At 39.1% G+C, this 72089-nt stretch overlaps 2 protein-coding genes and 1 pseudogene across 2 annotated transcripts; 1 reads left to right on the top strand and 2 right to left on the bottom strand.

The window, feature by feature from the left end:
* Positions 1-36698: 36698 nt before the first annotated feature.
* On the bottom strand, positions 36699-45129 carry LOC133782893 (protein TOPLESS-RELATED PROTEIN 2-like; annotated as a pseudogene).
* A 4778-nt stretch (positions 45130-49907) lies between these two features.
* LOC133785808 (uncharacterized) lies at positions 49908-50425 on the top strand. The gene is made up of 2 exons (XM_062225023.1): positions 49908-50145; positions 50289-50425. Exons 1-2 carry the CDS (start codon positions 49908-49910, stop codon positions 50423-50425), a joined length of 375 nt encoding a protein of 124 aa, XP_062081007.1.
* A 2409-nt stretch (positions 50426-52834) lies between these two features.
* LOC133782892 (class V chitinase-like) lies at positions 52835-54409 on the bottom strand. The gene is made up of 2 exons (XM_062222340.1): positions 53272-54409; positions 52835-53063 (listed from the first exon to the last, which is right to left on the bottom strand). The coding sequence occupies exons 1-2, from the start codon at positions 54359-54361 to the stop codon at positions 53014-53016; spliced, it is 1140 nt and encodes a 379-aa protein (XP_062078324.1). The 5' UTR covers positions 54362-54409; the 3' UTR covers positions 52835-53013.
* Positions 54410-72089: the final 17680 nt, after the last annotated feature.

Below are 72089 nucleotides of genomic sequence, written 5' to 3'. Positions count from 1 at the left end.
TGAATATTGGCAAGGAGAAGAATTAGATGTTCCCTCTAGTTGGCAACATTGCCTTACTGGTTAGAAAACACATTATGAAAATTTAGAGAAGCATCAAAATATGAGCAATGCAGAAGAAAGAGCACATAGTCCAACCATGGAAAACAGAAATCAGAAGTACTTGGCAAAAAATGCCTGAATGGCCAAGTAAAGTCATATCTCAACCTTTTTCTAGAGATTTTCTAGTCATAAGCTATCTCCTTTAACATCTATTTTGATGCTTCTCTGAATTGTCAACATTTGCATCCTCTACACTAAATCTGAGTTTGAAACCCATGATATCAGAATTTTTTTGAACCCAAAGTCTACACAATATCAGCTAAATAATGTAATTGAGATTACTAATTGCTACAAATATTCTTTTAAAACTAGTAAATATCCTTACGATGCAACGAGAACACAGAAATGTAAAAGCAGAATATATATAAACATACGAGATCGAGAACAGAAACTTACACACGGTGGCTTGCGGATACAGAGAGATTGATGACCGAAGGAGTGGTTGCAAGAACGATCTCACGGAGTTGAACAAGCCAATGTTATTTTGTTTTCTCAGTCTGGAAAACATGCAAGGACAAGACAATGTTTGGGTTCTGGTTTTTCTTTTTTCTCTCTGAAAGTTTGAAAATGAAAGTGAAGGAGAGGAGACGAGGCTATATGTAACGCCCTGGATAGCCAAGACCATTACACTATGTGTTTACAAATGTGTGAGACTTGCTGATAAAGGCATTTAGTTGGAAACGTGTTATAATAACTAAAGTTGTACTAGGGTTAAAAGATTTCGCTCTCAAAAGTTTCATTTCTTATAATCAAATTTTTTTATAGGGGATCCCATAAGTAGTAAAGTTAAAAGACAGTTTACAAAATTCCGAACAAAAGTACAGCTACTAGCCACTCTAAGGGAAAAATAGACATTTGGGTTCTCCCCGTCCTGTATCACTCCTCGGCCGTGGTGGCCGATCACCTGACTATGTACATTCAGCCCCAAAGCTCTCCAACTAAGTACTGGTCCACTTTGCTCTTGCCTTTACCTGCACCACGTAGCACCCGTGAGACAAGGCCCAGCAAGAAAACACAATAACAGAGCATAATCATCAAATAAGCAACCAGATAACTCATACAATATACTCATATACTCAACATTCCAGATATTCACATTAATCAAGTATTCAACATACTAAGCACATCATTTCATATCAATAATCAAATCACATATGATAACCAGGGTTAGCGCCCCTTAGGCTGCACCCTCTATTTATCCCACTGACTCCGGCCCGCTTAAACCGAGCGCAATGAATATTAAGTTGTCCTCAACTACCAGTGGCCGAGCCGCGCCCTGTGCACAAATATTGATTAAAGCACTCTTAGGCCGTTATAACATGTCCCATGGAATAATACCATCTATGACATTATCCAGATATAGGGAGCACTTAGTCCCAACACAATCACATAACCGGGTGCAGTTTTCTTACATTCATATTCCAATAGCTTTGTTCAGTTCAATCCTCAAGCACAATCCAGTCCGAGCCCTAGCGCACACCTAGTCACGTACATAAATTAATATCAACACCAAACTTAAACTCCAAAACCTAGCCTCGGGACCAATCCCGAGCCCTCAGGAAGCCCTAATTCCTTCGAACGGGGTGGTGGAATCAAACCCCGAACCCCCAGGCAAAAGCCCTAAGAAACAACCCAAAAACCCTCTTCTGGATACAGGGTAGCGCTACAGCGCCACAAAGTGGGCGCTGTAGCGCTACAAGCAGAACTAAAACCGCTAAGAAACCTAAGCCTAGCGCTGTAGAGCCCAAAGGCTAGCGCTACAGCACTAGTCACAGACCAGCAACACTCTGTTTTTTCCTTCTTTGATTTTCTCGAACCAAAACCCCTTGGAACCCTTCCAAACCTCATCTATAGTTCAAAGCAAGCCTACCAATCACTACATCTCACGCCAAATGGCCCAACAACCCAAAACTTAGCCACATGCACCTTTAAACAAGGAAAACAAGATTTGACTCCAAGACTCAAGAACTCAACCAGAATACTAGAACAGCCCAGAAATTCAAGTGTTCAAGCTCAGAATTTCTTACCTTAAATAGGGAATTCGATCTTGGGTTACCCTTAGTATCCCTCCAGCCTTTAGCTCCTCAATTATTCAAGCTTAACTCCCTAGAATTCTCATCCAAAACTCAATTCAAACACAACTTATCAAAACCAGAAAAACTCCGACTAAATTCTTTAAGCCTTACCTTAATTTGATGGTTAATCCCAGCTAACCTCTACAAATTCTTCAAGGATTAAGGTTCCAAAGCTTAGATGTTACTCCCACAGAATTTACAGCTTCAAATTCCTCTAGAAATGGTGAAGAGATGACCCAACCGAGAGAGAGAAAGTGATAGCTCCAAGTGTTCTGTTTTTCTTTCCTTCCTTCCTTCTTCTTTTCTTTTCCTTTAGCTTCTGAGTCTTTCTAAAGCTTCCACTAAATCCATAAAGCAGAATATAACCTATCCCTTAGTAATCCAAATGACCACATTGCCCTCCCAATAATAAGTAAACCTTTAAATCACTCTAAGGGCATTTTGGTCATTACTCCCAATTCCCGCTAATTCCTCAAGTGTCTTTAATATTTACTGCTTACTTCCCGACACCTAACTACTCAGCAATTATATTTCTCCATATCAAATAATCTCCAATATACTTCTCAAACACCCAGAAATACCCCCAGACTCACCCCGAGCCGGGTATAAATCCCCGCCGTGACTTTTCCGCTAAACCGCTCACTAGGATCGCCTTTAATCACAAGCTGCAGATATATCCACATAATAATGTGGTCTCAACAATTTATCACAAATATTTACATTTATGCCCTCAATGGGCCAAAATTACAAATATGCCCTTATAACCTAATCAGGGCCTACATGCATAGTAATACACATAGTCATGCATCACATATATCCAAACAATCATATAAGCATGCTTGTCACATAATCATGCATTTTCAACATTAATTCACATAACTTCCAATTGTGCCCTCCCAGCACACTAATCAAGGCCCGTAAGCCTTATTAGTAAATTTTGGGTCGTTACAACTATCCCCTCCTTATAATAATTTCGTCCTCAAAATTTATTCAAACACATCATATAGTAAACCTTGTACCTCTGACAATAATTCACAAGGTCCAACGCCCTTACTTTATTCCTCGTTAACATTCTTACGAGAGTAACAATCTTGTTCCACAAAATCTTGTCTAATAGCCATACTTTCGTTAATCCCCCGCTTGCACCACAATCCTGCTGACACTTCAGGGTCTGCTTAGTTCACAACGATCACTTCATTGTCTTATTCTTGATACCGGAAATTCCTATGAGTCATCACCCTTACCAGGGTGAAATTAATCTATAGGCCCCCGGCCTAACCCTTGGTACAACTTCAGAATTTATGTTGAATCAGGAGTCAGAACTCCCTTTTTTTCTAAACATCATACTTTTCCTTGTCTACACTTACATGGAGAGATACAAATCTCTCATCCCAGAACTGTGTGTTCCAAAATTTAACAATTTACAAATTCCTATATCCTTCCAGATAGGCAGACACTCCTGCCTTAAGAATTCCAACAACCTCTTTGGCTTTCCCCCTGAACCAATACTAAACCGTAGTATCCACTATCTTTCACTTCTTTACTTTCCCTAGTACTCCTTGCTTCTTTTTTTTTTTACCATGTCCTATGTCGTGTCACCTTAGCTGTACTCTAGTATTCATCACCGTGACTATCTTATCAATGATTACACCTTCCTTAATATCTCAAGTATTCGCATACTCAATGCTTAATTACTTAAAATAACCGTTAAGTTTTCTGGTTGTTGATCCATCTACAATCAACCAATAATTCCAAGTTCCCACTCTGTTCACTTCATTCCTTAGTTCCTTTCCAAAACTTGGAAAACTATAGGGTCTCATTTCAGTTCATTAACGTTCTACTCCATTACCAGTTCATCTGAACTAATTACATTAACTCATTCAGCTGGGTTAAAACTTTTCTCTGTCCAAACACCTTACTTATAGTCTAACACGGTCCATTCTTATGATTCACCACCATGTCACTTTACCCTCCAACATCCAAGAATACTAGATTCTGTTACCCGTTCAACCCTCCTGGTACAACATACCCTAGGAGGTGGAGTGATATCCATTCAGAATTCTCATCTCTACGCCAAACTCCCATCGGATCATTCACCCAATCTTGATATCTCAACTTGTAATACCTTATCAGGGTTCTTCCCTGTTTCCACCAAAGCCAGCACTTTGGATTCCATAGTCCAAAGAATACACACCCGTTCATCACCACATACTAACGCTATACCAATCTCAGTTGTTACCTTGTTCAATCCATTACAATATGTGGCGTTCTTTTTTACTAACACACACCTCCTAATTAAGAGATCTGCCTCCAATTAAATTTTTCCCGTTGTACAGTCGAGGATTTCTAACACCAACCACCCATCCATTACATTTCACTAAATCTGGGTCTCAAAGTTATCTTTCTTACAAATGACCAAACGCTCATTACCTTTCACTATGCATACACTGCCTACCTATTATTTCAAGTAAATTGACCATGTTCCCATTTTACCTCTCGCGAGGCTCGATCCATCCTCTCATCAGTCTGAGCGGGGCGTGCCCCCAACCTGTGATGCACCCCTCACAGTTTCATATCCTCATCAAAAGTTAGGTCCTTTATGTTGCAATTCTATATCCAACTATAACATGCATATTCATGCATCACCAGGCGCTAATTAATACTTACTCTGTCTTCTAAACTTCCGACCTAACACGATCCATTCAGTCTAACTTCAAGTTTTGTTGTTCCTCTAATTTCTGGTGTAGCTGTCTGCGAAGACACTTATGTAGTAGATGACGCGTTTACCGGTCTGGTTGTGCTCCCTATCCTTCAGATGTTCTTTAGTAGCTTCTCTATGGCTTCAGGTCAAATCTCTTCATACCTGTCCCCTCTTCTTCTTGTAGCATTATTCTGAATACCCTTGGCGATACCAAACTGACACTTCATGGAGCTTTACCTATGACCCTGCTTCTTTAGTACTAACATCATCAACGTAGTAGTTTTCTTCATTCTACTTCTAATTGGAGAGTAGCCCAGTATACTGCCAATATACCCTGAAGGAGACTAGTCCATAATGTTCGTATATCTTACACTTGTAGAGCTTACCTGAGTTACTAACACTTGAATCAATTAAGAACCGTTGTTACCAATGCATCACACCCTACCCGGTATAAGTTATGATTCCTGATATGTCTCTTTCCTTGATCCTCAGCTGGAGATAACCAGATCGTAGATCAATTCCTGAAGACATTACCCTATCTTGTAACCGGGCATTTAAACTCTTTCTCCTAAATAGACGATGCTAACAATTCCCGCAATACGATGCTCTATCTGACCCACCCCGAAGTCAAGCTTCTTCGACAACTTCAGTAATTCTTCCTGTCAAACCATCATCATCTTCCATAATGTCCCTGATACCGAACCTATCTGTACCCGAGTTCTGAAACGTACCCAAACCTTCCTATATACCTACTGGGCAGCTTAGTTTCCATTCAGTCCAACTGAAGTACTCCAAATGATATTCCCTACTATTCATGGTTGTTTCTTAACAAATTATCTCTCACTCTGACTCATGCCAAGGCTTCCATATGACGAACTCTATTGCTATCACCACAAACCTCTCTATTACTTGTGTCCCAATTCCTCTCCCAAACGTTTCTAATTCCTCTTAATATTTCCAGCCCCTCACAAAGTACCTTGAGGCATATTCTCTATGTCTGAATCTTTCTTGATACATTCTCAACACCGAACTCTTCCAGCTCGTTATATAACCAGAAACGTAAACTTTCCAATTAACCGATCAAATCCATGGAACTAGCCTCAACTTCAAATGTAACAAGGCATTCCAGTCTTCCATCCCCTAACCATGGGAAATCCATCCTAACATATCGAATCATTCCATGTAGAAGTCGTGCCCTCACCTGAAATCCTCCCAGGTGGCATATCCTGCCTTTGGTGCTTAATAAATAACTGCATTGGTTCCCATCACTATCCTGATGGCTATCTTGTCAATCAGATTCCCCCTTCCTGACAAAACCAAGAGCCATAGAGCTGTCAGGGGTTCTCTTGCTTGAATACCGTGAATCTGTCCTTACTAAACTCCACCAATGGAAGCACTGCCATCTGCAACTCTAGCACTCATGCTTTATACCCCATTTCACAGATCTTCAAATAACATGGCCCTCTCTGCTACCCAAATACAGATGATGAGTTCTTACATCGGAGCGGCCCACACGCTCTGGACTATTCCAGAGTTTAATCCTTAAATGGTTCATCATCATTTCCAACTACATCCACCTGTATCAATTTCCCAAAACGAATTACCCAGCTCACAAAGCTCATTGACATACACTGTTGTTACCTTATCATTCCAAATCAAGCTTATAAGCCTACCAGTCTCCGCAACTCAAACCATGTCTTTATAACCTCTTTTATCAATTCACCATCTGAGTTCTTTCCAACCCATCATGCCAATGTCTCGAACCGAGTACCGTTTTGGGGCATTCTTCTGCCACAAATACTTAACACAACCCCTTAATCATGACCTCTCATCTCCATATAACCAAGGATGGAATTAACTTTGCCCATCCGCTGACCAATTCCTAGGCAATCCAAACATTCCTCAAAACCAAGGGTTAACACCTTTTAGGCCTTCCATAAAATACCCTTATATGTCTATAATCTCACAATAAACCAACATTGATAGCCTCACTGTCAAAGCATACAAAACAGCTCTTTTCCCAGAGAAGTCCGTTGTTCTTCTACCTAGTCTCAACTATTAAACCCCACAGCTTACTCACATGCTAGCGATCATCTGCTGCAGCTTTCAGGGATAGATGGAGGTCTCCAACTCCAGCTATTATCTGCAATCCCCCTATAAAATGATGCCAAGTCCACTTAACCATTCTAGGCGCAAACCATTTGAGTTTATCCGCCACTGCTGACTAAACTCCTCAGCCCTGAGATTCATACTCTGAACCAATCCACAACTAAGTCCAAATAACCACGATTATCATGCACACATAAAGCATATTAAGCACAGATCCACAATACTATACATTTAGCTACCGAATTCTTATTACAACCAAGTATACTCACACTTTATCATTCTTCCTACAAGCCAATAAACAGATACGACATATGAATTCAATTTAGGCAGTTAACCACATACACTCAGTATGCAAACCATTATCCAAATGTTCATTCACATGCATTAGCAATGCTAATCAGCATGCTTCAATCTCATCATGCAATAGTCAAGGGCCAGGCCCTATCAGTATCTCATTCTCCCTATTAATCAAGCAGATATCAACAGTCATATTCCATTCTATTCATCTAAGCATATAACAATATACACCATTACCAAACCCTGAGTCGAGCTTGTCTTTCGCGGCGAATGTACATGTCCACCCAATCTTCTGGAACCCTTAAACCTAGGAAGCTTTGATACCAAGTTGTAACGCCCTGGATAGCCAAGACCGTTACACTATGTGTTTACAAATGTGCGAGACTTGCTAATCAAGTCATTTAGTTGGAAACGTGTTATAATAACCAAAGTTGTACTAGGGTTAAAAGATTTCGGTCTCAAAAGTTTCATTTCTTATAATCATACATTTTTACATGGGATCCCAAAAGTAGTAAAGTGAAAAGATAGTTTACTGAATTCTGAACAAAAGTACAGCTACTAGCCACTCTAAGGGAAAAATAGACATTTGGGTTCTCCCCACCCTGTATCACTCCTCGGTCGTGGCGGCCGATCAGCTGACTATGTACATTCAACCCCAAAGCTCTCCAACTCAAGACTGGTCCACTTTGCTCTTGCCTTTACCTGCACCATGTAGAACCCGTGAGCCAAGGCCCAGCAAGAAAACACAATAACAGAGCATAATCATCAAATAAGCAACCAGATAACTCATACAATATACTCATATACTCAACATTCTAGATATTCACATTAATCAAGTATTCAACATACTAAGTACATCATTTCATATCAATAATCAAATCACATATGATAACCAGGGTTAGCGCCCCTTAGGCTGCACCCTCTGTTTATCCCACTGACTCCGACCCGCTTAAACCGAGCTCAGTGAATATTAAGTTGTCCCTAGCTACCAGTGGCCAAGCCGCGCCCTGTGCGCAAATATTGATTACGACACTCTTAAGGCTGTTATCACATGTCCCATGGCATAATACCATCTATGACATTATACATATATAGGGAGCACTTAGTCCCAACACAATCACATAACCGGGTGCAGTTTTCTTACCTTCAGATTCCAATAGCTTTGTTCAGTTCAATCCTCAAGCACGATCCAGTCTGAGCCCTAGCGCACACCTAGTCACAGTCATAAATTAATATCAACACCAAACTTAAACTCCAAAACCTAGCCTCAGGACCAATCCCGAGCCCTCGGGAAGCCCTAATTCCTCCAAATGGGGTGGTGGAATAAAACCCCGAACCCCCGGGCAAAAGCCCTAAGAAATAACCCAAAAACCTCTTCTAGAAACAGGGTAGTGCTACTTCGCCACAAAGTGGGCGCTGTAGCGCTACAAGCAGAACTAAAAGTGTCAGGAAACCTAAGCCTAGCACTGTAGCACCCAAAGGCTAGCGCTACAGTGCTAGTCACTCACCAGCAACACCTTGTTTTTTCCTTCTTCGATTTTCTCGAACCAAAACTTCTTGGAACCCTTCCAAACCTCATCTATACTTCAAAGAAAGCCTACCAATCACTACAACTCATCCCAAATGGCCCAACAACCCAAAACTTAGCCACATGCACCTTTAAACAAGGAAGACAAGATTTGATTCCAAGACTCAAGAACTCAACCAGAAAACTAGAACATCCCAGAAATTCAAGTGTTCAAGCTCAGAATTTTTTACCTCAAATGGGGAATTCGATCTTGGGTTACCCTTAGTATCCCTCTAGCCTTTAGCTCCTCAATTATTCAAGCTTAACTCCGTAGAATTCCCATCCAAAACTCAATTCAAACACAACTCATCAAAACAAGAAAAACTCAGACTAAACTCAATAAGCCTTACCTTAATTTGATGGTTAATCCCAGCTAACCCTCTACAACTTCTTCAAGGATCAAGGTTCCAAAGCTTAGTTGTGACTCCCACAGAATTTATAGCTTCAAATTCCTCTAGAAATGGTGAAGAGATGACCCAACCGAGAGAGAGAAAGTGATAGCTCCAAGTGTTCTGTTTTTCTTTCCTTCCTTCCTTCTTCTTTTCTTTTCCTTTAGCTTTTGAGTCTTTCTACAACTTCCACTAAAGCCATAAATCAGAATATAACCTATCCCTTAGTAATCCAAATGACCACATTGCCCTCCCAATAATAAGTAAACCTTTAAATCACTCTAAGGGCATTTTGGTCATTACTCCCAATTCCCGCTAGTTCCTCAAGTGTCTTTAATATTTACCGCTTACTTCCCGATACCTAACTACTCTCCAATTATATTTCTCCATATCAAATAATCTCCAATATACTTCTCAAACACCCAGAAATACCCCCAGACTCACCCCGAGCCGGGTATAAATCCTTGCCGTGACTTTTCCGCTAAACCGCTCACTAGGATCGCCTTGAATCACAAGCTGCAGATATATCCACATACTAATGTGGTCTCAACAATTTATCACAAATATTTACATTTATGCCCTCAACGGACCAAAATTACAAATATTCCCTTATAACCTAATCAGGGCCTACATGCATACTAATACACATAGTCATGCATCACATATATCCAAATAATCATATAAGCATGCTTGTCATATAATCATGCATTTTCAACATTAATTCACATAACTTCCAATTGTGCCCTCCCGGCACACTAATCAAGGCCCTTAAGCCTTATTAGTAATTTTTGGGTCGTTACACTATATATATGTAAATCCTAAAAGGAGGTCAAAGGTCGGGCTAATCTGAGCCATTGGCCAGATTCAGTATCTCATCTGATGGACGGGTACAAACGTGATGATGGCGGCATAAAGTTGGCAGGCGAATAGACGTGGGCATGGCACAAAAGCACTCAAGTACTCTGATTGAGCAACCCCTAGCTGACGCGTGTCCACTCTTAAGCACTTTAGACGATACAATATCCAAGGAGGATAGTTCAAAATTTTCCTTCTCATAGGATTCGAATTGATACTTTTGAGGGGGAAAAATGTTACACCCAGATTTCGAGCATGGAAAATTATGATCCCGAAACCTAAGCTCGTTAGGTGTAAGCTCGAAATATGCACAATCCTCATGATCCTTCAGCTAGACAGTTTCGCTGTAAATGACAATCTCATGAGCTCGAATAGTATGTAGCTTCAAAGATGCTTCAAGCTTATGAGGTAAGCTTGCAACAACAAAGGGTTCAACACTTGTATACATTTCCTGGTGTATCTCTTGCCCTTAGACAAGATGATCCGAGCTCGAGAAGCATAAGCTCGAATATGATGACTCCATCAATGACTTGTTGGGAGCAAAGGCGAAGCAAGAATGACAAGCTCGTATCGATGAATAATCTCAAAGGCACAATAAGCCTAATATCTAAGCTAGTCGGTTACGTGTGAGTGTATTTATTGTTGTAAAATCCTTATGTTTAAGGGATATGATGTAATTAGCTATCCAATCCCACATTCTATGGGATATTATCATGCACGTAGAAAATAATGCATTAAGTGGCATTATATCATTTGATTCACAGAATATCTTCCCGAAATATGTGGGAATGAATTCTGAAACCTTCTCTATAAATAGAGAGGGAAACTCCCTTTGTAAAAGACGGAAATTTTGAGATCTTGAGAGAAAACTATGGGCAACTATTCTCTGAAAAGTTTCAAAAAGACTCCCAAGCACTTATAACACAGACTCGTGGACTAGGCAGATTTAACTACCGAACCACGTAAAAAGATCATGTTTTCATCTTCTTATTTCATTTCCTCTAATATATTCTTGTTTAATTGCTCTCCTTTTTAAGTTGACGAAAAATGGCGTATGTGGTATTCACTGATGCTTCTGGTACTGGTTTAGGAGGAGTTCTCATGTAAAATGGCAAGGTTGTTGCCTATGCTTCATATCAATTGAAGCCACGTGAGAAGAACTACCCTAGACATGACTTGGAACTTGCAGCAATGATTTTTGCCTTGAAAATTTGGAGATGTTACTTATATGGGGCAAAGTTTGAATTATATTCGGATCATAACACTACTACAAAAAAGGGCAATTGTGTTAGTCAAACGTGTTAGTCAACGCAGTTGACTGACGCTGTTGACAAGGAATTAACATTTGTGGCAGTCCACAAATGCGGGGGCATTTGCGTCAGTACGTATACTGGGGGCATTAAACGGGACCGTTTGCGTCAATGCCACTGTGTCGCTGTTAACGAGACCATTTGCATCAATGGGCCACTGACGCATTTGGCCTGTTAACAATATAACCCTCTTTGTCCTTCAGCCTAGCCATTGACCTAAAACTTAAAAAAAAAAATAGATGCACGATTTTGAAGAAATTCCAGCCGAGCCTCAATGAGTTTTCCCTCATTTTGGTGAGTTTTTCTCCTTTTTTTTTTTTCAATTTTAATGTAAAAATGATGATATATGTATATATGTTTATGAACCTGATACATAGTTTTTTTTTATAGATTTTGTATTTTTATAGATTATTGTTTGAAAACCCCTAAACTTTCTTGGTTTTTTGGGGTTTTCTACTTCAAGAACCCACATTGCTCAATTACCACAAGTGCAATTTTATTAATTTTTATGATTTAAATTTAATTTTTTTTATTTTTTTTTTATAAATTAACTATATTTCGAATTTTTTAATCTTTTGATATTTTTATATTAATGATTATGTAATTGTTTTAGGTTTAAACTTAGCATTTTAATATTTTATAATTTTTTTATTATAATTTCTTTATTTTTTTGTTAACTTTTTCAATTTTTTTTTAAATTTAATTTGATTTCGGATTTACTTATGTCAATGAGTATATATATATATATTAATGTATATATTTTGTATAAGTTCCACTTTATTAATTATTTAGTTTGAATATTTTGAGTAAATTTTTCTTTATATTTTGTTAACTTTTTAAATTTTGGTTTTAATTGTTTAAATATGTATATATTAAATTTTTTGTTTTCTTTAAGTTATATTTTATTATTGATTTAGTTAGGATATTTGTAGTAGATTTTTCTTTATGTGATTTGTTAACTTTTTAAAAAGAAAAATATTTTATTTCGGGTTTAAGTATTTAAATGACTACATATAACAAATTATTTGTTTATTTTTATATTTGAATAGGTATTTTGTTGACAACTTTGCTGGTGAGATCAAGCTTTGGAGGATTTTATATTAGAGGTAATATTTTAAACTTTAATCTATAATTAAGATATTGAACTTAGTGGAATGTAGAAATTATAAAATAGTGGAGATAGGTTCCGGGACTGTGTGCTGCGGTGATATAAGGTTGTAATTATGCATGTTTGATTGATTAATTGGTTTGTTGTATTTATGTGATGAATATATATATATTCATTTAAATTTTGGGAAATGTGATAGAAATAGGGGAAATGCTGCCCAATTTTTTTTAGATTTAGAAATATCTGAATTATGCATGTTTGATTGATTTGTTGAATACTTTTGTGTATATCATGTGTTGTATACATGCACGTTTTAAATTTGGGAAATGTGATAGAAATAGGGGAAATGCTGCCCAATTGTTTTTGGACATATTGTTTCCTTTTATTTACTTGTCAATTAGGTAATCCACGAACCTAATTGTTAATGTTTGTTGCTTTCTTTGTTTGTTTTTTTGTGTGTGGTTTGACAATGGATAGAGATTGGATGTCAGCGGATCGATTATCCGTGAAATATAGGAATGGAGTTGAGTTTTTCTTGCAATTTTGTGCAAGAAATACTCAATCTCCTAATAGTATTCTTTGTCCTTGTGTTAAGTGTGGTAACGTTGTAAGGATGCCAAATTTTAAAATAAAAGATCACTTATTTAAGAATGGAATAGACAAAATTTATAAAATATGATTTTTGCACAGAGAAAGAATGAAAGTCACTGATGAGGGACCATCTAAGAATAATATGTATTTTGATGTGGTTTATGAAGTTGATGATATTGCATAAATGATTGATGATACACAATATGAATCACATACGGATCCAATTAAATTTTAGTCAATCTTATAATATTCTGAGAAAATTATTTTCCCTAATTGTACAAGGTGCACTAAATTATCAGTACTACTTAGGTTGTATATAACTTAAAAGCAAAACATGGGTTGAGTGATAAGGGAATGACAGAGTTGTTAGCATTTTTAGGAGAATTATTACCAGAAGGTAATGAAATGTCTTCTTCATTTTATGAAGCAAAGAAGACATTGAGTTCGTTAGGCATGCAATATGAAAAAATACATGATTGTTCTAACGATTGCATCTTATATCGAAAGAGATTTGTTGATGCAATTGCATGCCCGGCATGTGGCGGTCTAGATGGCAAAAGAAAAAAATTAGATGCAATTAGAAAAGGTGTCCCTGCAAAGGGTTTATAGTATCTACCACCGATACCTCGTTTGGTTCGGTTGTACCAAAATGATGATCATGCTAAAAATTTAATTTGGTATGCCAAAGATAGAGTAAAGGATGGTAACTTAAGACATCCAGGTGAGTCGCCAGCTTGGAAAATAGTAGATGATAAATGTTCTGAATTTTGCAATGAACCGAGGAATATTTGTTTGGGTCTTTCTGCTAACGGAATTAATCCACACACTTCCCTTAGTAGTAAATATAGTTGTTAGCCTATAATGCTAGTCATATATAATCTACTGCCATGGTTGTGTATGAAGAGGAAGTTTACCATGTTGACCTTGTTGAAATCTGGCCCTAAACAACCTGGAAATGATACTGATGTATACCTAGCTCCTTTAATTGATGATTTGAGCACATTGTGGTATGAGGGGGTTAATGGTTACGATGCTTATAGGAAAGAAAATTTTAATCTTAAAGCAGTGTTGTTGTGGACTATTAATGATTTTCTAGCCTTAGGTAATCTTTCTGGATGTAGTGTGAAAGGGTACAAGGCATGTCCCATTTCTAAAGAGGGGACTCCTTCTAAATATTTAAAACATTCTAGAAAGATTTGTTATATAGGACACCGAAAGTTCTTATCCGAAGAACATAAATTTCAATGTTGGACAAATGCTTTCAATGGTAAACCTGAATTTGGAAAGGCTCCACCACCTTTACTTGGAGGACAATTGTTAACAAAGTTGAACAAAGTCCAATGCAAGTTCGGTAAGCTTAGAAATTATAAAAATAAGAGAAAAAATGTTAGACGTGAAAAAACAAAGGAGGTTGTAGATGGTGCGACAGGTTATTGGATGAAGAAATCTTTTTTTTTAGCTTGAATACTAGGAGCATTTGGTTTTGCGGCATAACATGGATATGATTCACATTGAGAAAAACGTGTCAAATAGCTTAATCAGTACATTGATGAATATTCCTGATCAGAGTAAGGATGGAATTAAAGCTCAGTTGGATTTAAAAGTAATGGGTATACGCAACAAGTTACAACTAGAGGTTGGTGAGAGACGAACCTATTTACCACCTGCGTGTTATACCCTGTCTAAGGAAGAAGAAAAAATTGTATGTCATTTTTTGTCGAATGTGAATGTGCAGGAAGGTTATTTTTCAAATATTTCTTCTCTGGTAGATATGAAAATTTTGAATTTAGTTTGAATGAAGTCTCATGATAATCATACACTACTTGAACATCAAAAACCAGTAGTTATCCGTTCTGTGTTACCCAAAAAAGTTAGATATGAAATTACCAAACTATGCTTCTTCTTTAAATATATTTGTTGTAAAGTGGTAGATGTGTCAAAGTTGGACAATCTTCAAACAAATCTCGCGATAACTATGTGCCAGTTGGAGCAGTATTTCTCATCTTCATTTTTTGACATAATGGTTCATTTAATAGTTCATTTGGTGAGAGAGGTAAAATTATGTGGACCAGTATATTTGAGATGGATGTACCCATTTGAACGGTATATGAAGGTTTTAAAAGGTTGTGTTAGAAATAGAAGTAGACTTGAGGGTTTCATAGTTGAATCCTACATCGTTGAAGAAGCAATAAAGTTATGCTCAGAATACTTATCAGGTGTTGTGAGCATTGGGATATGTTTTTCTAAAATTGAGTTTGAAATAAGTAAAGGCAGTAAAGGTGGTGTTGATTCTGAAGTAAATAAATCTGATAGAGATGAAGCACATTGCCTAGTCTTACAAAATATTGATGATGTTCAACCATACATCGAGTAAGTTCCTATACATATGCATGGTCAATCTTATTTTTCTCTTTCATTATATTGTCAATGAATGTAGTTTCTTGATATAAATAATTTTTCTTGAAGAGAACATTTCAATTGGATTAAGACCACTTATCCTAATAAGTCTCGGAATAAAAAATGGGTACAAGATGAACATTATCGAAATTTCAGTACTTGGTTCAAGAATGAGGTAAAATACTTGTGTTGTTCTTGTTTGAGTGTTATTGTATTTTAGTTGTTAGAATGTAATATACTTTGTTTTATTTTATTGTATTCTAGGTTCTGAATAACACCACAAACAAAGTGTTTGAAACACTAAAATTGATAGCATGAGGTCATTCAATGAGTGTAATTAAGTATCAATGCTATTATATTCACGGTACTCAATTCAACACCATGGATCGTGATAATATTAGAACGACAAAATAGTGGTGTTACTATTATCGCTCAGACTTTTCAAATATCTAGTTCCAAAGATAAAATTCCCATACAATGTTACATGACATTTTATGGGGTGATCAAAGAAATGTGGGAACTAGATTATGTGACTATTCAAATTCTTTTCTTCTTGTGTGATTGGGTGAAAAGTGATAACGGGGTCAAAACAGATGACTTAGGATTCACACTGATGGACTTAAACCGAATAGGACATAAATCTGACCGCTTTATAATGGCGTCACAAGCCAAGCAAGTATTTTATGTGAGTGATCCAGTAGATGCTCGATGGTCAGTTGTCCTAAAGTCAACCGAAAGATTATCTTATCAAAGAGTTTGGGAGCGACGATATTATACTTGATTAAGAAACATTTACAATTGTTTCATTGCCTATTGATGTCACCATTGATAATTATGATGACTATAGACACGAGAATGGTGAAGGGTTGTGGGTGGATAATTAAAGGTATATATATTAATTTTGTGATTTTGTTTTTATGTATTTTGTGAGGTTTATACCAGATAATATTTTTGTTTACTTAATTGCAGATTTATTAATTATGGGTCCATCATATGATGATGAAGGTGATCTGTTTGTTGATGATGATGGTAATGGTCTGAAGGGGATTAATCCTACCGCCCCAACATATACACAAGGAAAGAAGTATAGGAGCAAATCAACTTGTAGTGATGTATTCAAAGCAAGAAGTGAGGGTCGCAATTATGAGGTCGATTACAATCATTTTGGTCGAGTGATGGGAAAGGGGGGATCAAGGTGAACAACACCATTTGTCTTCTATCACGCACAATCCTTCCTTTAGATGTCGACAATTGGAAACAAATGTCGAAGGATAAAAAAGAGACTATATGGGTCAAATACAGGTAAGCTATAATATTAACTATTAAATTTATCCTAACAAATTAATCTATTGAAAAAAGTTTAATATTTTTGGGTTCGTTTGTGCAGACTACGTTCAAACTTCCAAATTCTTCTAAAATAGACGTCCTCAAAGAAGCAAGAAAAACAAGGAGAAAATGGAAAACAAGACTAACAAAAGATCTCATTTATGTATATAAGAATGTAGCTCCTGAGCTTCTTGCCAAGCCGCCATCAGACTACGTCGAGTATTACAAACCTGAAGATTGGAAAAAATTTGTTGCGAAAAGACTAACCCTAGATTGGGAAGAGATGAGGAAAAAAAACAAGATGCTCGGGCTCAGAACAAGTATCCACATCACTCAGGGTGTGGTGGTTATGCATTGGTAGAGCAACAAATGGTATAGGAATTGGGTCATGAGTTGACTGAATATGACAGATCTGAGATGTGGACACGGACACGGATGAACAAGAAAGGAGAAGTTATTGATGAAGAAGCCCGAGAGGTGGTAAAGAGGATTGTAATTTTTCTTCAATTTTTTTTAAATATTTTTAATGATTAATGTGTATGTTAAATTCTAATTGATTTACTAACTATGTATATAGGCGGATGTTGTACCCTAATTTTATCCCAAGTTCATTTACTCAGCTCTGGTACAGCTGGCGAATAAATATACGTAGAAATAACCAAGGGAATGATATCTGCATATTATCCACGTGGACAACACCAGTTTCATGTGGTCGCGCGTGGAGTTAGGTGTCCTGGGTTTAACTCGAGCTACAGACACAAAGGCTGTTGAAGCAAGAGCTTGGAGGAGATATCCAGCTCATGGTAGTTCTAGTATATTGCATATCTGCGGATCCCCAGAGATTCATGATCCCTTTATACGTATATTTATGACCAAGCTGTCATATTTAATATCCCAGATATTAGGAATAGATTTACCTTGTGATCAGATCATATCCCAACATAAATGGGAATTATTTGTATTAAATGTAATAATTATGCAAATGCGTGATTGACTCAAGCAGTTACCCAAACTTGTCCATGAAATTCCCTTATAAATACTGGGAATATTGGATGGAAAAAGGGACCATTATTCTGTAATACTGAAATTCTGCAAAAGTAGAGAGAAAAACAACAATAATATAGACTCATGGACTAGGTGGATTTTAACCACTGAACCACGTAAAAGTTTTGTGTTCTTGAGTGAAATCATTTATTTTTCATTACAGTTTATTAAGCACTAATCTACCTTATTATTTTTTAATACATTGTTGGCGAAAAACTGTCTCATCAGTTTGGTGCTTTCATTGAGAGAAAAAAAAGTATTTTATCAGTTGAATCTCATCATGGTGCTCACCCTCTCAATGCACGATAATGAGATAGAACAGCCTGGTAGGCAGGAGGCCCACCATTTTGATGTTTCGACCGAGCATGGCTCTGAAGTCCAGCAACATCCGGGAAAGCAACCGGCGGGTCACGGCGACATTGGGAGTTCAGCGTCATTACCACCAAATCCAAACCCAGACTATTTAACTGTCGTTGAGATGGAAAATATGCAGTTAAGAAGCTATCTTGCTAAGGCAAACAGGCAAATTGAGGAGGTTTTGGCTCGGTTACCCCCTCTTACAACCGACGTTAATTTCATAAAGAGACAAAGTGGGTCTCACAAGTCCCACAGGAATAACTTATCCAAACCAAGTCATTCAGTCAGAACTGCCACCAAAAGTTCTATGCCTACAGGGCGAGATCGCCAGAATGCTCAACCTAGTGGCCCCCATGGGGGTCATCAGCATGTCAGTCGATCAGTTAGAACCGCAACCCCAAGTTTGGTGCCTACTTCACAAGAACCTAGGCATGCCCATGGTAATCCACGAGGAGGGGCTGGGACAGGCTCATAGAGACAAAATGTTCCAGCAGACCTTCCTACATCGCGATCGAATCGTCGGGCGCAGAGAGCTAGAAATAATGGGGCAGAACAAAGGCAAGCTAATCTAGTTTGCCCTGATGGGACAAGGATTGCCTTCCTAATAAGGCATCCCCCGTCACCTATAAGACATCCGATGCCACCTTGTCTTTCATGGGACATTCCAGCTTATGGAGACAGCAGGAGAAATCCTCCTCCATCTGTCGATACCTACGTCCCACGGACACGTGTTGAAAATCCAGATCCTTGGCCCCAACCGCAAGCTGTAAGCTTCGCAAATAGGAGTTATTGGATCAAAATTCATTGTAGTGGTAGGTCTGAGGGCGACCTAAGAAATCAGTTGAGTTCAGCGCAAAGCCCTCAGTACGAGTCGCAACCTGATTTGCGTGATCGCCTGAATTCGCAGAGAAGGAATCCAGCTTGGAATGAAGATGTTAGTTACACTCGACAAGAGGGTAGTCCGTCCATAGTATGTGATAATGGGAATTCCCCAACAAACCAAGCTCAAGCTTGGAGGGACAATAACACATCAAATGCATACGATAGGCACTACTACAGATATAGGCTTTCTCTGCACTTTTTTTCTAGCATTAAATTAAAAACGCAGAGAAAAGGTTGAAATGAGTTTGAAACACGAAATGAGAAAAAAATAGACTTTTCTCCGCGGTTCCATAAAGAAAACCGCAGAGAAAAGTGGTACACTTTTCTCTGCGGTTTTCTATACAAAACCGCAGAGAAAATGGTACATTTCTCTGCGGTTTTGTTTATGGAACCGCAGAGAAAGCCTTTACCCTACATAAAACCCTCGACTCACAACCTTACTCATTCTTATAATTTCTTCCACTTTGGCAGACTCAAGAGGAACGGCGCAACCCCTCTTCCCCAGCCACGGTTAGTGCTCTTTTCACCTTTTTTTTAGTTTTTTTTTTCATTTTCTTCCATATTTAGGTTACAACTCATGTAAATATACATATATATTGATTTGTTTTGAAGTTTTAGGGAAAAAATGAAGATATATTGATTGAGTATAATGTGTTTTGAATGTATGTTTATAGGGTGATTTTCAAGCTTTTTTCCAATGTTTTTGAACGTTTGGGAAGGAATAAAAGTCATTTTTATTGTTCAAATCAGGTATTGATCACTAAAACTTGACTTTTTTTTTGTTTTTTTAATTATTTCGGTTTTTTGTTATTTTTATATTATTTATCTAGTTTTTATGTATTTTGATAATATTAATATTAATTATGTTTACTCTTTAAAATGTATTGTATTTGACATAATTTTTTATGAAATGTATATATATAATATAGAATATATATAAAATCATAAATGAAAATAATTACATATATCGAAATTGAAAAATAATTATTTTTTTATTAAAATGGCTTTCTCTGCGGTTGTATTAACAAAACCGCAGAGAAAAGTACCATTTTCTCTACGGTTGTGTTGAATAAACCGCGGAGAAAAGGGTACCTTTCTCCGCGGTTTTTTCAACACAACCGCAGAGAAAAGTGTGGCTTTTCTCCGCGGTTTTCATACCACTTTTCTCTGCGGTCGAATACACTGCGCTTTTCAATACTCTCGAAAACTGCAGTGTATTAAGTAAAAAAACCGCAGAGAAAGACCTTTTTTGTAGTAGTGAGGATCGGAGCTGTTGAACAACCCCCAGGTAACCTAGGGACCAGAGACCGGACCCTCGAGAGGCTAGCTCTGATGGAAGAGCAAATGAAGAAACTTTTATCTGGAAAAGACAAAGTCAATTGCGACTCAGAGGATGAGCTCGAGCCTTTCGCTCCAAATATTGCGGTGACCACATATCTGGTAGGCTTTAGAATGCCACACTTGTCAAAATTTGATGGAGATGGAGACCCGTCATATCACCTCAGAATGTTTAACACCGTGATGATGGCCCATAATGTCAGACTCGATTTAAGGTGTATTTTATTCCCTGCAACTCTGGTCGGGCCAGCCAGATAGTGGTTTAAGCAGTACGAGAGACATTCCATAAGATCGTGGAAGAAGTTTTCCTCCGAGTTCAAAAAAGCATTCTGAGCTTCACAAGCAGCTCAAGTTAAGGCTGATTCATTGGCCAATGTAAAGCAGCAACCTGGCGAAACATTGAAGGCATATATGAGTCAGTTTGCCAATGTTGCTGCACGAGCTAAGGATGTTGATGACAGCTCCAAGGTCATGGCACTGAGGATAGAAATCCTCGTCGGGGGTGACCTATGGCAAGAACTTCAAAGGAAATGAGTTAAGAATGTGGACGAATTCTTGGCCCGAGCTCAAGAGTGGATTAACCTAGAGGAGGAGCGAGCTTCTGTCGCAGGAACCAACCAAATCCTTGTCCAGCCCATTGGAACAGTAACGGATGTTGCAACTACGACTCAAACAGTTACCTAGAATAAAGAAGGGGGAAATAACAAGAGGAAGGGAAATGGCGAGGGCGACCAGAGCGGGACAAAGAAAAATAAGTGTGGGGAGAGATTCAAGCCTGTTTACGCCACGTACACTAACCTAATAGATACTAGGGAGCGCATCTTCGTGGAAAATTCTACTCGCCTTCCATAGAAGAAGCCAGAGCCGTAGAAGAACTAGAGGGCGAAGAGAGATCCTTCGAAGTTCTTTCGGTTCCATAATGATATCGGTCATTACACTAATGACTGTTGATAGCTGAAGGATGAGATTGAAACTCTCATTAGAGTGGGACCTTTGGCCCAGTACGTCCAAAATCGGGTGGTCCCTAATCAGCCTGCTGGACCAAACCCTCCGTCAGTCCCCGAAGCTCCAGTAAGTCAAACCGGAGCTTAAGTGAATTAGGACGATCCTCCTCTGATAATAGGGGGAGATATAGCCACCATTTTAGGAGGACCTCATCTGACAGGCACGAGCAAAGGGGCCCAGAAGAGGTACATTAACGAACTGAAATCCCATAATGGAGCGAAGTTCATTCTAGAACAACGATTGTCAAAACAAAAATGATTGGAAAAACAACCAATCATTTTTACAGACGAGGATGCTAGCCACATCCAATTTCCACATAACGATCCCTTGGTCATAACTGTTCAGCTCGCCAACCGGAGGGTCCAGAGGACACTAGTAGATAATAGGAGTTCTATGAATATACTTATTAGGTCCACCTTGGAAAAAATAGGGTTGTTTGTAGCAGAATTGAAGGCGACCTCAATGGCTCTATACGGGTTTTTTGGTGAAGGTTCAGTATCCATTGGGATGATCGAATTAGTTGTAACATTGGGAGAAGGTTCATGAACTGTCTCCAAGCTACTTGAGTTCGTGGTAATCAACTGTCCAGCTGCATACAATGAGATTTTGGGCCGACTTGCGTTGATGGCATTTGAAGCCATAACCTCTATCCACCACCTAGCAATAAAATTCCTCTCAGCTATGGGAATATGCACCATCAGAGGTGATTAACTCGCTGCTAGAGAATGCTATAGCATTTCTATGAAGGGAAAATCACAACCCGGGCAATAAGCTATGGTGATAAATGACGGAGGCGAGGAGTCCCGGGAAGTAGAAGTTACTTGTGGGACGGAAGAACCTCAGCAAAAAGAGGACAGTAACAACACCCAGCGCGATGACATTGACCCACGGATAGGCGAAGACAGGTCAGAACTCCAGGCTATAGAGGAGCTCAAGGAGGTAAACATTGACCCCAATGAAGCTTCAAGAGTCGTAAAGATTGGGAGGAATCTTAATGATAAAAGGAAGAAGGAGCTGATCAATTTCTTACAAGAGAATCTAGATGTTTTTGCATGGTCACATGAAGACATGGTGGGAATAAGACCGAGTTTAATCATGCACACTTTAAATTTGGATAAGAACGTGCCTGCAAAATCCCAAAAATGGAGACGCTTGGGAACTATCTGAGCTGAAGCTCTTGAGGAAGAAGTAGCTCGACTATTAAAGTGCAGGTTTATCCGTGAAGCAAAGTACCCGATCTGGGTCGCCAATCCCGTGCTGGTGCCAAAGTCAAACAGGAAATGGAGGACCTGCATCGACTTCTCCGGCCTGAACAAAGCTTGTCCCAAGGATTTCTTTCCACTACCAAGAATTGATCAATTGGTAGATGCCACGGCAGGTCACGAGCTCATGTCCTTCATGGATGTGTATTCTGGATATAACCAGATCGCGATGAATCCTACGGACCAGGAACATACTAGCTTCATGATCCCAAATAACATATATTGTTATAAAGTGATGCCTTTCGGGTTGAAGAATGTCGGAGCTACATATCAACGCTTAGTCAACAAAATGTTCACTAATCAGATCAGGAGAAGTGTGGAAGTGTATGTCGATGATATGCTCATCAAGTCAAAGACTTCTGATAACCATGTATCCAATCTAGAAGAATGTTTTGGAATCTTAAGGAGGTATGACATGAAGTTAAATCCTCAGAAGTGCACGTTCGGAGTGGCATCTTTAAAATTTATGGGTTTCATAGTCAACACGAGGGGAATAGATGTAAATCCCGAGAAAATTAGGTCATTAATAAAAATGCCCTCGCCCAAGTCGCGTAAAGAAGTTCAAAGCCTGAATAGAAAGGTGGCAGCTTTAAATCGTTTTATTTCAAAATCTACTGACAAGTGCCTGCCATTTTACAACTTGCTCAGTGGAAACAAAAAAATTGAGTGGACTAAAGAGTGCGAACATACATTACTTGACCTAAAAACACACCTGGCCAAGCCCCCAGTGTTATCAAAGCCTATGTTTGGAGAACCCCCGTTCCTTTATTTGGCCGTGACAGAAAATGCAGTCAGTGTCATGTTAGTCTGAGAAGAAGACCGTGCTCAAAAACTAGTATATTATATAAGCAAGAGACTTCTCGGAGTTGAATCATGATGTCCACTGATAGAGAAGCTCGCATTCTATCTGATATTGGCTTCCAGGAAGCTCCAGCCATATTTCCAGTCTCATTCAATCAACGTCATGACCGACCAACCTTTAAGGCAGGTATTGCAAAAACCTGAAACGCCAGGACGTCTTTTAAAATGGGCTATCGAGCTTAGCCAGTTTGAGATATTGTACGTGCCACGGACCTCGATAAAAAGTCAGGCCCTTGCTGATTTTGTGGCTGAATGCAGTGGATTTCAAGATGAGCTCTTGAAGGAACCCGTGGAGGAGTTATGGAAAATCTTCATGGATGGATCATCAAACAAGAATGGATCAGGAGCAGGGATCATCTTAATCTCCCCAAAAGGACATCGATTTCATACAGCTCTAAGATTCAGATTCGAAGCATCCAACAACGAAGCCGAATATGAGGCTTTACTAGCAGGGCTGAGAGTTGCAAGGGAGCTCAAGGCAAAAACCGTCCAATGCTATAGTGATTCTTAGCTCGTGATCAATCAGGTATTGGGAGAATACCAAGCTCGAGGTACGAAGATGGCGACCTACCTAGCTAAAGTGAAGGGAGAACTGTCAAAATTTGAGTACAATTCTGTTGAACAGATACCTCGCGAGAAAAATTCAAATGCTGACGCCTTGGCACGACTTGCCACCACAAAAGAAGCTGAGACATTGAATGTAGTGCCAGTGAAGTTCTTGGAGAATTCGAGTGTAACAAAAATGGTAGAAGTCGAAATGATCGACACAAGACCGACCTGGATGACTCCCATAATGGAATACCTCGCAACAAGAAGGCTACCTGACGATAGAAAGGATGCAAGAAAAATACTATATCAAGCTTCGCGGTATGTGATAGTGGATGGGACATTGTACCGACGTGGTCATTCATTGCCTCTCTTACGATGTGTTCTGCCCGAGGAAGCTAAACCCATTTTTCAAGAAGTGCACGAAGGTTTTTGTGGAGATCATGCTGGGGGAGAAAACCTAGCATCGAAAATACTAAGGCAGGGCTAGTTTTTGCCCACTCTAACAAAAGATTCAATCTCGTATGTCCAGAAGTGCAACAAATGCCAACATTTCGCCATAGTTTCTCGAGCTACTCCAGCTGAGCTAATGATGATCCCATCCCCGTGGCCATTCACGGTATGGGAAATCGACCTAATAGGGTCCCTACCTATGGGAAAGGGAGGAGTTCGTTACGCAGTGGTGGCGATCGACTATTTCACGAAGTTGGTAGAAGCCGAACCTCTAGCAACCAACACTTCAAAGAGAGTCCTACACTTCGTGGTGAAGAGTGTTATATGTCAATTTGGGCTTCCTAAAAAGACCGTGTCAAACAATGGGACACAATTCGACAGTGATCTCCTCACTGACTTCTGTGAAAAATACGACATTATTAAGAGTTTCTCCTTAGTAGCATATCTACAAGCCAATGGACAGGTCGAGGCTGTGAACAAAACCCTAAAGGTGAGCTTGAAGAAGAGGTTAGACGAGGCCAAAGGATTATGGCCCGAACAGCTCCCACAAGTACTTTGGGCCTACCGAACTTCTCATAGAACCTCCACGAGACATACTCCTTTTTCCTTAACTTTTGGAAGCGAGGTCGTCCTTCCAGTCGAAGCCATGGTAACCACTCATAGTCAAAGGACAGTCAACCAAGAGAAAAATGAGGGACTACTTAACGCATCCCTCGATCTAATTGAAGAAAAATGAGAAGAGTCACAGTTATAGCTCGCCCATTATCAACAAAAAATCACTCGCTATTTCAATTCTAAAGTTAAGACGCATAGATTTGGATTGGGCGACCAAGTTCTACGAAGGGTATTTCTAGCAAATAAAGATCCCAAGAATGGTGTTTTAGGCCCGAATTGAGAGGGACCATATCAGGTCGTTGAGGTTTTGCATGAAAGAACTTTCAAGATAGCTCAAATGAATGGGGAAGTAGTCCCACGGACCTGGAACGCCCTACATTTGAAAAAATATTATCAGTAGCACCACCATCAATGTAAGGCTTATTTATAAAATCCATTTTATTAAATAATACGTGGATTATTAAATAATTTTTAAGATTGTATGAGTTCGTGTGCTAGTGTTTGTAAAAGCAACCAAGAAAGTGTCTACATTCTGGTTACTTGGGGGGCATATAACCCAAGATTGGAAAAATTAAGCTTGCTTGATAAGTTTAAATCATTAAAATCCCTGGATACAACCAGGTCAAAAAATTAGAGGCTTGGAAAAATTGATTATTCGATGGCTTTTTAAGAGCTAGAGTTTTCAATAAACTTGGTGCGAACTAAGTTTAAATCATTTAAAATACTAGACGTAACCAGGACCGAAATTTAGAAGCTTGGAAATATTGATTATTCGACGGCTTTTTAAGAGCTCGAGCTTTCAATAAACCTAGCACGAACTAAGTTTAAATCATTTAAAACCTTGGACACAACCAGGTCTGAAACTTGGAAAGTTGGGAAAATTGTTTAATATCAAGGGCTTGTTCAAGCTCAAATTATCAATAAACCTAGCACGAACTAAGTTTAAATTATTAAAAACCCCGGATATAACTAGGTTCAAGGCCTGATTCTTAACAGGTATGATACAAATCAGCACACAAAACTTGGATATAACCAAGCTTGATAAATTCTATCCCGATCTAAAAATCAATCCCGAAAATATCGAATGTACAAGTCTAAGGATTCATAAACATGAGAGACAGTAAAGGAAAGATAAATGGATCAAAAAGTTAGATGTATATTGAAATAAAGCAAGAAAATTATCCCGAGGAGAAAAAACCTCGAACTGAGCCAGAAGGCAATTGTTTAATAAAATAAAAATGTTAAAAAATTACAAACAAATACAAAAGAGTTATCATTGAGCTCCATCAACTTGCCTCGCCGAGGTGACCTCCTTGCCATCTCCCTCTGCTACTTCGAAAGCCCCACCAGTCTCTGACGGTTCTTACAAGAGCCGAGCCTTGAATCTTGCAAGGTACGAATCCCACAGCTCGACTCCTATGAAAGAGAAGTTTCCATCCGGGTTGAAGACGCAGCAGTGGTACAACATCTTTTCCATTGCCAACGATGAGGCAGCCTTTTCTTCTTTTACTGCGGCCTCGGCCTCGAGCAGTTTTGTTTTGGCTTCATCAACCTCGGCTTAAAGTTATGCAGTTTGAGCTTGGAGGGCAGAAAATGCAGTCTTTGCAGCCTGCTCACTTTCTTGGGACAGGACGAGAGCAGTCTTGGCATCATGCTCATTCTTCTGAGCAACTGCCAAGGCAGCTTTAGCGGTCTGCTCGCCTTCTTGAGCGGTAGTCAGGGCGGTGTTGGCAGCGTTCAGATCGGCCCATAGCTCATAGTTTCTAGCCCTAGCACGGGCTATGCTGCGATACTGGGCCAGGATATACTGCAAAATAACAAAACAAGTCAGGGATATACCCGTGATCACAATAGAAAGAAATTTTTCACCAAGGAAAGACAACTTACAGTGAGGTTCATCCCCATAGCTGATTCCTCTGGGCTGCGCTCCTCAATGGTCCTTAGATCCCTCGAGCTAGCCTTATAGGCGTGCCCCACCATATGGCTCGCAGTCTCATAAATGATACCCGAAAGGCTTCAGGGATTTTCTCCAGATCCTGGGGATCTACTGGTATTCGGATGGTGGGAGCTAGGACGGTGGGGGATGGAGGCTCAGGTTGTATCACTTGAGCCTGTGGAGGCACGAAGCGAGGCGGAGGAGGAGGAAGTCACTTGGTAGTGACCGTAGCTGTCGGAGCTGACTCCCGAGTCGAGCTCGTCTCCTTATTTTTGGCAGGGGATTTTGAGGTGTTTCCCACTACAGGGGGCCTTCTTTGTAATCTTGGGCCTCTTCATGACGGGGCCCAAGCCGAGCTTCCTAGCTTAAAAAGCAGTTCAGAGGTCAGGAGCTCTGGGTTGTTCCATCTCTTCGCCTGAAAAGAACAAAAAGGAATTAGTTCACAAATAAAGTTGTCAGAAATATATATAAAGAAAGAAAATAAACAAAGATCCTACCCTCCAGGCTAGGGGAGGAGTCTATTAGCATGACCTCCGGCCTTGGAACTAATGGAGGAGAGGGGGATTCTACAACTAATATTTTTGGGATCCTAAGGGGTTCAGGTTCGGGTCCTTCCTCAGGGTTGGATTCCTCTACATACTGTCTAAATCCAGGGGCCAATGCACCTAGGAGCAGAGAAGGACAGGTCCTACGGTTGGTCCCATACTCTTCAAAAATGGCGGATCTAAAGTTTAAAGTGTTATCTACTACGACTGTGCCCTTAGGATAACTGTTGTCATGGTGTACAGGTGGTCTACGTACTAGAGCAGGGTTATATTTCAATCTGGGTTATAAGGATGGCGGTAGACGAGCTGATTTGGATTAAAACGAACTAACCTAAAATCAGCAACAACCCTATCTAAGTCCCTACAGGGGTATGGGTTACCTTGGCTGGAGGGGTCGACTGCTGCCCCTGACGCAACTCACTCTAGGTCGAGTTCCCAGACAGCATTGGGAGCCCACCCTTTTTGTACTAGAGGCACCTCTTCCTCTTCATCCTCCTCGCTCTCAATGGCTGGCAAGGCCTTTTGAGAGGATGGGAGCTCGGGGATTGCTGGAAGGATAGCCCAGGTCCTCAAGGCCAGTGTTTGGCCTTCGCCAATCAGCTGGCAGGCCATCATCGTGACGTCATTCACGACATGGTGGTAGTCCTTTTCATTGGGGGGGGGGGGAGCCCAGATAGCTTATCATATTGACCCCCGATGGTCACAGACTTTCCCATCCTCGCAAATATGGCTGCACGAGAAACAAATTCAGTTCAAAAAATATATATATATCTTAAGAGGAATAGAAAGTCACGAGCTAAATTCGCAAGGACAGAAGACTTACGAGGTCGGTTGAAGTAGCGGTGTTCGCAGTTCTGGAATCCATTCGACATAAAGAACAAGTCTTGGAAATCGTTTGGATGACTGTTGTAATGACCCAACTACTCTAGACTTTGGACCATTACTAATTTCTATACTAATCTTACGAAAACATGCATTTGAAATAACATATCTTTATTTCAAAACTATAAGGTAAAGGTTTAAAACTATATAAAATTCATAAGTAGGACATTGGGATCCCATTGTTTGAAACAAAACATAACCTTGACATAATGAAAACTTAATTAAAACTTATTACAACCAAATTGCTGAAAAATACATAGAAAACCATAATTAAAGAGACTTCATCCTTGAATCGAACTCTCGGTCCATTGATTCCATCCCGCCTCAATACACATCCCCAAGCTTCCAAGAACCTTTCCCGCCACCAAAGCTATTTTCCTGCACATATAAACATAAAGTAGTGAGCCTAATGCCCAGCAAGGAAAATCTAACACATAAATCGTATACATAAAATTCATATCAACATATACTAAAACATATCATAACATATGTCACATATACTATAATGGACATTATTACTTGGGGTCCCATAAACTAAACAAGGCATATGCCCATTAGATTTGTGGGGCTTGCTAGCTAAGCAAGTCATATGCCCATAAATTTATTGGGGCTTGTTAGTTGTACAGGTCATATGCCCAAGTCTACAAACATACAAAACACACAAATCATAAGTTAACATAACACATAAATTATAAGATAACATATGACATAACACATAATATCCTATCCTATTTTCCTTACCAAAAGTTCCGGGATATGAGAACAGGTTTGGGACTTTGGAACACTCCTAAAAACCATCAATGAAAGGGTGAGTATATTGAAGAAAAAGGAATGAAAATAATGAAAGAGCTATACCATCAAAAGATACTTACCAAGAACCTTATGTTCAAGATCTTAGATTTCCTATCCAAGAATAAAGAATAAAGTTAGGGTGCTGAGTAGAAAACTATAAGAACTTAAGGAAAACAATACCAAAATGAACTAGAGTTTGGAATACCTTGAATGCTTCTATGACCGATCTAAACCTTGAACCGAAATGTGCTATAAACCTTACTTCCCAAGTGTTTGGTAAGCTTATAATGATTAAGCTTATAATCCCCAACCCAAGTGTTTACACTCTCAAAAATAACCTAGCAGCTTGCAGCCTCTGAACTTAGCTTGATGAATGAATAAATGGTTGGGTACTAGGTCCTATTTATAGAGTTCAAGAATGAAAAGATCTTCATTTAACTTGAACAAAATAATGGCTTTTTAAGTGAAAAATATTTGAATTATCGTTCAGCAGAGGCTGAAGACTCGGTCAGAAAGATGCTGGACTTATCAAGAGGTTAAAGATTAAAATGAGAACGTTTTCAAAAACATTCAAAAATATACTAAAGGAGTCGATATATCACCCCTTGTAGGCAATATATCGCCTAGGCCAGCATGCCCGAGGCTTGTCGAAGTGACATTCCTTGGACATATTGTAGGTGCAGATGGGATTAAGGTGGATCCGTCTAAGATAGAGGCAGTTAGGGATTGGCCGAGGCCAAGGAATGCCTCGGAGGTACAGATTTTCCTTGGGTTAGCAGGTTACTACAGGCGGTTTGTAGAGGGATTCTCAAAGACAGCAGCACCGATGACAGAATTGACAAGAAAGAACTTGAGGTTTATCTGGTCGGATAAGTGTGAAGACAGTTTTCAGGAGTTGAAGCGACGACTTATTACAGCACCAGTGTTGAGTCTTCCTTCGGGGGAAGGAAAGTTTGTTGTCTATTGTGATGCATCGAGGTTGGGTTTAGGCTGTGTGTTGATGCAGAATGAGAAGGTCATAGCTTATGCATCGCGACAGCTGAAGGAGTATGAGCAGCGGTATCCTACTCATGACTTGGAGCTGGCAGCGATGGTCTTTGCACTGAAGATTTGGCGGCATTATCTTTATGGGGAGAAGTGCGAGGTATACACTGACCATAAGAGCCTGAAGTATTTCTTTACACAGAAAGACCTGAATATGAGACAGAGGCGTTGGCTGGAGTTGGTAAAGGACTATGATTGTGATATCCTCTATCATCTAGGGAAAGCCAATGTGGTGGTTGATGCATTGAGCCGCAGAGGTCCAGGTCAGTTGTATAGCTCTATTCAGATCTCAAGGGAGTTAGCTGATGAGATGGTTAGAGCGGGGATAGAATTGGTAGTGGGCCAATTGGCCAACATTACCCTGTAGTCGAACCTGCTAGAGCGGATCAGAGAAGGGCAGCTGATAGACACTCAGTTACAGGGGATTAGAGATGATGTCTTAGCGGGAGTAGCTAAGGACTATTCTGTTTCTGAGGTTGGTTTACTTCGGTATCAGGGACGAATTTTTGTTCCAGCTGATGAGGGGATCAGACGAGAGATATTAGATGAGGCTCATATGACGCCGTACTCACTTCATCCAGGTACCACGAAGATGTATCAGGATCTACGGACTTTGTATTGGTGGCCCGGAATGAAGAATAATGTGGTTGAGTACGTTGCCAGATGCCTAACCTGTCAGCAGGTGAAAGCTGAGCATCAGCGACCAGCAGGGTTGCTTCAGCCTTTGGGTATTCCTGAATGGAAGTGGGAGGATATTACTATGGATTTTGTGGGAGGTTTACCCAGGACAGTAGGACTTCATGATTTGGTGTGGGTGATAGTGGATAGATACACCAAATCAGCTCATTTTCTTCCAGTGAGGTCAACATATACTGTAGATCAATATGCTGAGTTGTATGTGAGGGAGATCGTACGTCTCCACGGGGTTCCTAAGTCTATAGTGTCAGACCGGGATCCTATTTTCACTTCTAAGTTTTGGGGTGGTTTGCAGAAAGCTTTGGGGACTCAGTTAAAGTTCAGTACAGCTTTTCATCCTCAGACTGATGGACAGTCTGAGAGGACGATCCAGGTATTGGAGGATATGCTCAGAGCCTGTGTGATTGATTTTGAGGGTTCATGGAGTAAGTACCTTCTGTTGATTGAGTTCTCGTACAATAATAGTTATCAGTCAACGATTGGAGTGGCTCCTTATGAGATGTTATATGGGAGGAAGTGTAGATCACCCATTCATTGGGATGAGATGGGTGAGAGGAGGTATTTGGGGCCAGATATGGTTCAGAAGACAAGTGAGGCCATAGAGAAGATCCAGGCTAGGATGCTCGCTTCACAGAGTAGACAGAAAAGCTACGCTGATCCTAAGCGTAGAGATGTGGAGTTCTAGGTTGGTGACCACGTCTTTCTTCGAGTTTCACCTCTGCGAGGGGTGAGGAGGTTTGGTAAGAAGGGCAAGCTAAGCCCTAGGTTCATTGGACCATTCGAGATCCTGGAAAGGATTGGTCAGGTGGCTTATAGGTTAGCTTTGCCGCCATCGTTGTCTGGAGTTCATGACGTGCTCCATGTCTCCATGCTTCGGAAGTGTGTCTCAGATGCGACTCATGTGTTGAGGCATGAAGATTTGGAGTTACAGGCAGATTTGGCTTATGAAGAGCAACCGGTTCAGATCTTGGATCGGAAAGATAAAGTATTGCGGAATAAGACAATTCCTCTGGTTAAGGTACTGTGGAGAAATGGTAAGGTCGAAGAGGCGACCTGGGAACTTGAGACTGCGATGCGGGATCAGTATCCTGAGTTGTTCAGGTAAATTTCGAGGACGAAATTCTTATTAGGAGGGGATAGTTGTAACGACCCAAATTCACTAATAAGGCTTAAGGGCCTTGATTAGTATGCCTGGAGGGCATAACGGAGATTATGTGTGGTTTTAATAATTTAGATGCATGATTATGATTTAAAGCATGTTATATGATTACTTGAGTATTTGAGATGCGTGACTATGTGTGTTAGTATGCATATAGGCCCAGATTAGGTTAGAAGGGCATAATCGTAATTTTGGCCATTATGGGCATAACTGCTTTGATATATGTGATAATTGTTGAGACCACATTATTATGTGGATATATCCGCGATCAGTGACTCGAGACGATCCTAGTGAGCAAAGTAGCGGAAAAGTCATAGCGAGGATTTATACCCGGCTCGGGGTGAGCTCAGGGGTATAAATGGGAATTTAGTGGATAAGCTGGAGATTATTATGACATTGAGGAATGTTATTGGTGATTAATTAGGTATCGGGAATTAAGCGGGAAATAATAGAGACACTCGAGGAAGTAGCGGGAATTGGGTAAAATGACTAAAATGCCCTTAAGTGGACTAAAGGATTAGAGTTAATAGGGAGGGGATAAAGGTCATTTGACTCTTCAGGATGGGTATTACTGAGGTTTTAAGTTAGTGGAATTTGTAGAATATCAAAGAAGTCTGAAAAAGAAGGGAAAAGAAAGAGGGAAAGCAAAGAGAGTTTCTCTAAGTCGGTTTACACTTTCCTTCACCTGTTTCTTGAGAATTTCTGGAGTAAAGCTTAGAGGAGAGCTGGGATAACTAAACATCAAGGATCTTGACCTAAGACTAAGGAATTGGCAGAGGTTTAGCAGGGTTTCACTAACACTTGAGGTAAGATTCTAGAGTTCATCCATTTCTGTTTCTGGTTTTTAAGTTGTGGTACTTGAGCTGAATTGAATGGAACTTTGGGGAAATTCAGGCTTAAGGCTGAGGAGTAGCAAGCCAAGGGAGCCTAGGGATAGCTTGTGGGCGAAATTCTATCAAAGGTATGAATTCTAAGCTCTAATTCTGATGTTCAGCTGGTTTATGTTGGGTTTTAGAGTTTGGAGGTGGCTATGGTGAATTTTGAGTTTGTGATTGCATGTGCTTGGGTGTTAGATGTTTAGGGTGCTTGGGATGAGTGGAGTGTGGTCATGAGGTTGTTTTTAAGTTTGGGTAAGAGTTGGAAGAGGTTTGGTTGAGGTTGGCTCGAGAAAATCGCACAAGGGAAATTTTGGTGTTGGGCTGTCTGTGACTAGCGCTACAGCGCTAGCCTTTGGGCGCTGTAGCGCTAGGCCATTTTGCTGGAAGGGTTTTGGCTTCTATCTGTAGCGCTATAGCGCCCTCCCAAGAGCGCTGTAGCGCTACCCTGCCTTCTGAAGGGGATTTTAGGGTAATTTGCAAGGGTTTTTGACCTAAGGTTTGGGGTTTGGTTCCACCACCTTGTTTGGTGGAACTAGGACATCCCGGGGGGCTCGGGATTGGCCCCGGGGCTAGGTTTTGAACTTGATGGTTGATGATGACTTTGGCCATGATTGTGTTTAGGTGAGCGCTAGGGCTCGAGTGGGATCGTGCTCAAGGTGTCGAGGGATCAAAGCTATTGAATTGAAAGGTAAGAAAATTGCACCTGGTTATATGATTGTGATGGGACTAAGTGCTCCCGAGAATTGTATCATGTCAATGTTGGTATCACGCCATGGGACATGTAAAAGCGGCCTAAGAGTGTCGTACATACTAATAGCGCACAGAGCGCGACTCGGCCACTGGGAGCCATGAACACTGGGATAACAGAGGGAGCAGCCTGTGAGCGCTAGCCCTGGTTATCGTTTATAAAATGTGCATGTTATGTGTTGATATACCTAGTATGTGGAATACTTGACTATATTGAATGGTTATTTGACTGAGGCTATGTGACGCAACGTGAGATATTGACTTGTCTGATAATTGCTTATGCTTTGTTGATATTGTGTTTTCTTGCTGGGCCTTGGCTCACGGGTGCTACGTGGTGCAGGTAAAGGCAAGGGCAAGTTGGACTAAGCCTGAGGTGGAGAGCTTCGAGGTGAAATGTACATAGCCAGCTGTTCGATCGCCACGATCGAGGAGTGGACCAGGACAGAGATTACCTAACCGCTTGTTTTGCCTTAGTATGGCTGGATATTGTACCTGAGTCTTGTAACTTTTGTAAATGATCTTTAAGCTTGTATTTTTGGGATCCCGTGTAAACAAATAGTGTTTCTTAATGAAAAATGTGACTTCTGAGACCAAAATGCTTTTAACCCTAGTTCCTTTGAAACTTCTGCAACACAATTTTAGTTAAATGACTTGATTAGCAAGTCTGGCACTTTATAAACACATAGTGTAACGGTCTTGGCTATCCAGGGCGTTACAGCACGTCAGCAGGAGAAAAAGTTAAACCAGTTGATGGTGCATATTGCATCTCAATATAGCGGTGCATTTGGATCATCAAATGCATCTGGTTCGGGTATAGGAGGAGTCTCAAACACACCACACGCACCATATGCCCCTCCGCCACCGACACAGGCAACATTTGCTCCTCCACCATCAACATGGACATCATATGCTCACCGACCACCCTCACAGGTACCATATGCTCCTCCACTACCGACACAAGCACCATGCGCTCCCCCACCACCACAGTCAAATTTTCCTGATGAGGTAATAGTTTCTTATTAATTCATTATTGCATATATATGATAAAGTCAAAATAAACTAGTTTATCGAAAAATCTAACATATTAATTGTAATGTAATAGATTAATTGTAAGTTGTGTCTTGGTTCGACACAAAATATAGTTGCAGAGGGGAAACTTTTAAGTACATGTTGCAGAGAAATACATAACGTTCAACTGCCTCCTGGAGATTATCGTGTGAGAGTTGAGGTAGCCATTCAAGAGAACGCTAGTTTACCGCATCCGCTTACAATGGAAGGCTATACATTAGTTGGACAAGCAGTCAGGTACGATGTTGGATGGCCATAACATTGGGTCCTTACTAATCAAAAAACGAAAGAGCCACTTGCGCCCTCTACTCAACAACCAAGACAATCAAAGAAAAGAATAGAGGCATTGACACAGGAGCCTACATAAGTGCCTGTGACAAAATGTTGAAGTGTTTGGTGAAGTTTATTGATAAATGGAAAGTTGACCGCATGGTAGAAATTCCAATTGTAGAAAGGGTATTTGGATTCCAAACTATCGCGTTATTAGGGATAGATGCACTACTACAAAATTGATATGGGACGATGGTTTTAAACCGTCGTATGGACTCTCATACGTCGGTTCTAATACAGTCGTCCCATGCAATGTCATGCCATGTAAAGCATGAAACAACAGTTTAAATAAAAGCGTCATCTCCCGTCATACATGAGACAATAGTTCCTCTACAAACGTTCTCTCTTGTAGTACATGAGACGACAGTTTATGTGTAAACGTCATCTACTACAGTAAATGAGATGACAGTTCCTACTCAAGCGTCATCCCCCTGCAGTACACGAGATGACAATTTATGTGTAAATATCGTCCCCTGCAATACATAAGACGACGTCCCATGTAGAATATGATCATTTTTTCATTTCTCTATTTTCAATACTATATTCATTCATAATTTCCTGTGTAATTACAACATAGTTCAAATAGAATCAATAGGCAGACAAAATCAATATAACTCAGTATGTTCAAAATCTAAAAATTGCAAGATCAAAATATAGACTTGGAATAACTATGTAAGTGCTAACTAAAAACTACAATTAGTATATTTTTTAATTCTGATTTCAAAAGTTACTTTAGTTATGACTCGTCCGCTCAACAAGCTTGGTTGCCTATTCATTTCGAATTTCATTAATTTCGCCAAGTGTATATGTATTTTTCCCACCACACTACAAAACACAAAATAAAAAACTAAATCAGAAATTAAATTCAATAAAATTGTAGTTCAATAATAATAAATACAGTTACATTACTAGTTAGCCATAACATGGGTGTCTCATTCAAGCAATAGTCATTCACCGTCCTTATGATATAAAAGTTGCACTCTACTGATAATGTTTGACTTAAATTAAATGAAAAGCAAAATATTCGAACATCTAACAGTATGTCCCCTGAACTTATAAAAAGTAAAAAACAAGAAACTTCATCTATGAATGATTTGATATTGAGAGGTGCCTTGTGGTGAAGATGATATCATTTACCTCTACAAGTTGTTTTTATGTCATTTAAACACCCTCTAGAAGTGTTTTTAAAAGTGGAGTAGCCCCAAATGAATCCTTAGATGTGTCAATCTTTGAAAAACTTTCTTTGACAACTGAAGAAGCTCGTCCCAAATTGTCTGCAACATCAAGTAGACTCTTTGCAAAATTCTGCAACAAGATTTCAAGCAATTTGTCAAGCTAAGACTTCAACAGGCGTACCAAACCTACTATTTTGAACAAGGAAACTTTAATGAGAAAATAAGATATATATGCAAATAAGCTTTGGTACCAAACCTGAATGGCAAATTTTTTCGAATTAAGTGTATTCTTTTCTTCCTGAATTAAGTGCTTTTACCAACTCCTTTTAGACCTGTCTGAATAATCCAGATATTTTATCTTTATGAATTTCATATTTTTAGGTTTAGCCGAAAACTGTAATATCTGTATGGATAGAAGTAAAAAAACATACCGAAATGAAACTTACGTTTCAAATTGGATCAAGGCATAGGATTTAAATTAGATCGAGGCGTAAGTTTCAAAATAGAACATAAAAATATATCACACCAAATTCATACATAATAAAAGAACACTCAAAAACACTCAAAGTTTCAAGATAAATAGAAGTTCTAAATTAGACAACCATAAAATTTAGTAACCTGGCCTAGTCCTTTAGTCCTGCGTCCAGTCTCTTAATTTAATAGTGTGGGGACTCGAGAGAGAATGGAGAGGATGAGTTTAGGGTTTTAATTTTGAAGTTTCAGTTTTAACTTTATCTCATTTAGGTTGTAGACCCAATAACACATAAACCCAATTTTTACTTAAAAATGTATAAATAACTGAGGCGTAAGCCTCATGAGTTTTGGTTCGTAAAGGCACTAAAACATACGCCTCAATGCACTGAGACATAGGTTTTAAAGAAAATCTGAGAAATGTAAGCCTCAATATGTTTTTTCTAGCGCCTCAGTTCGAAACGAGTTTTGAGGCCTAGGTTTCAAAAGCTTTTTAAAACCAAGGTAAGAACAGTACTACTACCTTAGAATTGATAGGCTCGGAAGGGCCTCGATTCTTATCCATAGCCCTGCTCTCCAGCATCCTTATCAAGCGCAACCCATCATTGTTGGCTAAAATCTTAATACCATTGTCATTTGTTGTGACTGCCAACAATGACCCTTCTTTGTTAAATCTCAATCTTGGACTAGCCTACAAATAAAAATAGACTAACTGTTACAGATCAACTCTTCTAAAGTGCTATAAAAAAAATGTGACAAACAGCAATACTAACAGGTAAACCCCCATCGGCATCGATAGCTGTCAACATGTTGGTACTGTCCATATCCCAGAACTTAATTTGAAATTCGTCACCAGCAACTAAAAACCGGTTTCTTGTTGTGTCCTGAAACTAGAATATGTACATTTGATAGCTCCTTCACTCTCATTCCACTCAACAAGATGAGATTCACCCTCCTTACTTGTTCCGCATGAGAAGAGCCTGCCACAAGAAGAATTTACATGCTATTGTAAAAACTCGAATTAAAATATATATATATATATATTTATATAAACACAGAATATGTTGGATCAAACAAATCCTTGGAAAATAAAAATAACAATCTATGCATTTTCCTTGTACATCTACATCATGAGAAAAAAATAAGCATAACGACTTTGAAATCAATAGTTGAACAGTTATATGAAAACCCCAGAAATAGAAAAATTGGATAAAGCAAATTACAATGCTCTTTCCAACAAAGCATATGTGCTCATCTATTGACTCTCGTAAGCTTTACCTAGTTCCATCTGCACTATATGCCATCATAGTGCACCATAGTCCAGGAGCATCATAATCCACTCTTGATCCCAAGCAATCATAAAGCCAAGCTTTAATTTTCCCATCAATAGCAGTTGAAAATATGAACTGCACGAGTAGTGTGTTAATTTTTACAGGAAGAATTTAGCTTTTGTAGTAAAATGAAAAATTGGATGTACTACTATGAAAAGCTACATATTAGAAGTAATAAATAGCTCCTAATTTGTTTGATAAGCTAAATAGCTCATAATGAGGATTTACAGGAGATATACCTGAATATTTTCTTTGTAATGAGGACAAACAGAATATACTGGAGCTTCATGACCTTCAAATATATAGAGTCTACGTCCAGATACAGCATCCCATACCTGTACAACAACATATACAAGTTATACTAAGATGCCTAAAGATTCTCTAAATATAAGACTAGTCAAGCGTGTGACAACCAATACCTTGATCATCTTATCATCTCCACATGTAACAATGCAATGTTGCTTGTTGGGATGGGCAAAGGCAATGTCATTAACTCCACCCACATGAGCATCAATCTGAAAATGAGACAATCAATATCCTACCATTGCCAATGAAGAAAGAGATAACAGGGAAAGGAATAAGATTTACCTCCAAATGTTGACGGAGTTCCCCAGTTGGATTGTAAGTATATATCTGGACAATGTGCTTTGAAAATGCAACACCTATACAATGTTAAATACAGCAAGGACCTATCAGTATTCTCCAACAAGAATACAAACAAAATAACATGCTGGCACTGAATAGAAAGGTTACACATACCAAGCATGAGCCCATCTGACCCCCAAACACAACGATTCACTGATATTCCAGCATCACTTAACAAAGCTGACTGAGGCAGAGAAAGAAAGTTGAAAGGAAAATCAGTTTAAAGAATCACCAGCTAATTCTTTTTCCTTCGGAAAAGTTACCACAATCGAATCCATAGCTATTAGGATGTGCTAATAGAAAAGTGCAAGGCGCAAGCAAATAAAATAACTATTTGACTGCATAAAAAGAAATATATATTTATTTTAATCAGAAATTCTAAAATAATGAGCAAAAAAGGTACCTGCAATGGCATCGAAGCAGATTGTATATCCCAAACCTTGAAGGGTTTATGTACCATCCTCTCCCGCGACCCAACTTCCCAAACGCTAATGTCACCAACATTTGTCCCAACTACAATGTAATGAAAAGTACAATAAAAAATTTTACAAAATTGTTTTCTTCAGCAAGACATTTAGTCACAAACCTAGCAGTATGGTTTGTTGCTGAGGATGAAAATCCATGCTCATAACATTAGATCCTTGACTAAGGGTCCGGACAAGATTTTTGGGAATGTCATCTTGTGAATAGACCCCAGAATGCATTACACCAGAGAATGATACCTGTAAAAAGCAGGTATGAGAATACTATGAGATTTTTTTTTTCTCACTCTTTCCCTCTCTTTCGATGGCTGTGAATGGGGGCGAAGACAAGATAACACATACAGCAACATAACGAAGATTTCTACACATATATATATACTAGATCCAAGCAACATGCAATGTAAGTTTGCTGAGTTTTATTTAAAAAAATTATTAATTATTTTTATTAAGTTTTCATGATTGTCATAAAAATTTTGAATAGATAAACAGTATAAAAGAATGGCATAAACATATTAAAAGAAGAGTTAAACCAAAACAATGCTTATGTTTTTTTTATAAATAATGTGGCAGTGTGAGAAGAAAAGAAAGAATACACTACAATTACAATGAAAGTTGTTGATAAGATATAGATATATATAGTAGATTTGATAATTGAACCTTGAACATAGAAATTACATAATATCCTCTTCCTAACCTCATCAAACTGTCCAGTACGAATGCGCTTAATCAAGTGCTCAGAGTCAGCTGATTGATAATCCATCCCCGTAACACCTGTAGGAGTCCTTGGGTGTTTCAAAAATGCAGCTACATGCGAAAAAAATGATGAAAGTTATATCAGATCTCAAAGTAAGTCAGCAATCCAGAAATCAAGTTAGATAATACATAACTATGGGAATGAAGTAACGATTCTTATTCATATGATAAAATTAGGTGGCATCATAACATACACACAGCCATTTGGCACAAAAAAGAATCTATACAAAGAAATTGTCTGACAGAATCAAACAATAAACAAAAAAGTGAACAATCAAGAATTGAGAACTAGCAAAATTACTCTCTCTAGAATAGGGTGGACGAACATTGAAACAAATTGTCGGAGAAAAAAATTCAATGGTTCTCCATTTCGATTTGGTGATTCTTTCAGTAGATACCGTTGACATTCTTACCTGCACTAGATTGTTGGACTAAACCAGGAGGTGGTGCTACCACAGCAGGATGAGACAAAGATGAATTAGAATTTGACATCCAACCAGCAATAGTACTAGGAGATGGGGACACAACCGGCTGAAATGGCTGCACAGAATAAAAAGAAACTTGAAGTGTTAGGAAATTGTTGCAAATTACTCCGGCAAAAAAAAACATTGAGGGAATACACTTACACCATGGGCACCAATAGGAGGAAATGCACCAGCCTTGGGAATCGGCCCCACAAGGTTGTTTGTTGGAGGAGGACGAGATCCATTAGTAGTTGGATTGCAAGAATGATCTGTAAAAAGTGTTTTTATATCAGGGTTTGGACGAGGATTCTTGCAAAGTTGATGCTGCCAGTTTAGACTGAAAAATTCTCACTAAATGAGATTCAAGTAAACAAAGCTTATGCAGAATATAACATTAGACAAAAGGAACAGTAATTTCATTGACTTGGACAATAATACAGAGCAATTTAATCATTTAAACCTGCGTTATAAGAGTTGATAGTTACACACAAATTAAATATATCAGTATATGCAAGAATCACCTCTGATTTATTAAAGTCCTTAGACGCGAACTTTTGAAGGCTGGGAATGTAAGTTTATCACGAAACAAAGGGTTCGCTTCAATTAACTTTTTAAGTTCTATAAGCATGATGTTTCGAGCTGATTTTGTGTCCCCATACTTGGAAAGCTGCTCATTCTGCCTGTTTATATGATACAAACAGCAAAAATAAATAAAAACCAAACAATCAATCATCGCAATTTTTTCAAATTTTTTCGAGTTCTCTACTTCACGTCGTGTCCTATCCATGACATTCTCCATTTCCGCATAGCTTCTGAGGACTTTATCTTGCATTTTCTCAATCTCTTTATGCTTCTGCTTCAAAAGCTCTTCCTTCTCAGCCACAAGTTTCACCAGATCATCTACACTCAAATCCTCGTCGGAATCTGAATCATAAAATGTTGTTCGTTTAGTTCTTCTCCTTGTTTTCACATTATTAGACATAGTAGACTGAGAATCTGATATAGAACCTGATTCTTTTGTCTGATCAGCAACATCACTCTGCTCAGAGGCGGCTTGACTGGAGACTTTAGCATCTCCATTATTCTCTGAATTACTCCCATGTTCTTTTTCAGAAGTCTCGGGGCACGCAAAAGAAGCAAAACCAAATCTTTGAAAGGGAGAAGAACTCAGATGGAATAGAGACACCTGGCCAGGAGCCAACTAAAGAAGAAGAAAAAACCCAAATACAATAAATTAGATAGCTTTAAAAAATTTCGGAACACAACTTAAATTTTGAAAGCACAACCCTTTAAACTTCAGCAAACACAATGGTTAGATACATAAGCTAATACAACGGTTAGATACATAAGTAAGATGAAAGTTAATAAGAACCTCAGCTATATAAGCTAAAGTTGTAAATATAACCATAAAACTATATTTAATTAAGCGAACACATTAAAACAAAAAATTAGAAACTAAAAATTTGTACTTCAGACATTACAGTAATCATGAAGCCTGCACATATACATATAATGTAACAATCTGAAAGAAGCCCAGAAAGCCAATCAAGTATTCCCCTCAAAATTTGTTATTGACATTAATCAGATAAAGGAACTAAATGAAGAAATTGTATGAAATTACTTTTGTCCTTATAGTAAGTGAAAGTTTCATAGCGTTAATTTCCAAGGAATAACGGAGAATAGTTTCAAAAGCTTACCATATAATATGTGCAATCTTATGCGTGGGGACCAAAACAAAACCATCTCGGTTATAATTCCAATTGTTATAATTCTTATATCACTATTATAAGCTGTATTCACGTGTTATAATTCCACTTGGTCACCCCCCAAAAAACCCAAATACATAAATTCAATCAAACAAGGAGAGCAAAAGACACCGCCACACCACCAACAAAACAAAAAGGAGGGGGCAAAAGAAGTAGACAACTTTAAGAACATCCATCAGCGACCATTTTTTTCTAAGGTTTGCATAAACCAGGGTTTATGTAGAATATTATAATTTACATGAAACTAAATATAGATATACAATTGTTATACATAAGCATTCATATTGCATAGTTTCGAAAAACATAGGGAAAGAAAAAGTTAGACTGGATGTATTCCCTTACTTTTCACACAACATAGATAAATTGATACTTCCGAATATGATATTTCAACGAAATATTATATCCAAAACTATAATATAGGGTCTATTCTCTCATAAAACGCAATAGTTATCTGAGTAATAGCATTTTAAAGGAAAAACTATTATATCATAACATATATGTTTACTCTAATAAAAATAACTTTTCATATAAATAAATATAGTAATAAACAGTCACCACTTTCCAATCTGGGATTCCACCTTCAGGAACCCAAATAGCATGGTCAAATTTGCAGCTATCTCCAAATTTACAGGTTCTTGTTTGCATATAGTGGACACAATCCTTCTCTCCTGGCCTTTGTGGATATATAGGCAAATTGCTTGCACTCTCGTATCTAAAGCGCTTGGCCAAAGCATTTGCAGAATACCTGTAATGACCTAACTACTCTAGACTTTTGGACCATTAACGAAACTATACATACAAATCCTTAATTAAACTTACATTTGCGAAAATACCATAAACTTTATTGGAAACTTGTAGAAATAAGAGTTACTTCCATAAAAATAAGCAGGATATGGGATCCCATTGTCTTTAAAACAAAACATAATTTAAAGTAAAAAGGAATTACATAGAAAGTGCGGAAAAATACATGTAAAACCATAAAAAAGTAAAACAAGACTACATCCTCAAAAAAATCGAACTCTCGACTCCTTGACTCCATTCACCATCGATACACAATCTCCAAGCATCCACGAACCTTACCGCCACTAATAGCTATTTACCTGCACATATAAACAAAAAGGAATGAGCCTAATGCCCAGCAAGGAAAATCTAACACATACTTCATATACATAAATTTCATAATAAACATAAAGACATAACATAATACTTATTACATACACATACTATAATGGCCATTATTACTTGGGGTCCCATAGACTAAACAAGTCATATGCCCATGAGATTAGTGGGGTCCTACTAGCTAAGTAGGTCATATGCCCATAATCTATTTGGGGTCTTGTTAGTCATATGGGTCATATGCCCAAGCCTACAAACATACATATCATAACACTTATCATAACATAAGAAACATAAGATAACATATAGAACATATAACATATGCATTTCTATCCTATTTTCCTTACCAAAGTTACCGGGATGTGAGGACAGAGTTGGGACTTTTGGAACACTCCTAAAACCATGTATAACAGGGTGAGTAGATTGAAGAAAAAGTAATGAAAAGAATGGAAGGAATGGAATGACTAAACCTTTGAGAAACATACTTACCAAAACTTATGTGCTCAAGAACTTAGATTTCCTAACCAAAATAAGAATGAGGTTAGAAGACTGAGTAGAAGACTATGAGAAAGAAAATAACATAAAACCAATGAACTAGAGTTTTGGGTTACCTTGAAGACTTGTAGACCAATCTAAACCTCGAACCGAAATACTATAGAACCTTACTTCCCAAAGTGTTTGATAAGCTTATAATGATCAAGCTTATGATTCCCCAGGTGTTTACACTCTCACACTCACATAGCACTTGCAGCCTCTGAACTTAGAGTAAAAGATGAATAATGGCTGGGTACTAGGTCCTATTTATAGAGTTTAGGAATGAAAGGATCTTAATTTAACTTGAATAAAAATAATAGCTTTTTAGGTGAAAATAATTTGAATAATCGTTCAGCAGAGGCTGAAGACTCGTTCAAAAAGATGCTGGACTTATCAAGAGGTTGAATGGCTGAAAGGAAAAAGAATTCAAAAACTTTTGAAATATACTGAAGGAGGCGATATATCGCCCCCTGTAGGCGATATATCGCCTGGGCCAGTATGCCCGAGGCAGTCGTGCATCGTCTCGTGTTTTCCGTATCTACGTGCTGCGATATATCGCCCCCTATAGCTACGATATATCGGCACACGCTGATTAATTAAACACGAAATTACACATTTTTAGCTAAGTTTGAATGGAGTAAACAGCCTTGACTAAGCCCTCAACGTATTCAAAGCTGCTGACTGACCTTAAAGCATTCAAACTTTTCCCTTATTAAATTAAATCCTCAAAATACTTAATCCTTAATCATCCATACATAACATGTGCTTAAAATCCTATTGGTTGTTATCTAAACCTTATAGTATAATAAATATTATCCTTAATATCAGTCATATAATCAAACCTTAGGTTAAACTTAATATTCTTAAACTATAGGTTAAACTTAGAAAATCTACAAGTACTACTATGAGTGTCCAAATAATTCCCGGTCTGAACCAAAAATCCACAGTTACAAAGATAATACTATACATAATATAATACTATTATCTAATTAGCTAAGTAAAGTTCTTGGACTCTACAATACCAAGCTTCTTGCCCCATTGTATTATGGGCACCCAAAACAGTTGGATGATACAGCGCTATAGTACATAGTAGACAAGTATACACAAAAAAAACCAAGGAAATATAATAGTTACTATATAGCTATAGTTAAAAAGTACTTAATAGAGAAGAACATACTTGGTTATACATACATAAACTCAAACTTTCTACAGAACTGTATGCAGAAAACATATAGTTGATAACTAGGTTTTAAATTTAGGAATTAAATAGCAAACAAAATAGAGAATCCACCCCCTTTTTACCTTTTTAATAAAAATATCTAGTTCTTTTCATATTAGTAAACATATATTGGCAATATATACTTGTTACTTTCCAGATTTCCCACATCCAGCACCCAAAATTTGAAAGTTGGCCACTCAAAATTTCTACACTTGCATTACCATCTCCAATAAGATAAATAAGAACGACCCTAAAGTGCTTAAAATCCTCTTTCATTCAATTTATAATTGCCAGTTCAGTACGTAAAAATCTTCCCATGATAAAGATGAATTGACATCAATACCACACACACAAAAACAAGCTTTAAAATAAAATCATAACAGAAAATATTAAGGGTCCAAGCTGTCTATCATGGATAATGATATAAAGCTTATACTTGAATTTGCTCCATAAAATAACTAGATATGGCTCGCTGAAATTAAGAAAAATAATGGCTACAAGACATTCTTGTGGAATCATAATACCGTCATAAAGATCTAGTTGGCATGGCCGAATACATTATTACATAGCCTTTTGTGGTTTTCTACATAGTATAGGAACAGCAATATATCATAAAAGGGAAACGATCATAAAACTTTTCCTCAACTTCAATTTTCAATCGAATTTAAAAGATACTTTACTTTTCTCCTCCAGGATCGGCAATATAAGAAAAAAGTACATTTTAGTATAATAAAATTAATTCAATGAATGAGAAATAAATGTTACGACAGTCTACAGAAAATCCTAGAGCCATCTTAAAAAACAAGGTCAAATCTCAACCAAACAACGATAACAAAACACAAGAGCTCCCAATGTGGTGCTTAAGAGCACCAATAGACAATTCTTGACAATCTAAACCCCCCTTCGAATGTGGTCCAAAGCAAAGAGTAATCGTCACTTAAATAGTCAAAACTAGCGAACACTGCAAACGAAGTCCGCTCTCAAATCAAAACTAAAGGCAAACAATCTCTTCATGAGTGAAGAGCGATAAAGACAGCAGATATTACGAAACTACCAAAAATCAAACGATTCATTTCCAAACGAGACAATGTACAAGAAATCCAAAACTGTCTGTTCTAATTCAAACAAAAAATGCTAAATATGCCATATTCAATCAAATCTTTAGTATTTAAACCAAAAAACTCAGTCCAGAGAGAGAAAGAAAAAAAGAAAATACCCAAAAGTCTTGTAGCTATCACTATGACGAAGATAGAGAAGCAGGTACAGGGCAGCGAGAAGAGCTTTACGCCGGAGATGGGTGGAGGGCTGCGATCGAACGGTCGGATTGAGAATTAGGTGCGAAGACGCCGGAGCTTTAGGCCGGAGATGGGTTGGACCACAAGCAGATTAGGGTTTACTCGTACGCAGGGAAGGATCTGTCGTCGCCGTCGTCACCTGGGCTGTCGCCGTTCTCCCTAGTTGTCGTCGATTGTTGGATTGTTGCTGGTCGCTGTTATGGCATAGGGTTGTGCTATTGTCTTGTGCACAAGAGAGGGTTTCTTTCATAATTAGTATTTTTATTCAATTTCTTTTTATATATTATATTTTATTAGTTTAAAAACATTATGGTTATAATTTAAAAGTACTGTTAATGGAAGTATATATAACTAATAGAAGTATGACTTTTTTTTAATTAATTTTTATCTTTTAGTATTATTAATATAATATTATTAAATAAGTTAACAATTAATATTAAATAACTCTTTTAAATTTATATTTGAATTATTAATTATTATTTATTTTTTATAAATATATTTGCATAATAGATTAAGTATATTTATTAATTCATATTAAAATATACAAATTTAATTAATGCCAAAAAAATTGGGTTGCATTGAGACAACGTTTCTATTAGAACCATCTTCTCGTGTTAAAGGTAGATACGTGACAACAGTCTCTATAGAACAGTCATCTCATGTAATCTTTGGTTTGAATGGCACGACAGTTTTAGATAGTCTGTCGTCTCATCTCTACTTTTAACATGAGACGACTATTCTACTAAAAATGTCGTCTCATGTGCGTCATCTAAGTACAATTTTCTAGTAGTGATGATATCCTTCACTTTTGCAAATATGAGATGATCAGATAGACTGAGCTAGCATTATATATGAGGTACAATGGTATTTATAATTTCTTAGTTTATTTAGTGTAACTTGAAATTTAATAGTTTATTGACTTTTTTAATTATATGTAGCTTGCTCGATGATTTAGTGTAAACGAAGGGGTTGAACCACATGTACACTTTCATGCATCCCTCTTTAGTGTCCACTAATGCAGGAACCAATGAAATACATGTTGAAAATCTCTTCGACTAGTTTCTATAGATGGAGCTAGAGATACAGTTTCTAATTTGTCCTTGGAACAACAAGTAAGTCAACTTAAATTTATATTCATATATTTTGTTTATTGATAAATATCTTACAGAAGTTTTTTTTATTGTAGCTATCATTGGATGTTAGTGTTAATTCGGCCATACAGTCATTCGGTAGCTTTTTTGGATCATGTAAACTCACATTTTCTTCCGAAAATCAAGGAGATAATTATCATGTAAGCTATACATATTACTTAATTAATTTATGATTTTATTCCAAACTCATATCTGGATAAATATTAATATTTTGTGTAGGGCATTGGATCAATATGATACACACCGAAGACAAAAAGAGTCAATCAATCTAAAAGTTTGTGTTCCTAAGGTAAGTAAATTATATTATTTATCGTATTAAAGTTTTTGACATATTTTTATTATAATAACTTGCTAAATATAATACTTAAATTTAGATAACTATGTTGTAATAGTGTCAAAACCAAACTGGGCCAATCGAGTTTGGCTATTACATTATGAAGTTTGCTAGAGAGTTGATTTCACAGCCTAGACCAAAGACCTACATGAAAATGAGGTATTTTTTTACCTTTTAATTTTAATTTAAACTATCATTCATGATTTTATCTGGATTATTTCTAACTTATTATTTTAAATATTTTCTAACTAGTTTACGAATATGACACCATATTCGGCTCAGGCAATCAACGAGATACGTGATGAGTGGACTGAATCAATTATGGCGTATCTCAGTTAGCAAATGAGGAAGTTGGTGAGGAAATTTTAGTTTAAGTAGGTTTAATACTTAGAAATTTAGAACACAAGAGTACCTATATACATAGATTAACTTTCAAATCAGAATTACTTTTGTAAATTTGATCACAAATGTTAACTTTAGATAAATGTTTAAAACATTTATACTGTTGTTTTTTTGTTTATACTGCTTTTTTTATGTTTCTACTCCTCTCTCTTTTTTTTTTTTTATCAAAATAGGCCAGGGAAATTGGCATAAACATTTGCAATTTCCCTGGTTAATACTTTATGTGACAGTTCCCAACTGACGCAAAAAAAATCTCATTTTTAACATTTGTGGCAATGCCTCATTGACGCAAATGCCAGTCTGGTTTGCATCATGGGATTCCGTGTCACATATAAAACTGACGCAAGAACTCAATTGTGTCAGTTAGAAAGTCACAAATGACCTTTTTTGTTGTAGTGTAAGAGTTTAAAGTATCTCTTTACTCAAAGAGACTTGAATTTGAGGCAAAGAAGATGGGTCAAGGTCATGGAAGATTATGATTTCACTTTGCAATATCATCCTGGAAAAACAAATGTGGTCGCTGATCCATTAAGTAGAAAACCCCATGGCACTTTGGCTTGTTTGGCTCTTGAGGATTGGGAAAGAATGATCACGGTGGGTGATTATGATTTGGAGTACTATGAAGGAAAAGATATTGCTTGTGTTTCAAATGTAGTGGTTACACCAGGGCTACTTTAGCAAGTTAATCAATGTCAGTGGCAAGATGAGAAATTGAGACTTATCTGGAATAGAATCTAAAACAGTGAGCAGTTAGATGGATGGACAGTAAATACCAAAGGATTCTTATACCATAAGGGAAGATTGGTAGTTGCAAATATCCTTGATCTTAGAGAGTCTGTTATGATGGAAGCTCATAGGTCTAAATTTGATGTACATCCTGGAAGAACAAAGATGTACCAAGACTTGAAAAGACAATACTAGTGGGAAGGTATGAAGAGAGATGTGACTAACTTTGTAGCTAAGTGTATGGTTTGCCAACAGGTTAAAGCTGAAGACCAGGGACCTTCAAGGTTGCTTCAACCTTTACCTATACCATAATGGAAGCGGGACAAGATCATAATGGACTTTGTGACGGGATTACCATTAACACCATTAAAGCATGACATTGTTTGGGTGATTGTCGATCGTTTGACCAAATCTTCTCATTTCATTCCAATTAGGAAGGATTATAAGGTTTCTAGACTAGCTCGACTTTATGTGGATAATATACTTCGACTGCATGGGTTGCCTTCTTGCATTGATTCTGATAGAGATCATCGATTTACATCAAGATTTTGGCGAGCATTGCAAAAAGCTTTTGTAACTGAACTTAACTTGAGCACTGTTCACCGCCCTCAGACAGATGGATAGTCTGAGAGGACCATCCAAACTTTGGAGGACATGCTTCGTTCTTGTATTTTGGGTTTTGGGGGTAGTTGGGGAGAACACTTGTCATTGGAGGAATTCACTTATAAAATAGCTACCAGGCCAGTAAAGGCATGACTCCTTATGAGACCTTATAAGGGATGCCATGCATATCACCTTTGTGTTGGACAGAGCCAGATGAGCATGTCACTATTGGACCTCAAATTATCGCTAGTACCACTGAGAAGATCAAAGACATCCAAGAGAGACTTAAGGTTGTTCAAAGTCATCAGAAGGGTTATGTCGATGTTCACCGGCAAGAAGTTGAGTTTGAGGTTGGTGACTATGTCTTCTTGAAAGTTACTCCTATGCGTGGTGTGACGAGATTTGGAGTGAAGGGTAAGCTAGCCCCGAGGTATATAGGACCTTTCGAGGTTATTGAGAGGGTTGGGGAGGTCGCTTATCGATTGAACTTACCAGCGCGGTTGGGGCATGTTCACAATATGTGTTCCATGTATCGATTTTGAGGAAGTATACTCCAGACCCATTGCACATCATTGAGTATGAGGCTATCCCTCTTCAAGAGGATGTGACATATGAAGAACAACCTATCAGAATCCTAGTGAAAGAGTTAAAGGTGCTAAGGAATAGAGAGATTCTAGAAGTCAATGTCTTCTAGTGGAACCATAGAGAAGACGAGGCTACTTGGGAGTTAGAGTCACTGATATATGAGAAGTATCCTCATTTGTTTAATTTTCAACTTGAGGTTGTACTTTGAAAATTTTGGGACGAAATTTCTCTAAGGAAGGAAGAATGTTAAGACTTGTTTTCTTTTAATATATTGAATAATATTTTATATGAAGGTGGGATCCACCAAGTAAATGAGACTAAGTCTCTATTTTTTTTCTTTTTTTTCTTCTTCCCTTCCCCAACTGCTCTCTCTCTCTCTTCCCTTTCTTTTTCTCTTCTCTTCTTTTTCTCTTCTCTCCATGACAACACACCACCGCAAAGACCCAACCACCGGCGACCACCATTTTCGACATGCGGTGGATCATTGGATTTGCCTTACTCCGGTGACCTCAACCACCAAGCGGCGTCACCCAACTCGCCGTCAACTGTTCAGAATCGCCAGTCAAAGTTTTGGTCCGTCAACTTTGTTTGTGGTTTCTGACCAACTCCGACCACCTCTCGATGAGTGGTTGGTGACTTTGGAACCAGTGTGGAGAGAGGAAAAAAACCCACTAAGTCATTCTAGTCAACTCGCTGTTTTTCTCCGGCGAGATTTTGGGTATCTTTGCCACTTTCCGGCGAGTCTGAGCAATTTTTGGACCGCTGGTTGGCTTGAACGTGATCTACTCATCAATGTAGTCATTTTAATATATGCCATGCCTACCTTCGTCAACGTTTCCGATACACCGCTCACTGCCGCCACCAACCGCTACTGTGCACCGCTTGGGTGACGTTCCAGAACTTAAAATTTTAAATATTGTCATATTATATGTCGTTGGACACAATTTTGAATAAGGAATGCAATCATGATAATCATTTTCTCATTTGATGCACGTAGGAAAAACGTAATATTAAAATTGGACTAAATCACTCTAGGATCATCGTTAAGCTTAGGAGCGTTGCTTTGGACTCAGATTGAAAATTATAAGGAGGTAGGGACTCATCTTTACTATTGGACTTATTTCACTCGTATTGAATTGCATTAAACATACTCCAATTTTGATATTTATAAAATGTTTGAAAATTTGAAAACTTAATCTGTATGTTTTCTAATCTGTTCTGAGGGCACTGAGTGCCAAATATATTTTTGTTCACTTACTTATGCAGGTTATGATTTTTGGATTTTATTCAAATATAGTCGTTATGCTGCCAAATTTTCTAAAATATAAAGGGAATATGTTTCTTTCTTTTCATGTTTACCTGCATTTGGTTATACTGATGAGAGCCATAGTGATCATGATTTGTGCATGTTGTTGTTTCCCGACCCAGTCTCTGTGTCATCATAGGTAGATCAAGTGTTCACTCACCTGTAGGTGTAAAGACCTAGCATTTGTATACATGAAGTGTTTTGAGCCTTTCCCTTGTGGGTGTTATCAAGTTTGGCTACCCGGTTTAGGATGTAGATTTTTCTATGGTGGGTAGGGATCTAGTGGACGGTGTGATGTGCACGTGTAGCTATGCTCTTATGATTATTTGTGGTTTCTCTCTATTTTGGTTTATACATGATGAGGCATGTTTTATTTTAAAAACTAACTATGCATGGGTTGTATTAAACTTTTGGGTCCTATGATATTATTTGTTTTCCTACTGCTCACCCCCTATATTTCTTCCATTCCAGGAACCCAGTGATGTGAATGTGGAAGGTAAATTAGCCTAGTTCTATTTAGTGCCACATCCTATCTTTTGAACCCCTATACATGTATATGATTTGGAACATAATGGTTTGTATATCTAAATTAGCTATGTAATAGTTGTGAATGAGAATTGGTGGATGCTAAGTATTATTTTTGGTGTTTTATGACCTATTAAATTTAACTATTTGGTAACTACATAATTGTGGGAATATTAATGTTCTATGTATAATGATATATGATAATGCTTTTATTACTAATATTTTTTATATATAATTATAGAAGTTATTTTATTATTTTGACTTATAATTATAGTATTATTTAATATGAACTCAATGATCATTTATAAAGACTATTTTTCTATCAATGGTCAAAATTTGACATTTGACCACTCAAGTTATAGATATTACAAATTTGCCACAACCTAGACTTATCATGTTGTGGCATGTATAATTTGCAATTTAAAATTACTTAATATCATACAATAATATATAATTAGTTGGTATATTTTATAATGTAATAACATAGATTATATAAGGAATATTGTTTTAACGAGTGTTAAATATTTTAGCAATATATTATTAATAAGGAATATTATATTTAATAATATTATTACTTTTCTTATAACAAATTTGTAGTTATTTTGTTATACTGATATATCATTGGAAAGGAGCTGGCGTCAAAACGCTAGTTCTTTTTCTAATATACCTAAGATAAACACGATAATATATATAAGGAATTTCGATCAGTTACCATTCTCAGTACATATATTGTCTCATAATTCCTTTAATTAATAAATCACCACTTATTACACCACTTCACATTGTTCATTTATTCATTATTTTAACGAGATTTCCTCGATATGGCTCCATATAATGCCACACTTTATTATATCCTTCTCCCATCATTAGGTTTCATGAGTAGTACTGATGCTCTGTTGATCCCATGTCTGCGATGCTGCAAAATCAAATCCCAAAACACCCCAATATTTAATCAAAACAATTTTCTTCAAATTTATACTTGAAATTAACAACTAACTATTAAGAAAATCTGTCTATTAGCAGTAAAAATCAACAAAGTAACATGACTACATAAACTGTTTTTTTTTCATTACTTAAAATCATGTGAAAGAGAGAATTTTATAAAAATTATAATAAATTAAAACCTGTTTGAGAAAGTCCCATATTGTTATCGCCTCCAACATGCCATGCAAAATAGCCACGTAGTCTCTTCTCTTTAATGTACCTAACCTTAGTTATAATACTTTGAGTATCATCATAACCAAACCAAGTCCTCCCAGAGTAACAGTAATCGCTTACCACTGCTGAGTTGAACACTGCGGTGGCCCTATTATTAGCTATGAACTCCTTGATCTGCTGATAAGTTTTTGCTCCGTTGTCCGGAAAAGCAGCTCCGGTCGTCGGGGCAAAGTAGCCATTGTTACTCGGGTTCAAAAGGGTCCATCCATACCCAATGAAAGGAAACCCCAGAACTATCTTGTTAACCGGGAAACCCGCCTGAATCCAAGCCCTGATGCCGTTGTCGGCATTTGCCGACCTTCCCGGATTGTACAGAGCTCCCGGAGGTCCGGTCACGCTCGACCAATCCGGCGCGTAGAAGTCGTACCCCATAACGTTGATCCAATCCAAGCTTCTCGCCAGGGCAGGGACGACGTATTCATCGCCGGTTTCATATCTAGAAGAGTAGAAAACCGCCGCCACGAGAAGTAGGGGCGGTCGTCCGGAGTTCCGGGCCTCTTCGGCGACAGCGGAGCGCCACTCGTCGACGAGATAGCCGAACTGGGTCATCTGGTCCGGGGTCGAAGGGTACTCCCAGTCGAGGTCGAGGCCAAGGAAGTTGTTGGACCTGGCCAGGCTTATCGAAGAATGTATGAAAGCTTGGCGGCGGTTCCAGTCCGAGGCCATGGCGGCGTAGACGGACTTGTCGGCCGCACCTCCGCCGATGGAGATGAGGGTTTTGACGGAGGGGTTTCGGCGTCGAACGGTGGAGGTGAAAGTTGAGAACTTTTGGGCATTTTGGGAAGGAATGAAGACTTGGTAGTTTTGGGGGTTCAGTTGAGCAAAAGCGCAGAAAAGTACTGTGAATAGGGAGGAGTCTATACTGGTGACCGAAAACTCACTCTCCGGGAACCAATACGCAGCTTTTACTGCCGTTTGGGCTGATGAGGTTCTGAGTTGGCGGAAAATGACAAAGAGGAAAATTGAGAAGAAGATAGTTTTGATTTTGGAAGGCATCGAAAGAAAGTAGAAGGATTACTACTTTTTGTATTTCCTATTTTGTATTTTGTACAAGATTTATACACTGGTAGGGTGTTCGTGGTGCGGGGGTTGCGGTTTTTCTCTAATTTTTTGGACCGCATCGTATCTGCGATTTGAACAATTTTGCAAATCGCAACCCGCACCGCATAGACCTTAAACCGCAAAAATGCGGTGTGGTGCGATGCAGTGTAGGCGGTTTATGCCCATCGCCAAATAATTTAACAATTAAATATTATAATTAAGAAAGATTCATAATAAATCTCATAACCATAAAGTGGTTAACAAAATAATTAAATGTACAACAAGCTAATAACAAAGAAAAAATGTAATATAAAAGTAATATTATTTTAATTAATGAAGAATATATTTATATTGAAGTAGAATATGTGTTAGCATCCTATGAAATATTATATTTTTTTTAGATAATGTGTATATTATATTATACTATATAAATATTTATGCATTAACTTTAAATGTAGTAAAATTGACAAAAAATAATATAAAAAAGTTAATACATATAATGATGCGGTGCAGTGTGGTTTTGAACAGCATTTATAAAATTTAAAAACGCAAACCGCACCGCGCGGTTTGGCAAAAATACAAACCGCAATCGCACCGCAAATGATTCTAAACCGCAAATTATGGTGCGGTATAGGCGGTTTTTGCGGTATGGGCAGTTTTATGAACACCTCTAGTAGCTGGAGAAGGAGTAGGCAAATGGCATTCGGCAATCCAATTTATCAAAATTGTTTATTTAGTGATTTAATTTAAATTTTAAAGCACATACATCCTTATTTTTTACTAAATGCTTAACTTTGTCCTTACACCTATTTTTAGTTTTAAAATAGGATTTATACTTTTTTTGAATAATTATTTTGTCTCATTACATATTTGTGGATTAATTGTTTTTTGGATTTATTTTCTAAAATAATTCAAATAAACATGATTTAAGTCAAATTTTGATGAAGAAAAAAATTAAATATAATAATACAGTTGTGAGAATAATTGTACCAGACTTATTAGAAAAATTAAGAAGAAGGTTGGTTTAATTTTGAAAGCCATCGAAGGATTCCTACTTTTTCTATTTTATATTTTGTTTCTTTGTATAGGATTTTATATACAATAGGTGGAGGGAGTAGGTAAATAGCACTTGACAATATTTAATGCTAAATCATTATTTTCAATAGTTAAGTATTCAGTTTAAATTTTAAAGTACATAAATCATTGTTTTCTACCAAATGCTAAACTTGAGCCCATCCACCTATTTTTTAGTTATAAAATAAACTTTATATTTTTACTCTATATTTTGTTTCCTTACTTGTTTGAATTTTATATTTTGATAAATTATTTTTTGGACCATATATTATGTAAAATAATTTAAATAAACTTATAAACTCAATTTTAATGAAGAAAAAATTGAATATAATAACATAGTTTTTTATTAGGCAAAAAGATTGTATTTTTATTTATTATTAAGAAATTAAGAAGAATATAGTTTTAATTTTGGAAGCCATCCAAAGAAAGTAGAAGGATTCCAACTTTTTGTATTTTGTTTATTTGAATAAGATTTATATACAATAGGTGGAGTATGAGTAGGCAAATAACAGCTGTTATGTAAAATAATTATGATTATGAAAGTTTTTGAAGAAAATATAGTTTGAATTTTTGAAGCCATCGTAAGAAAATAGGAGGATTCCTACTTTTTGTATTTTGTTCTTTGTATAAGATTTATATAGATTAGGTGGAGTAGGAGTAAGCAAATAACATTTGACAATCCAATTTATCAAAATTGTATACTCAAGTATTTAATTTAACTTAATTTTAAAGCACATAAATCCTTATTTTCTACTAAATGCTACAATGTCCTTCTACCTATTTTTAGTTTTAAAATAGAGATTATATTTTTGTGGATTGTGTGTTTTGTTTCATTATTTGTTTAGACTATGTGTTTTGATAAAAAAAAAATTTGGATCTTATGTTTTGTAAAATAGTTTAAATATACATTTAAATATAATTTTGCTAAAGATAAAGTTAAATATAATAATACAGTTATTAGATAGAATAATTGTATTTTTATTTTGAATTATTAAATTGATGAATTATTTGTGATTTTAGTTTAAAATACTTTGATCAAAAATAGATTTAATTAAGAATTTATTTAAACTATTTTATAAAATACAAAATAAAATAAATAATTTATTAAAACATAGAATCTAAATAAATAATTGAAAAATCAGATGTCTAAAAAAAAGTATACCGTTTAAAATAAAAATGTTAAGCCACTCATTTGTTGTACCTTTTCATAGGTATAATTGCCTACCCAAAATTGTTAAACATGAAACTATAATTATTATTGACATTGACGATTTTGACTATCACTCATATTTATTAGTCATCATAAATAAAAAGATTTTTTTTTTCTCTCTTGTGTTCTTATATGCTAAAAACATTTTTCCTGAATTAAAATCAGCTTGCAAGTAGTGGTGACTTCCATTACTCTTCTTCGAAGATGGAGAGGAGAAAAGATAAAGGAATTAACATTTTTTCTAAATAAATTAAAATATGTGCATGGACTAAAGTATATAGGTTTTAGTGGAAAATATAAATCTATCTATATGCTCTAAAACTTAAATTGGACACCTTAATGATAATACTTTTTATATTCTTGGAAGATTTTGCTTTGACTAGATCAAACAAATAAAATAATGAAATTTGGATGATTATATTTGCACCCAAAAATATATATTGACACCCATTAATTTTTAAAATTAGTTTTAATACTTTTTCTCAATATTTTTATGACATTCTTTAAAAAAAAATTTTTGTTAGTTTCAATAATTTTATTTTATCTTGTTTTCATATTTTTTTTTAAAAAATAATGTCTAATTTTTTAGAAATAAATTCTTTCTTTAACTAGTTTTTATATATTTTTTGTTTAAATTTTTATTTTATTTAAATATTTAAAATATATATTATTTATATATATTTTTTATAATATAAAAAGAAAAAAATTAGAAAAATGTGAGCATAAGTTGATAAAAATATATAAATATTTAATAAAAATAAAGTGTCTTAATTAAATTTTGGGAATCAAATATAATGCCCGGTTGAAAAAAAAGTGCAAGTAAATGACATTTTCCAAATATAGCAAACAAAATCCAAAAGGAAAAGGAATAAGATATACGTGAAGGTTAGGGTGCATTTTATTATTGTTTTTGGTAATTGGATAATTTTCGATGCAATTATTATATATTGTAGTTATCATTGTACAAATTTTCAAGGAATGGAGAATAATTTACAAATGATAAAAATAAGATTCAAAATAGTTTATTGAACTCATGATTGTTTTTTTTAGTTGAGTAAAAAGTAAGATGCTTGATCTATATTTTTTATTACATATTATCTCAATAGTTAAAATATTACCAATTATAAAAAAATTTACACTTAAAATTATTTAGATACCAAAAATAAGAAAAGGTGCACCGAGTGACCCTAGCAGCCGCCGCCTAAGATATTAAATAAAAGAATTTGTCAATTCTGAACAGCACGAGTTTTACAGATTTGACTGCTAATTTGAAAGAATTAAGTAGCGTCATCGTGATTGAGTTATAATGGATGATATGGATTTATTTGCATAGGACAAACGCAACTATACTCAAATATTTATAAGATGGAAAGATAGAAATAAAAAAGGATGTCTTCTCTACACGAGTCAGAGAGAAATTACGATTGAAAAAAACCTGCATAATTTCGGCAATATTATTTTCCACTCGACGATGTTGAAATCGTTAATATTTTCAGTAAAGATAGAGGGGCTAACCACCTTTAAGAATATAACATTTTTATATTTGAGTAATATTTATTTTTTTTATTATTATTTTTTTACAATTTTAACAATCCAATTACTAAAATAGCCCTATTCCTGAAAACCATATATATCTCTTCTATATAATAATGAGGTATTTGGTAGAGATAAAATAAATGTAGAAATGAGAATCTAATTTCCTTTTTATGTTTTGTTCAAATTTTAAAGGAGTAAAATTAATAATTTGTGTGAGCCACACATGTATTTTAAGAGTAAAGTGAACAATTTTATACACAAGAATTTAGTATTACATTCATTCTAAGTCTCTCTACATTTTCCAAGGCAACTCAACTACTCAAAACAAAAGTATGTAGATAACGAAAATGGTTTTAACGATTTTTTATTTTTTAATGTTAATTTTAACAGAATATTCTTATATTTAAGGGTAGTTTGTAAACACTTAAACTTAAATAAAATAAAATAAATAATTAAACAAAATTAAAAAAAAAAGATATTTTTGAGATATTTTATAATGATAAATATTTAAAAATAATAAATAATTAAACAACTTAAAGTAGGATATTTTTGAGATATTTTACAATGATAATTATTTTAAAATAATAAATAATTAAACAAATTAAAATATGATATTTTTGAGATATTTTATAATGATAATTATTTAAAAATATTAAAATTATATATTTTATAACTTAAATAAAATTTACTTAAACTTAAACTCACTTATTAAATTAATATCATATTAAACATATAATATAATCTACTGTGAATTAGCAACAATTTTTTTTTAAACTAGCAAGAAATTTAAATTTTAAATGCACGTATAATATTTAATATTACATTAAACATATAATATATAATCTCGTGTTGTCACTCCCAAATTAAAAAACTAGAACAAGCATAAACTTAAAGAAAAATAAATAAATTATTTAATTAAAATAAGATATTTATTTGAAATTTATATGACATTAATATAAATTTAATAAAAATAAATAAAACTAAGCAAACGTGCATATTGCATATTGCTTGTATCTAGTATATATATATATATATATATATGTTATCCCCGTTTCTCCCCAAGTGTACGGATCCACATTCTGAGTCTGTGGGCCGCCCTACAGGGACTTAAAGCCCAGATCAGGCCGAGTAGATGAAGACAGAACGAACTCTGGTGGCCCAAGTCTCGGTAACGCCCAAAGGGCATCCCGGAATAGAAGCTAGGACCATCGCGTTGGCGTGTTGCATACTCCCAGACTGCGTCCTCCGGTGCCTCTCGAGATACAATGAAGAGGCGCGGTTCCCCAAGTCCGAAATTAGACCGGGACGGCTGTGGATGAACCCGGGTCCTGGTAAACAAACGGGGACCCTGGTAAACGAAGAGGGATGTTGGTAAATGGACCTGGACCCGGTGGCCAGGTTGGGCGTGGTAAAGTGTCCCCAATACTGACATCACCCAAAGAAGTGTGGAGCTATGTCCCCATAGTTAACCTGCAGAAGAGGTTACATCGGGAATGTATGGCATCGGTTCAGAACTGTACTGCCACTACTCTGACGGATCCTGTCCCCCGAATCTCCCTCGAAGCCCACGACGCCCAGACTGAAGCAGCATTCTGTCGTTAGTCTTATAGTGTGGTTATGCTTGGGCTGGCCCAATGGGCCTTGATTAGTGCATTTTATATATTACAATCCTTTGTATTAAACCTCCATCAGAGCGCAAATAATGTTTATACCCTTATTGGGCCTGGATTAATCCGGCCCAAGCCCAGTGCACTCACTTGCCTATAAATATGAACAGTGGTGCACTGGGGAAAATGATCGAATTCTTCTCTAAGAAGCATACACTCTGCTCAAATTCAGAGAGTTCATTACTTAAGCTCCTAAAAAGCTATAATATAATTGACTCGTGGACTAAGGCTTTTTAACGCCCCAACCACGTAAAACTGCTTGTGCGATAATCTCTATTTATTACTTTCTAAGCTCTCTTATCTTTGATAATTCTAGTTTCTGAAAAACTCGGTAAACATTTTGATGCTTTCATTGAGAGATTGAAGAAAGCTTGAGTTGATCTTGAACATCTGCAACAATGGTGAACACAAGACACACCACTTCCGACCCTACTAACCAAGAACAAGGCAATGGAGAGCCACTGCCCAGTCAACCTCTTCCTCATAACCAACCTGAGGACACACCTTATCAGATGCCCCAGCCTGACGAGTCACATAAATATGAAGGTGGGGCGGATTATGAGGAAGATTACTACGAGGAAGAGGAGGGAAATAAGGGGGAATACCATGATCTCGAAGCTGAGGATCCAGTGATCCCAGAAGAAGTAGACCCCGACCAGGAGGACCTGAAGGTGACAAAACTAAGACAACAAGTCCTGGACAAGAGCCAGGATTGCTGAAAAAAAAGAAGCCACTCGACGGATGCAAGAATCCCTCCTGGCCCTGTAAGCTTTCATTGCCACCCAAGGGTTGGCGGCCAGTCCTCCAGTTGTTCCGCCTCCAGGAACACAACCGCCTGCCCCGCATGCTAGGAATAATGTGTCCGAAAATGCGAGGCCGATTCCTCCTCCATGACAAGATCCTGAACAGGGTTCTCCTAACCCGGCTCAAGAAAAAGGGAAGGCCAAAGCAGCCAACCTTGAGGGAAATGCAAACCCCCAGAGGAGAACTCCTACCGTTCAGAAAACAGGGGCCAACCCCCGCCCGCTCCGTAGGAGAACTCCTCCCGTTCAGAAAACGGGATCATCTGATCAATCCGCAAGGGATGCGCCCGCAGGGTACCAGGCCCCGGGCTGCCCCTAGGCAGACTGGACGGGAACAGCTTTTCCGCCCACGCGCCTCTGTGAATAAAGATCACTGAGGATGCCAACATGATGACAAGCCAAGCGCCCTTAGCACAGGGGACGACACGTCCCGGGTAGACCTGCGCGACGGGCTGAACGCTCGAAAGGAGCGGGCCCGCAATGAAAAGATATGCACTCGAGGAGGCGATTTGAGAAATAATCTCAACGACAGAAGGAACGAGAGGGTTCCCCTATATGATAGTACGACCAGACAGTTCATGGAACAACTGGCCGCCTTAAAAAAGGTCACGGATCGCCTGGTCCGCAAGAAAGAGGGAGGAGATTCCGACTCCGAAGAAGAGGAAAAGGAACCCTGCGCCAAACACATCCTGGATGTGGTGCTCCCCAAAGGGTTCAAAATGTTGAATCTACCCGCCTACACTGGGAACACCGACCCCAGAGACCATCTATCGCGCTACAATCGGTTAATGACCGTATCCCAAGTCTGCGACAACGGCAAGTGCCTCTTCTTTTCGATTACTTTAGATGGGCCTGCGGAGGAATGGTGGAAGAGGCTCAAAGTCAGGATCCATCTAGTCCTGGTCCGGACTACAGTCGTCGTTCCGTAAATATTTTGTGGGCGCCATGAGGATGGATATGCAAATCAGCGCCCTCGCTAACATTAAACAGCTTCCCAAGGAGACTCTGAGGGCCTATATCCAGAATTTCACAAAGGAAGCCTCAAACACCAAGGTGGACGATGGGAAACACTTAGTGGCCCTACAATCTGGGATCCAGGTTAGGTCTCCCCTCTGGGACGACATGCAGCGCAGTAAGGCGGCCACCCTTGAATAATTCATAAGGAGGGCACAAGGCTTTATCAACTGGGAGGAGTGCCGATTCCAGGCATTCAAATGGCAGTCGACTCTCCAGCCAAGTGCCCAAACCTTTCCGGGGTACGGGATGTAGTATCTGGCCCCACAGTATCTAACACCCCTGATAGCTCCAAGATCGGCTGGTACGCCTGAAATTACTTTTTTCGCACCTACGGTTCTACATCTTCCGGATACGCCCCGACCCAATCTACCTTCTTGCCCGGGTACGGGGTGGCGCCAGTCGGATACAGTGCTGCTCCCGGCGGGGCCCAGCCATCCCAGATGGGGGGGACTGAGACAAGTGTGAACCCCTCCCGGGGAAAGAGATCCGGGAAATGACAAAACTGGTCTGAACCCTCTAAGAAGGGCAAGAGGGGCTACGAGCCCCAATATTCAGAATACATCAATTTAGTGGATACCAGGGAAAATATATACCTGGCCATAGAGAGGACGATTCATTAACGGAGCCCGCCCCCATGTTCAAAGGGGGAAAGAATCCATGGGATACCAGCAAAAGGTGCATGTACCATAAGGAGGTGGGCCACACGACTGAAGAGTGTCGGCAGCTGAAGGACGAAATCAAGAATTTGATCAAGCTGGGACATCTCCACCAGTGGTTCAGGATGCCCGTGGATGTTTCGGGATTTCCAGTAGTCCCCGGACAATCCAAGATCCCGGGTGCACCTGGAGCGTACCCGCCTCCCCAGGGAGGATACGTGATGGGCCTGGGAGCACATGTCCCTCAAGGGGCCCCAACTATGCAAGCGCCCAGACCTGGAATTCCCTACCCTTCCTGAATCGCGCCCCCGTGAGTAGATGGTCACGTAGCCACCATCTCGGATGGGCCACATCTGGGAGGACCGTCTCGGAATGATCAAAAGCGCTACCAAAGTGAGCTTGACCATGACTAAGAGGTATGCGCCTTGGTCCAAGCACCGACTCAATCCCTGAAGTTGATGAACCTCCCCATCACCTTCACGGAAGACGATGCCCGCAGCGTCCATTTCCCGCATCATGATCCTCTGGTCATTGATGCCCAAATAGCTAACAAGATGGTGTCCCGAGTATTGGTGGACGATGGAAGCTCCATCAACATTTTGTTCAAGCCAGCGTTCATCGCGATTGGCTTGACTGAGGCAGATCTGGCCTCATGCCCAACCCAAATCTACGGGTTCTATGGAGATTCGATACTCCCGATGGGAAAAATCTAGTTGCCCGTAACACTGGGGAACGAGATCCAAGGCTCATTCAAATTTTGTACATTGGTAGTGATGGACTGCCCCATCGCGTACAACATCATCTTTGGTCGCCCCGCACTGGTCGACTTTGGGGCTATCACTTCCATCTGCCACCTTTGCATGAAGTTCCCCTCAGCGCCCGGAAGTGTTTCCACGTATCTGCCTGACCTATTTATATGGTCCGCGAAGAACCTCTTGAGGAGGAAAATGTCAATCCAGTCCCGCCACCTCCCTCGGCGAGATAGATTATCTGGGAAGAAGACGAGCTGGACTTGTGAATAGGGGAGGATCGCGCACTGGATCCCATGGAAGAAATTGAAGAGGTGTGCATCAGTGACACCGACCTGACCAAAGTAATCCAAGTTGGGAAGAACTTGAATGTAGAGGTCTGGGCCGCCATCGTCCCGCCAGGTGAAGGAGAACTAGGATGTCCTGGCCTGGTCTCATTCGGATATGACCGGGATCGACTGCATTATCATCTACCACGCCTTGAATATCGACAAGGATGCAACCCCGGTCCGGCAGAAACGGAGACCCCTGGGGGCGGAAAGGGCAGAAGCTCTCAAACTGGAAGTTGAAAAGTTATACTCGATCAACTTCATCAGAGAATCTTTATATCCCGTGTGTCTAGCCAATCTGGTGCTGGTACCTAAGCCGAATGGGACTTGGAGAACGTGCATCGACTTCACGGATCTCAACAAAGCTTGCCCTAAAGATTGTTTCCCGCTACCCCAGATCGACCTGATGGTGGACGCAACATCTGACTATGAAATCTTGAGCTTCATGGATGCCTACTAAGGCTACAACCAGATCTCTATGCATGTAGCTGACCAGGAACATACCAGCTTGCAAACCGACAAGGGGGTGTACTGCTACATCGTCATGCCTTTCAGACTTAAAAACGTCGGAGCCACGTATCAGCGGCTCGTCAACAGAATGTTCCAAGTCCAGCTAGGAAGAAACATGGAGGTCTACATCGACGACATACTGGTCAAGTCCAAGACCTCCGGAGGACACGTTGATGACCTGGCCGAAGCCTTCGCGATCATTCGAAGGTATGGGATGAAGTTGAATCCCAAAAAATGCACATTTGGCGTGGCATCTGGGAAGTTCCTAGGGTTCATAGTAAGCTACCGGGGAATAGAGGCCAACTTGGACAAAATCAAAGCACTAATTGACATGCCCTCACCACGGAAGCACAAAGATGTCCAGAGCCTGACAGGGCAGATAGCTGCCTTGAGCCGTTTTGTCTCAAAGGCCATGGACATGTGCATCCCATTCTTCAACGTCCTTCGAGGAAGCCAAATGTTCGAATGGTCGGCTGAATGCGAAGAGGCTTTCCAAAGACTAAAAGAACATCTGGCCCGATCGCCAATATTAGCAAAAACCGGTGGAGGGAGAACCGTTGTTGTAACGACCCCAAATTCGCTAATGAGGATTAAGGGCCTTGATTAGTGTGTCGGGAGGGCATAATTGGGTTAAATGTGATTTGAATGATTTTATTGATTTAAATGCATAATTATATGATTAAAATGCTTGTATGATTATATTGGTGTTAATGTGATATATATATGGTATTGTGAGAACCACATTATTATGTGGGTAGGTCTGCAGAGCACGACTCGAGGCGATCCTAGCGCTAGATAGCGGGGAAAAGTCACAACAGGGCTTAACAGTTGACTTTGGATAAGTCAGGGGTATTTTAGGTATCGAGTAGTTATTTAGACTATCGGGTTATGAAAATAAATATATGGAGATATATCTGAGGTTAGGAAGTCTAGGCGGGAATATTGGGGAATTTTACCGTTTTGCCCTCGGGGACGTTTCCGGCACCCCGAGCCTTGGGATTGACTTAACGGGATAAGAATAGGCTAAAGCTGAAGGAAAAGAGTAGAAAGAAATAAACCGACCCTTTTTCCTTCTCAGCTCTTTTCTTTCTCTCAAGGGAACTAAGAAGGAAACACAAGGAACACTAAGAATTTTGGAGAAATTGCTAGAATTTGAGCTGGGATTTTAGAAGAATTTAGAGGGGGATTAGAGGCTAGCTCAAGGATTATCCAGGGAACATTTATTCAAGGCTAAGGTAAGAATTAAACTATGTTTTGAAGTTAGGAACTTTGAGCTTTTGGCTGAGTAATGAGGTGATTGGGATATTGATGTTTAAGGTTGAATTGGAGCTGGAAAACTTGGGAATTAACAGGGATTCTGCTTAGGAAAGGAGTTCAGCTGAAGAGGTAAGTTATAATTCATGATTTAGAGGCTTAAATTCGAGTTTTGCATGGCTGGTTTTAGTGTTTGAAGTTCTTGAGTTTCAGAAATTGAAGATGAGATTTCTATGAGTTTAGGCTGGGTTTTTCTGTTGAATTATGTTGTAAAAATGTTGGGATTAGTTGTTGTTGAAACAGGGAACTTTGAGGTGATTTTGGGTAAGGTTTTAAGCTTGGAAATGGAGGGATTTCTGGGTTCGAAGGGAAGGGCGGCGGCTCTGTTCTAGAGCGCTGGGGCCTTAGGATGAAGATGAGCCAGGAGGGCTTGGCCAAGGGTGAGCGTCGCGGCGCCCAAGGCAAGGGCCGCGGCGCGTGTCTTCTTTTAGGCATGCCCTTGGTTCTGTTTTGAGGGCAGGGCTGCGGCTAGGCTTCAAGGGCCGCAGCCCTTAGATGCATACTTGAACATTTAGGGTTTCTAAGCATGGGAATCGAGTCTAGTGTGCTCGGGATCTATTTCACCACCGTGCTTGGTGGGATTTGATTTCCCGGAAGTTAGTTTGTACTTGAAAACCTATATTTAAATATTAATGGAACCCAATACCTTGGTTGTGATTAGGTGCTAAAGTGAGGGCTCGGGAAAGGATCATGCTCGAGGGACGTCACTCATAACTAATAAGCGAAGAAGTTAAAGGTAAGAAAACTGCACCTGGTTGAATACCTGTAATGGGACTAAGGATTCCCTATTGTGTATGCTTGAAAGGATGGTATTATGCCATGCAAGCTAATTAGTGAACCAACGGTCTAAGGGTGCCAAGGGTTACACTAGCGCACAGGGCGCGGCTTGGCCACTGGTAGCCAAGGACAGCTTAATATGCACTGAGCTCGGTTTAAGCGGGCCGGAGTCAGTGGGGGTAAATAGAGGGTGCGGCCTAAGTTGTTGGCCCTGATTATTATGTGATATGAATGTTATAAGTGATTGATTGCATCCATGATTCTGAATATATGCTGAATGATTAATATGGATTATTTGATGAGAGTTCATGCTTCGTGAATTTGCTATCTGTTATTGTTGTTTGTGTTGCACATCATGTTTTCTTGCTCGGCCTTGGCTCACGGGTGCTACGTGGTGTAGGTAAAGGCAAGGGCAAACTTGATCAGCCTTGATTTGGAGAGCTCTGTGAGCAGAATGTACATGGCCAGCTGCTCAGCCGCCACGGTTGAGGTTTAGGCAGGGACACGAGACCCAGAAATTGTTCATTTTGCCTTAGTATGGCTGACGGTTGCCTGTATTTTTGGGAGTCTGTAATCCAACTTTTAGACTCTATTTCTTTTGGGATCCCATGTATATAACTACTTAATTATATAAAATGAAACTTTTGAGATCAAAACCTTTTTAACCCTAGCTCATACATGTTTAGTGACACTTTTTTAAATTAATGACTTAATTAGCAAGTCTTGAACCTTTATAAGTACACAGTGTAGCGGTCTTGGCTATCCAGGGCGTTACAGTTGTACCTCTATTTGGCCGTGACCGAACACGCCATCAGTGCCGCGCTAGTACGGGAAGAAGGGAAGGCCCAAATCCTAGTCTATTACGTAAACAAAAGAGTTTTAGATGCGGAATCACGATACCCACTAATCGAAAAGTTGACATTTTGCCAACTAATCGCGTCCCAGAATCTTAGGCCTTATTTTCAGGCCCATGCCATAAGAGTACTGACCAGCCATCCCTTATGACAAATGTTGCAAAAACTCGAATCATCAGGAAGGCTCTTGAAGTGGTCCATGGAACTGAGTCAGTTTGACATTGCGTATGTCCTAAGAATATCAATCAAGGGGCAGGCCCTGGCCGACTTCATCGTGGAATGCTCCGGGATCACTAAAGAGGCTGATCCCGCCAATCCCACGGTACCCTTGTGGAAGGTTTTCATAGACAGAGCCTCGAATGAAAATGGAGCAGGAGCCGGAATCATGCTAGTGTCACCACAAGGACACCAGTTACAAAGCGCCCTACAATTCCAATTCAAGGCTTCGAACAACGAGGCGGGGCATGAGGCCATGTTGGCCAGATTGCGCCTAGCCTGGGAAGTAGGGCTGCAAGCCTGGAGATTTATAGCGACTCCCAATTGGCTGTCAGACAAATCTCGGGAGAATACCAAACAAAAGAGGAAAAGATGGCAGCTTATGTGACACGGACGCGAGAGATACTTCAATCTTTCAAGAAGCACTCCATCCGCCAGATCCCCAGGGAACAAAATGTTTTTGCAGACACGCTGACAAAATTGGCCACGAATGCGGAGACGAAACTCTTCGGGTTGGTCCCAATCAACCATCTCCTCGCACCGTGTATTCAAACACCCACAATGAACGCTATAGATCACTCTACGTCCTGGATGGAATCCATCATCCAATACATAACAACCGGGGAGCTGCCCACAGACAAGGCAGCAACCAGGAAGCTTCTATACCAGGCCCTTAGATATGTCATGATGGAAGAAAAAATCTATTGTAGAGGGCTGTTCATGCCATACCTTTGATGCGTATCTGAGACCGAAATGAGTGAAATCATGCACGAGGTGCATGAAGGTTTCTGTGGAGATCATACAGCCGGAATCAGCTTGTCCAAGAAAATCCTGCGACAAGGATATTTCTGGCCAAGCATGAAGAAAGACTGTGTTGATTACGTCCGCAAGTGCGAACAATGCCAAAGGTATGCGAAGATCCCACGAGCCCCTCCAACGGAAATAACTCTAATGATGAGTCCCTGACCCTTCGCGGTATGGGGCATTGACCTAGCAGGATCGCTCCTGACCGGAAAAGGTTGTGTGAAGTATGCTATTGTGGCCATCGACTACTACACCAAGTGGGTCGAAGCGGAACCCATGAAAACCATCACCTTGAAAAAGGCCCTGGACTTCGTCATCAACAGCATCGTGTGTCAGTACGGGCTCCTCTACAAGATCGTGTTCGACAACGGGAAGCAATTTGACAACATCCACTTCACTGACTTCTGTGAAAGGCATGTCATCATCAAAAGCTTCTCCGCGGTCGCCAGAACTCAAGCAAACGGGCAAAAAGAGGCCGTCAACAAGATCTTGAAGGAAACGCTGAAGAAAAAGCTTCGAGCCTGCAAAAGCAAGTGGCCAGAGGAGTTGTCCTGCGTACTATGGGCGTACTGGACCACCGAACAAACATCTACCGGACACACTCCTTACTCCATGGTATACAGATGCGAAGCCGTCATCCCAGTGTAAACAACTATCCCATCTCACAGGAGGGCACGTATGATCCCGCTCAGAACCATGCCTTGCTCCAGGAATCTTTAGACCTTATTGAAGAGATCCGGGAAGAATCCTAGGTTCAGTTGAAGATGTATCAAGGCAAGATCACTCGGCATTTTAACTCGAAAGTTAAGAGTAGAAGGTTTGAAACCGACGATCTAGTCCTAAGGAGAGTCTTCCCTACAACCCAAGATTCGGGAGTGGGGGTTCTGGGCCCAAACTGGGAAGGACCATACGAAATCCAACATGAAGTATGTCCGGAACGTACTGCTTAAGGCGACTCGACGGAACCGAAATCCCAAGGGCCTGGAACGCGGAACATCTCCGTAAGTATTATCAGTAGTTAGGAGAGCATGTTTCAGCTTTTAATTTTCCTTATAAACAATGTACGCCCCAGGGCGGTCTCTTGAATAATAAAAATGATGTGTACAAAACATCATAAAGAAATATTGTGAAACAATGAAAGTTCTCGTCCGTCTTCATAAAAAAGTGACCCAAGACTAGTCTTCACTCACTTAGGGGGGGGGGGGGTATATCCATTCATACGAGCAAGTCCAGGAACAAAAAAAAAACATGAAGCTAAATGCTCTTAGTTCAGACCGTACAAATGGATGGCAATGGAAACCCAACTCCTAACGAAAGGACACAAGGCTAACGCTTAGTCCCAACCTGGACCGACAAGGTCTCGGGGGTACAAACCCGAAAGGACGCAAGGCTAACGCCTAGTCCCAACCCAGACCAACAGGGTCCGGGAAGTACAAACACAACTCCTAACGAAAGGATGCAAGGCTAACGCCTAGTCCCAACCCAGATCGACAAGGTCTGGGGGGTACAAACCCAAAAGGACGCAAGGCCAATGCCTAGTCCCAACCCAAACCAACGCGGTCTGGGGGGTACAAACTGGATGGGATGCAAGGCACAAAAACCAGTCCCATCATGGACACAAAATGGTTTGGAAGGTTCATACCCAAATGGGACGCAAGCCACAAAGCCATGTCCCATCTCAGACTTGAATGGTCAACTAGTCCTTGATGTCCCAGGCCGTTGGAACCTGAACACCAAAATTAGGACAAACAAACTTGGTAGAAATTGCTAACTCCCTAGCGACCCAGGCCATTGGAGCCTGAGCAGCATGATTAAAGCAAGTTAAAAGAGAAAGTTAATTGAAATCTAGTCCTACAATGGTCCCCGCCGTTGGAACCAGGACTGGATACTCGACTCTTTCATACAACGGGAAAGCTTTTGCCGAAGGAAAATTAGATATATATATAAATTGTCTTGGACGCACCCGCATCCATAAAAGTGTTACAAAAAGAAATAAAAAAGGAGAAAGAACAACACAAAGAGAAAGACCCGGGCTTAGGCCTCCCCATGTCCTGATGCCTCCGGGTTGACCCCGCCTGCCTCTTCCTCGTCCAAGGGTTTTGTGTCAGATTTCTCCTTGGCCTCAAACTCGGCTCTTTTCACGGTGGGGTCGGGGTAAAGCAGGAGGTTCATCATGTTCTTGTCCTGAAGCCAGGCCATATAGATGGCCTCATCAAAGGTAGCCTCCAGCAAGGCGTCCGCTTGCTCTTTCCCTTGACGGGTCTCCCCATGCATCTTCACCTCCAGCTGAAGCAGATCATCTAATGTCTGGAGCCAAGTCTCAAGGGCGGTGATCTTCTCCCGGTTCTGGCGAGACTGGGATTCGGCTGCCTCCAGAAGAGCCTTAGACGACGCCTCAGAGCCCCGAACACGAAAAAGCTTCGCCTCGAGACTAGCCACCAGTTTTTTATACTTGGTTTCTTTTCGGGATGAAGTCTCTTCAATCTGGAACCGGGCCCGAGCAGCCTCTTCGCGGTCAACTGTGGCCTGAGCCACCTCCTTGGCCAGGGCTTCTTTAGCAACTTCCCGCTGGCTCACAGTCGCCTCTAGCTCCAGCTGGCCCGTCTCCAGTTTCATCGCCATCTCGGCCACCAAGTCAGAATTTTGATGGGCCAGTAAAGTGTCCTGGAATAAATTGAAGTTAAAAAGAATCTGTAGAACTAAAAATACAAAAGCAAAAGGAGATGTAAATAGATAACTTACAGTGGTGGCCTGGTGACGGATAGCCTGGGAGATGAATAGAGCATCTTGGTTGGCCATGGTGGCGTACCGTTTTAGCTGGAGGTTGGACATAGTAGCCTTAACCTGCTTCAACAAGTCCGCAGTCAATGGAGCTGTGTCCTGCCCCAATTTGGGACAAAACCCAGTCTCAGAAACAAGCCAATCCACGATCGGTTGGGAAACGCTAAAGGCTGTCGAACGCTCAGAGAACTCGACCTTGCGATGAATTGTCAAGGCCCAGTATACTTCCTACCTCTTTCCCCGACTGTTTCCCCATGTCTGGGACACCATCTTGGACCGCTCCTCCTGCAAGATCATCTCTCCCTCTTCAGGTAGGGCCAGATTGATGGGAAGCACAAGTGCTTCCGAAAGTTCCCAGGTGGAAAATTGACTTTCCCCAGAAGAATCCTCAGCCAAGAAAGAGTCTTTGGTCTTGGCCCTCTTCGCCCCCTTCGCGGACTCACCCACAGCCGAGTCCACGACTCTCTTCTCGGATCCCCAACTCGCCAGAGCTTCCTGCTCCAGGTCGATCACCGGAGGACGGATGGGGAGAGGTGGGACAGTTTTGGTGTGGACTGTCTTAGTGGAGAACACGATTGGGGCCTCCTCGACTGGGTTCAGCTCCAGCACTGAACCCCCGAGAATCGTGTCCAACGCCTTCTGCTTGGGCATGCCTTTGGCAGCTTTCTTAGCCAATGCCCTGGCCTTGGCAACCCGGGCCTCAAGGGCTTGCTTCATCTTCTCCACCAGGTTAGACATATCGGATTCTTCTTAAATGGATAAAAAGAAAGAAAGTTAGCAAAATATACGAGTCAGGATAAACGAAAGTAAAATCTAAGCTAAAAGTTTTCAGGGACGAACCCTTATCTAGAACTCGGACTTGATTCAATTCTCCTAAAGCGAAGGAATGAATTCGGTCTCCCATGTCATCCGGGTACAAGAAGTTGCCATATTGAAGGAACTCGAACGAGTTCATGAGAGTCTCCGAGTCTACAGTGATGGGGGATGAAGGTCTCATTTCTCCATCAGCCCCGAACAGGGGGCCTCGATAAACTAGTCTATCCCTAACTAAGTCCCCAAAATGGGGAGCATAAGTCAAAAGCAAAGGTGAATTACCTCGCCCTGATACACTAGCCCCGGGAGCCCCCGTGTTCGGTTGAGCCTCATCAAAAAGGGCTTCCAGCTCCTCGGAGGTGGCCCTCTCCTTTTGTTGAGCCTGTTCCTTCTTCCTTTTTGCCATGTCTGCCAGGGCCGCATCTTCCACTACCTTGATATGTTCGAGGGCCAGTTCCTCCCTCAAGGCTGGATCTTTCTCGCATTGTATCCCCTGAAGGCTAGGGGCCACGATCGTTTGGTTGGCCGCCAGCATCCCGACCACTCGAAGGTTTCCAGTGTTAATGTATCCCC

This window comes from Humulus lupulus, chromosome 6 (assembly GCF_963169125.1).
Source record: "Humulus lupulus chromosome 6, drHumLupu1.1, whole genome shotgun sequence".
Classification (NCBI taxonomy): Eukaryota; Viridiplantae; Streptophyta; class Magnoliopsida; order Rosales; family Cannabaceae; genus Humulus; species Humulus lupulus.
The sequence above is the reverse complement of the archived record's forward strand: the minus strand, read 5'-3'. Positions and strand labels throughout refer to the sequence as shown.

Coding starts and splice junctions, on each gene's coding strand:
- LOC133785808 (XM_062225023.1), top strand. CDS start 49,908: ATGCCATGCATATCACCTTTGTGTTGGACAGAGCCAGATGAGCATGTC. Junction 50,146..50,288: donor GACGAGATTTGGAGTGAAGG/GTAAGCTAGCCC, acceptor AGTATACTCCAG/ACCCATTGCACATCATTGAG.
- LOC133782892 (XM_062222340.1), bottom strand. CDS start 54,361: ATGCCTTCCAAAATCAAAACTATCTTCTTCTCAATTTTCCTCTTTGTC. Junction 53,064..53,271: donor TATGGGACTTTCTCAAACAG/GTTTTAATTTAT, acceptor TTGATTTTGCAG/CATCGCAGACATGGGATCAA.